A 64,380-nucleotide genomic window follows, 5' to 3' on the forward strand; every position below is an offset into this window, starting at 1 on the left:
GTCAGTCCAGGGTTCCCCTTCAACCTTAATGAACCTGGTCAGCCCAGGGTTCCCCTTCAACCTTAATGAACCTGGTCAGCCCAGGGTTCCCCTTCTACCTTAATGAACCTGGTCAGTCCAGGATCCCTCTTCAACCTTAATGAACCTGGTCAGCCCAGGGTTCCCCTTCAACCTTAATGAACCTGGTCAGTCCAGGATCCCCCTTCAACCTTAATGAACCTGGTCAGCCCAGGGTTCCCCCTTCAACCTTAATGAACCTGGTCAGTCCAGGATCCCCCTTCAACCTTAATGAACCTGGTCAGCCCAGGGTTCCCCTTCAACCTTAATGAACCTGGTCAGCCCAGGGTTCCCCTTCAACCTTAATGAACCTGGTCAGCCCAGGGTTCCCCTTCAACCTTAATGAACCTGGTCAGCCCAGGGTTCCCCTTCTACCGTTATGAACCTGGTCAGCCCAGGGTTCCCCTTTAACCTTAATGAACCTGGTCAGCCCAGGGTTCCCCTTCTACCGTTATGAACCTGGTCAGCCCAGGGTTCCCCTTCAAACCAGAGCTGTGTTCACCACAGGGTTGGTGTCCATTACATTTAAATTCCAGGCAATTCAAAAAGTAAACCAAATTCCAATTCCAAATTGTTCTTATCAAAAAGCATAGTAGAGAATTGGAATTTCACTGTACTTCCTTGAAGATGCAGTCCTGGATGAAAAAAAACCCATATCATACTAAATGGATGATGTAGTACACAAAACACTAGCTAACTACCATCAGGTCTTAATGGCCTGGTACTCAGGACTCTATTGTCCCTCCATCAGGTCCTAATGGCCTGGTACTCAGGTCTCTGTGGTCCCTCCATCAGGTCCTAATGGCCTGGTACTCAGGGCTCTATTGTCCCTCCATCAGGTCCTAATGGCCTGGTACTCAGGGCTCTATCGTCCCTCCATCAGGTCTTAATGGCCTGGTACTCAGGGATCTATCGTCCCTCCATCAGGTCCTAATGGCCTGGTACTCAGGGCTCTATCATCCCTCCATCAGGTCTTAATGGCCTGGTACTCAGGGCTCTATTGTCCCTCCATCAGGTCTTAATGGCCTGGTACTCAGGGCTCTATTGTCCCTCCAACCACTGATATTATTGCAAATGCCATGGAAAATCACATGAAACACTTAAATCAAATCAGGTCTCTGTGGTCCCTCCATCAGGTCCTAATGGCCTGGTACTCAGGGCTCTATCAAATTTTATTTGTCACATACACATGGTTAGCAGATGTTAATGCAAAGTGTAGCGAAATGCTTGTGAAATGCGAAATCCTTATCCTCAAAAGAGTAGGTCTATCTTACTTTTAAAACTCAGGTTAAAACAGTGTAAAACATGGTTGCTGTGGATGTTGTTTCAAAGCCTAATACAACAAAATGGACAGCGCTTTCTAAAGTCATGATTCAGTCAAAACACCCATATGTATATTACAGTTTATGCACAGGCTTATGAGCCCAAGCCATCCTTATGGCATTACCCATCCTACCGCATGCATGGCAGAAAAACATCAAACTGATTTAAGATGTCTTTGGTACATAATTGGTCTAGCCTATACTCCAACATTAAACACATTCTAGTAATGGCCTTTGAGTGTGGATTGTACTACTGGGCATACTGGTGGACTGGTTACCTTATGCTACACTCCAACATTTATATCCATGAGTCTGGCAGAGAACGTAAAGCCCTAGGCCATGCGTTTGATTCATTGATTGAGCAGGGTGGCTTACAGTTAGCCTACAATTAGTGAATTTGTATTTCATTTTGAATAGCCTAGTAATAGGGAATGTTTAATATTTGAATAATGAATTGGGTGCCCCATTACCTTTAGCTATCCATAATACAGTATCTCACCACCGTGCGTTTCCATCTCCTCCTCTCTCTCCTTTATTCCTTTCTGGAGCACACAGAGGGGCTGTCAACAGTTTAGTGAAGTATGTTTCGTTACGAAAACATGTTACTGTCGATGTTTCCGAAAATATTTCACTTGGTTTCCAAAATGAAGCACTGGGTAGCTGCAGGAACAAGGTTGGAGAGCCCATCCAGAGTTTTGTCGGACGATCACCTGTCGGGCAGTGAGAGGCTGGCTGCTCCTCAAACTGCTTGATGCTGGAGTGAAATAAGTGTTTTTGTGTGCCCTAAAACTGAAACAACCTGGTGTTTACAACAAGCAATGTTAGGCAAGAGTTGCTGAAAGGGTCTGAAAAAGTCAACCAACCCAGAACGCATTGCAAGTTTGAGGACAAAGAAATCCTTTTCTACCCAAGCTACGGATGAGTAGCTGTGTCTAAGCGGGTGAATTCAAGTCGAACCACCTAGCCTCCATCTCCCATCGAATCGTGGTATCTAAAGGGTTTCATTCCTATGCTGTGAGCTCTGAGCTACAGAGCTGTCTGTCCTCAGAAGACCCCTTCCAGAGAAAAGGGGGGGCCAGACTCCTAAGGGACACGGACACCGGGAGGACGAGCAACGAGGTGCGCAGGAGAAGTGCGTCATCGAACAACGGAACAGTCCACGCAGAGAATCCCCGGAGATCACCCCCCCCCTATCATTATATTCTGACCCATAAAAGCGGCAGTTTGAGGCAAGGCTAGGGTTAGAATAGCTGACAAATTCACCCAAATGTATATTTCTCTTGTGTACTTCTTTTTCTCTCTCTTTTGAAATCCCCATTGTGGGTAACACGCACATAGTGTGTTGGCCTGTTATACTCAGTTCTAATCAATAGCCTATAATGTGTTTTGTCTATGTGTATCTTTTATCATCATTTTAGTTTTTAGTAAATAACTCATTAGTGGGACCCGGGTCCGTGCAGATTCAAGGGCTATACAACGATCAGATTATGAGACTGATAGAGGAAACGGGTTCATTAGCGGCTGTTGTAAAATCGATATTCTGATATCCTTTGAGTTAATTTGGGAAATAGAAACTCAATAAAAACTTGTTTTCCCATGGTGCCCCAGGTTAATGAGTTAATAATTGCTTGATTCAGTTAATCACGTAATTAAAAACTTGTAATCATTCGATGAGCAACAGTCGTCACTTTAACCAATACAACGTTTATACCCCGTTTATAGCCTCCACATTGACTCTGTACCGGTACCCCCTGTATATAGCCTCCACATTGACTCTGTACTGGTACCCCCTCTATATAGCCTCCACATTGACTCTGTACCGGTACCCCCTGTATATAGCCTCCACATTGACTCTGTACTGGTACCCACTGTATATAGACATCACTGCCTATTTAAATCTCAGAGCCTATACCAAGGCAGGATAGGAGCGGGACATCAGACGAACCCTCAAACAAGCAAAGCGTCAATACAGGATTAAGATTGAATCTTACTACACCGGCTCTGACGCTCGTCGGATGTGGCAGGGCTTAAAAACTATTATGGGCTACAAAGGGAAACCCAGACCCGAGCTGCCCAGTGAAGCTAGCCTACCGGACAAGCTAAATGCCTTTTATGCTTGCTTCCAGGCAAGCAACACTGAAGCATGCACGAGAGCACCAGCTGTTCTGGATGACTGTGATAATGCTCTCGGTAGCCGATGTGAGCAAGACCTTTAAACAGGTCAACATTCACAAAGACGCAGGGCCAGATGGATTACCAGGACGTGCACTCAGAGCATGCGCGGACCAACTGGCAAGTGTCTTCACTGACATTTTCAACCTCTCCCTAACCGAGTCTGTAGTACCTACATGTTTCAAGCAGATTACCATAGTCCCTGTGCCCAAGGAAGCAAAGGCAACCTGCCTAAATGATTACCGCCCGTAGCACTCACGTCGGTAGCCCTGAAGTGCTTTGAAAGGCTGGTCATGGCTCACATCAACAGCATCATCCTGGATACCCTCGACCCACTCCAATTCACATACCGCCCTAACAGATCCACAGATGATGCAATCTCTATTGCACTCCACACTGCCCTTTCCCACATGGACAAAAGGAACACCTATGTGAGAATGCTATTCATTGACTACAGCTCAGCGTTCAACACCCTATTGCCCACGAAGCTCGTCACTAAGCTAAGGGCCCTGGGACTAAACAGCTCCCTCCGCAACTGGATCCTGGACTTCCTGACAGGATGCCCCCAGGTGGTAAGGGTAGGCAACAACACGTCTGCCACGCTGATCCTCAACACTGGGGCCCCTCAGCGGTGTGTACTTAAGTCCCCTTCTGTACTCCATGTTCACCCATGACTGAGTGGCCAAACACGACTCCAACACCATCATTAAGTTTTCTGATGACACAACAGTGGTAGGCCTGATCACAGACAACGATGAAACAGCCTATAGGGAGGAGGTCAGAGAACTGGCAGTGTGGTGCCAGGACAACAACCTCTCCCTCAATGTGAGCAAGACAAAGGAGCTGATTGTGAACTATAGGAAAAGGCGGGCCGAACAGGTCCCCATTAACATCAACGGAGCTGTAGTGGAGCGGGCTGAGAGTTTCAATTTCCTTGGTGTCCACATCACCAATGATCTAACATGGTCCAAACACACCAAGACAGTCGTGAAGAGGGCACGACAAAACCTTTTCCCTCTCAGGAGACTGAAAAGATTTGGCATGGGTCCCCAGATCCTCAAAAAGTTATACAGCTGCACCAATGAGAGCATCCTGACCGGTTGCATCACTGCCTGGTATGGCGCTACAGAGGGTAGTGAGTACAGCCCAGTACATCACTGGGGCCAAGCTTCCTGCAATCTAGGACCAATATAATAGGTAGTGTCAGAGGAAAGCCCATAAAATTGTCAGAGACTCCAGTCACCCAAGTCATAGACTGTTCTCTTTGCTACCGCACGGCAAGTCTAGGGCCAAAAGGCTCCTTAACAGCTTCTACTCCAAAGCCATAAGACTGCTGAACAATTAATCAAATGGCCACCAGACTATTTACATTGACCCCCCTTCCATTTGTTTTGTACACTGCTGCTACTCACTGTTTAGTATCTATGCATAGTCACTTCACCCCTACCTACATGTATAAATTATCTCTAAACTGTATCCCCGCACACTGACTCGGTACCGGTACCCCTGTATATAGCCTTGTTATAGTTATGTTATTGTGTTTTTTTAAACTATTTTTTACTTTCGTTTTTTTGGTAAATATTTTCTTAACTCTTCTTGAACTGCACTGTTTGTTAAGGGCTTGTAGGTCAGCATTTCACAGTAAGGTCTACACTGTTGGTTAAGGGCCTGTAGGTAAGCATTTCACAGTAAGGTCTACACTGTTTGTTAAGGGCTTGTAGGTAAGCATTTCACAGTAAGGTCTACACTGTTTGTTAAGGGCTTGTAGGTCAGCATTTCACAGTAAGGTCTACACTGTTTGTTAAGGGCTTGTCAGTCAGCATTTCACAGTAAGGTCTACACTGTTTGTTAAGGGCTTGTAGGTAAGCATTTCACAGTAAGGTCTACACTGTTTGTTAAGGGCTTGTCAGTCAGCATTTCACAGTAAGGTCTACACTTGTATTCGGCGCATGTGACAAATACAATTTGAATTGATTTGATCAGAGTTCACCATTTAAATGAGGCCCCAGGTCACTACACTGAGCCCTAGATTGTATCAGATCAGTGTTAACCCACAGTAACACAGAGTTCATCATCTAAATGAGCCCTAGATTGTATCAGATCAGTGTTAACCCACAGTAACACAGAGTTCATCATCTAAATGAGCCCTAGATTGTATCAGATCAGTGTTAACCCACAGTAACACAGAGTTCATCATCTAAATGAGCCCTAGATTCTATCAGATCAGTGTTAACCCACAGTAACACAGACTTCATCATCTAAATGAGCCCTAGATTCTATCAGATCAGTGTTAACCCACATCATTGTTTTTGTTTAGGCGATGTTGGAGGTGTGCATTGGAACAGTCACATCCACAAGCGGCTCCCAGCGTTATACCTATCACAGACATTGCCATTGGATGCACCAATTCTTCCAATGACTTCCAATGAATGGAAGTTTACAAGTACAGTAGAGTTCCAGTCATTTTGCTGACGCTAGTTAGCATTGGCTCACAAAATGACCTCCAACTTCCTCCATACTGCCGAGACATAGAAATGGTATCCACAAGTTAATCTGACTCTGGGGTGTAACTGACAGTTAGATTTACAGGTTATGTCGTTGTCTTTTCTTTGAATTGTTTACGTGTCCGCTGTGCGAGGGAAATGATAATACAAGCGGAACTACGTAGCTAATACTGTTGTAACGGGGATTATTATTGTAGCAACACACTTTTGGAGGGAAGGCAATCCTGCGCTGCGTTAGCTAAGTTTTCATGTCATCGGGTGTAGATCATAAAGGTTGAAGAGTGTATGTTAGGATGAAGTGTGAATTCATGCCAGGAATAATAAGTGTGAAGTTTGATTTCCTCCCTTCTGTAATAAGCAGCCAATGAGGTATTTTTTCCTTTATTCATGTGTTTAATCTGAACCCGTTATAACGCCGGTTAAACTGTTATGCATGTAAGCACTTCAGAGTTAACCAAGCTAATAAGTCACTCGTAAGATAAGGTTGTAAGAGTGTGCTTAACTGTATTTTTCATTTACTTTATAGTTCTCACGGAAGGTGATAATTCTGACTAAAACTACAGAATAAAGCCGCCAGTTAAAATCAAGGAACGGTTGTGCTCGTGGTTACTGAAGGGAGCTACATGGGGAAGCAGAAAAAATGCCAGAAATTGGCAGTATGGCTTTAACGCTGATCTGATTGAATGTAGGCCTGAGTTGGGCCTTGGTACTACTATAACCTGGTCCTACTATAACCTGGTCCTACATCCCTTGGTACTCTGTCCTACTATAACCTGGTCCTACTATAACCTGGTCCTACTATGACCTGGTCCTACTATAACTGGTCCTACTATAACATGGTCCTACTATAACCTGGTCCTACTATAACCTGGTCCTACTATAACCTGGTCCTACTATAACATGGTCCTACTATAACCTGGTCCTACTATAACATGGTCCTACTATAACCTGGTCCTACTATAACCTGGTCCTACTATAACATGGTCCTACTATAACCTGGTCCTACTATAACCTGGTCCTATTATAACCTGGTCCTACTATAACCTGGTCCTACTATAACATGGTCCTAATATAACCTGGTCCTACTATAACCTGGTCCTACATCCCTTGGTACTCTGTCCTACTATAACCTGGTCCTACTATAACATGGTCCTACTATAACATGGTACTACTATAACCTGGTCCTACTATAACCTGGTCCTACTATAACATGGTCCTACTATAACCTGGTCCTACTATAACATGGTCCTACTATAACCTGGTCCTACTATAACCTGGTCCTACTATAACATGGTCCTACTATAACCTGGTCCTACTATAACCTGGTCCTACTATAACCTGGTCCTACTATAACATGGTCCTATTATAACCTGGTCCTAATATAACCTGGTCCTACTATAACCTGGTCCTACATCCCTTGGTACTCTGTCCTACTATAACCTGGTCCTACTATAACATGGTCCTACTATAACCTGGTCCTACTATAACATGGTCCTACTATAACCTGGTCCTACTATAACCTTGTCCTACATCCCTTGGTACTCTGACCTACTATAACCTGGTCCTACTATAACCTGGTCCTACTATAACCTGGTCCTATTTTAACCTGGTTCTACTATAACCTTGATAAAGGATACATATATAAAATGTTTTAGTGGTAGATCGCTCGACAGATAAGTACATGTTATGTTTTTGAAGCATAACATATTAAAATTGAATGTAAGTTTTACTAAAAACTAAAAGTCAGACTTCTTTTTGTGAGACCTAACTGTGTGACCGGGTCAGTATTTGACCGTTATCCATGAGAGAACTGTTTAGTCTTGGTCACAATGCATTTTGCGTGATAAAGTCCTCTGGAACATTCTGGATCTGAAGGCTAATAACTGCTCAATATAGATTTAACCCTTGGTAAGCCATCAGCCACTCCGATGTCCGTGCAAGTGGATATATGTTTACATGCATAAATCAGCAAGCTTTTCATCCAAATAATATTATCACCTGCTGCCACTGTTATTGTTTTTTAAATATGCTTTTGGAAGTTATAGCTTTTTCTTGATGGCAAGTTATGAAAGTCTATCAAGGAAAAACATTCTAAATTAACAAATAAAATACATTCATATAATAAGCAGAACAATATCGCTGCCAAACAGCCAGAGATATGGTTGAACTGACTACCATTTTCCTTGATCATGACTAGAGCCCAGAGTTATTCCTGGTTAGAAAAGCTCCTGGAAAACTCATGAAAACGGCGTTTTAAAAGAAAAATCAGAAGGTAAGGTGTTGAGTGTCCAAACAGTTGAACTACTGATCTCTGTCTGAATCGTGTGCAGTGATGTCCACAGATTGACTAACACCACAGTGAATGAAGTAAAGGGATCAGCGATATGTCGTGCCAGAACATTCTAGACTTCTTCTATAAATATCACTATCTTCAATATATCTTTAACTCGAACTAGGTTTGCAAAACTCTAGTAAAATTACTACGTTTTCCAGAAATCCTACTTGGAAGGTTCCCAGAATCAGGGTGGAATAAGCAGGAAATCTGGAATCCTTCAACTAGGATCTCTGGAAAACCATGGAAGTTGGGGAAAATTACTGGAATTCTGCAACCCTATCTCCAACTCATCTGTGGTGGAACTCTAACCTGCTAACCGACTAGCCTGCTGGTAAACCTGTCTATCATCTGTGGTGGAAATCTAACTTGCTAACCCACTAGCAAACCTGTCTGTCAAATGAAACATTGGTTTAATGGCAGGTTCAACTAGCCCCTCCTTTAAGAGGATGGACTAGGACCAAACAACCAGTCAGAATAAAAAGACAATCATAAGCCGAAATCATTCAGATGATCTAGTGGGGATGCTTTCATATGTTCATTGGGACTGGTTGGAACTGAAAGAGATTTCCTATGATATGTAGAGCTGAGGAGAACAGACACTCTGAGGTGGATCAGGTCAGGACTGACCCTGTCTATCTGCACCCAGAGAGGACAACACATGACAGACGACAACAACTCCACCTCCTGTGGCCCTGACAAAAACCACTGAATTCTACCCAGCCAGTACTACCACTGTGTTGTCTGGCTCAGAACAATCATCCCAGGAGGAGACCTGTTAATGTGGATAAAACTGATCAGAAATGTCTATTAAAGACCAGAATAAAGAGTGAATAGTAGTGTGTTGTGATGGCAACAGCAGTCAGCCAGCAAGCCAGCCAGTTAGCTTGCCAGCCAGCCAGCCAGCCAGTTAGCTTGCCAGTCAGTCAGCCAGCCGGTTAGCTTGCCAGTCAGGCAGCCAGCCAGGCAGCCAGCCAGTCAGGCAGCTTGCGAGTGAGGCAGCCAGCCAGTCCGCCAGCTTGCCAGTCAGGCAGCCAGCCAGTAGATTAGCTTGCCAGTCAGGCAGCCAACCAGTCAGCCAGCTTGCCAGTCAGGCAGCCAGCCAGTCAGCCAGCTTGCCAGTCAGGCAGCCAGCCAGTAGATTAGCTTGCCAGTCAGGCAGCCAACCAGTCAGCCAGCTTGCCAGTCAGGCAGCCAGCCAGTAGGTTAGCTTGCCAGTCAGGCAGCCAGCCAGTAGATTAGCTTGCCAGTCAGGCAGCCAGCCAGTCAGCCAGCTTGCCAGTCAGGCAGCCAGCCAGTAGGTTAGCTTGCCAGTCAGGCAGCCAGCCAGTAGGTTAGCTTGCCAGTCAGGCAGTCATCCAGCTTGCCAGTCAGGCAGCCAGCCAGTTAGTTAGCTTGCCAGTCAGGCAGTCAGCCAGCTTGCCAGTCAGGCAGCCAGCCAGTTAGTCGTCCCCCGGGTCTTGGAGAAACTATAAAACAGACTCCATGTTATAACTCATCTCTGGTTCCTCCAGGTTATATATAAACGTTGTCCGGTTGCCTGGGTTCTGGGTGATCTCCTTGCCCAGGTTGTCCAGAGTCACGTTGGAGGCAAACAGCTGGGTGGGAGTCAGGTAGCCTTCACTGTTCTTAATGTATTTCTTATAGTTGGTCCGGAGACACTGCCAAGTGGTGGTGTAAAGGATGAAGGCGGTGGACTTGAGAGCGATGGCGATACTCACGTAGAGGTGTCGATAGGCCACGTTGTCGTACAGCATGCAGGCTCCCTTGTCTCCACAGACTGTGGACCAGAACAGGCAGGTGGAGTCGATGCCCATGCCGAAGATCAGAGGGGGAGGGATGAAACCTGGGAGGTGAGGGAACATAGATCAGACATTAGACCCAAACCTTAGATGTTGTGATTGTCTGGTTTGCTTGGTTCATTGTGGCTTGAAAATGCAAACAATAGATCAGCCATCATACTTAAACACATACAGTATAGCTAACACTACATTGAATGGATTCAGCTTGGTTTGTATTGTACATAAACAATGGAATAAAAGCCATGTTATTGATGACAGTGATCTCCTACCTAGTACCCTCAGGCCCAGAAACATGTTATTGATGACAGTCATCTCCTACCTAGTAGTCTCATGCCCAGAAACATGTTATTGATGACAGTGATCTCCTACCTAGTAGTCTCAGGCCCAGAAACAGAACTCCAAGAGCGTAGGATTTTAGCTCAGGGCTCACTGTTCTGAAACACAAAGAAACACACTATAGAAAGCAGTCAAAATGTACAGCAGCATAGTAACAGCAGCATAGTAACAGCAGCAGGCCATTACAGCAGCATAGTAACAGCAGCATAGTAACAGCAGCATAGTTATAACAGCAGCATAGTAACAGCAGCATAGTAACAGCAGCATAGTAACAGCAGCATAGTAACAGCAGCATAGTAACAGCAGCATAGTAACAGCAGCAGAAACATAGTAACAGCACATAGATAACAGCAGCCTAGTAGTAACAGCAGCATAGTAACAGCAGCATAGTAACAGCAGCATAGCCAGTGATCTACAGCCATAGTAACAGCAGCCCAGTAACAGAAGCATAGTAACAGCAGCTCACAGGCCATTACAGCAGCATAGTAACAGCAGCATAGTAACAGCAGTACAGCAGTTACAGCAGCATAGTAACAGCAGCATAGTAACAGCAGCATAGTAACAGCAGCAGTAAGCCATTACAGCAGCATAGTAACAGCAGCAAGCCATACACAGCAGCAAGCATAGTTACAGCAGCATAGTAACAGCAGCATAGTAAACAGCATAGTAACAGCAGTAACAGCAGCATAGTAACAGCAGCATAGTAACAGCAGCAAGCCATACAGCAGCATAGTAACAGCAGCATAGTAACAGCAGCATAGTAACAGCAGCATAGTAACAGCAGCAAGCCATAACAGCAGCATAGTAACAGCAGCAAGCCATTACAGCAGCATAGTAACAGCAGCAAGCAGCATATAACAGCAGCATAGTAACAGCAGCATAGTAGCAGCAGCAAGCCATTATAGCAGCATAGTAACAGCAGCAAGCCATTACAGTAACAGCAGCAAGCCATTATAGCAGCATAGTAACAGCAGCAAGCCATTACAGCAGCATAGTAACAGCAGCATAGTAACAGCAGCAATCCATTACAGCAGCATAGTAACAGCAGCATAGTAACAGCAGCAAGCCATTACAGCAGCATAGTAACAGCAGCATAGTAACAGCAGCATAGTAACAGCAGCACAGCAGCATAGTAACAGCAGCAAGCCATAACAGCAGCATAGTAGCAGCAGTAACAGCATAGTAACAGCAGCAATCCATTACAGCAGCATAGTAACAGCAGCATAGTAACAGCAGCAAGCCATTACAGCAGCATAGTAACAGCAGCATAGTAACAGCAGCATAGTAACAGCAGCATAGCAGCAACAGCAGCATAGTAACAGCAGCATAGTAACAGCAGCAAGCCATAACAGCAGCATAGTAACAGCAGCATAGTAACAGCAGCAAGCCATAACAGCAGCATAGTAACAGCAGCAAGCCATTACAGCAGCATAGTAACAGCAGCAAGCCATAACAGCAGCATAGTAACAGCAGCATAGTAGCAGCAGCAAGCCATTATAGCAGCATAGTAACAGCAGCAAGCCATTACAGCAGCAAGCCATTATAGCAGCATAGTAACAGCAGCAAGCCATTACAGCAGCATAGTAACAGCAGCAATCCATTACAGCAGCATAGTAACAGCAGCATAGTAACAGCAGCAAGCCATTACAGCAGCATAGTACAGCAGCATAGTAACAGCAGCATAGTAACAGCAGCATAGTAACAGCAGCATAGTAACAGCAGCAAGCCATAACAGCAGCATAGTAACAGCAGCATAGTAACAGCAGCAAGCCATTACAGCAGCATAGTAACAGCAGCATAGTAACAGCAGCAGCAGTAAGCCATTACAGCAGCATAGTAACAGCAGCATAGTAACAGCAGCATAGTAACAGCAGCATAGTAACAGCAGCATAGTAACAGCAGCAAGCCATTACAGCAGCATAGTAACAGCAGCAGGCCATTACAGCAGCATAGTAACAGCAGCATAGTAACAGCAGCATAGTAACAACAGCCTAGTAACAGCAGCAAGCCATTACAGCAGCATAGTAACAGCAGCAAGCCATTACAGCAGCATATTAACAGCAGCATAGTAACAGCAGCATAGTAACAGCAGCATAGTAACAGCAGCATAGTAACAGCAGTATAGTAACAGCAGCATAGTAACAGCAGCATAGTAACAGCAGTAAGCATCATGTGGGAATACAGGGATATTCATGGTATAATAAAGTGTAAGAGACCTGATGTGAACTGTTAAAGGCTTTGGTTTGACCATTTCTGCTTTGGAGTTAGACTTTAGCACAGATTGGTTTCACATCCTTAGTCAGTATGTGTTACACCTGTGCTCGTTGTCACCTCGTTAGTCAGTATGTGTTACACCTGTGCTGGTTGTCATCTCGTTAGTCAGTATGTGTTACACCTGTTCTGGTTGTCACCTCGTTAGTCAGTATGTGTTACACCTGTGCTGGTTGTCATCTCGTTAGTCAGTATGTGTTACACCTGTTCTGGTTGTCACCTCGTTAGTCAGTATCTGTTACACCTGTTCTGGCTGTCACCTCGTTAGTCAGTATGTGTTACACCTGTTCTGGTTGTCACCTCCTTAGTCAGTATGTGTTACACCTGTGCTGGTTGCCACCTCGTTAGTCTGTAGGTGTTACACCTGTGCTGGTTGTCACCTCGTTAGTCAGTATGTGTTACACCTGTGCTGGTTGTCATCTCGTTAGTCATTATGTGTTACACCTGTGCTGGTTGTCACCTCGTTAGTCAGTGTGTTACACCTGTGCTGGTTGTCACCTCGTTAGTCAGTATGTGTTACACCTGTGCTGGTTGCCACCTCGTTAGTCTGTAGGTGGTACACCTTTGCTGGTGTCATCTCGTTAGTGGGAAGGTGTTTCTACTGTGCTGGCCCAGGTGTTATTTAAGAGTGTCTGGCCCAGGTGTTATTTAAGAGTGTCTGGCCCAGGTGTTATTTAAGAGTGTCTGGCCCAGGTGTTATTTAAGAGTGTCTGGCCCAGGTGTTATTTAAGAGTGTCTGGCCCAGGTGTTATTTAAGAGTGTCTGGCCCAGGTGTTATTTAAGAGTGTCTGGCCCACGTGTCATTTAAGAGTGTCTGGCCCAGGTGTCATTTAAGAGTGTCTGGCCCAGGTGTCATTTAAGAGTGTCTGGCCCAGGTGTCATTTAAGAGTGTCTGGCCCAGGTGTCATTTAAGAGTGTCTGGCCCAGGTGTCATTTAAGAGTGTCTGGCCCAGGTGTTATTTAAGAGTGTCTGGCCCAGGTGTTATTTAAGAGTGTCTGGCCCAGGTGTTATTTAAGAGTATCTGGCCCAGGTGTTATTTAAGAGTGTCTGGCCCAGGTGTTATTTAAGAGTGTCTGGCCCAGGTGTTATTTAAGAGTGTCTGGCCCAGGTGTTATTTAAGAGTGTCTGGCCCAGGTGTTATTTAAGAGTGTCTGGCCCAAGTGTTATTTAAGAGTGTCTGGCCCAGGTGTTATTTAAGAGCGCCTGGCCCAGTGCTCCAGTTGCCTTGAGAGATGTGAGGGGTTAACACCTGTAGTTGGCTCCCAATCTGATTTCTAGAAAAACATCCTTTATCTGATTTCCTTGGTTTAGTATTGCACTACCTTTTTGGTTTGCTTCCTGTCTTTAAGTTTGGTTTGGGTTTTCCGTTGCCTCTTCTTGGGGAAATTTAGTGGGCTCTCATGGTGGGTGTCTTTTAGGTTCCAGTTGTTGTTGCTAGTCAACTGTCAGTGGACACCCCCATGAGTGTCTTTCAGAACCCCTCCTAAAACCTGTTTGGTTTTGGTTGGTGTCAGTGACTCTTTGTTCGTTCCCCTTCTGTTTGAGGAACATTATTTGGATTTCTTGCTGGGGACCAGAATGATGACATCGGGGGTTAGAGGATTTCATTGATTAGGACCCTTTGACTATTGCAAATCCAGCAGCTACTCTTCCTGTGGTCCACATAACACAGGTACGTCTGAGTGGTCTAACCTGATGAGTATGATAACAGAGGGGGTCTGGGATAGAGATGAACTGATGAGTATGATAACAGAGGGGGTCTGGGTTAGAGGTTACCTGATGAGTATGATAACAGAGGGGTCTGGGTTAGAGGTTACCTGATGAGTATGATAACACAGGGGGTCTGGGTTAGAGGTTACCTGATGAGTATGATAACAGAGGGGGTCAGGGTTAGAGGTCAGGGATAGAGATTACCTGATGAGTATGATAACAGAGGGGGTATGGGTTAGAGGTCAGGGTTAGAGATGACCTGATGAGTATGATAACAGAGGGGGTCTGGGTTAGAGGTCAGGGATAGAGATTACCTGATGAGTATGATAACAGGGGGGTCTGGGTTAGAGATGACCTGATGAGTATGATAACAGAGGGGTCTGGGTTAGAGGTTACCTGATGAGTATGATAACAGAGGGGGTCAGGGTTAGAGGTCAGGGATAGAGATTACCTGATGAGTATGATAACAGAGGGGGTATGGGTTAGAGGTCAGGGTTAGAGATGACCTGATGAGTATGATAACAGAGGGGGTCTGGGTTAGAGGTCAGGGATAGAGATTACCTGATGAGTATGATAACAGGGGGTCTGGGTTAGAGGTCAGGGATAGAGATTACCTGATGAGTATGATAACAGGGGGTCTGGGTTAGAGGTCAGGGATAGAGATGACCTGATGAGTATGATAACAGAGGGGGTCTGGGTTAGAGGTCAGGGATAGAGATGACCTGATGAGTATGATAACAGAGGGAGTCTGGGTTAGAGGTCAGGGATAGAGATTACCTGATGAGTATGATAACAGGGGGTCTGGGGGGTCTGGGTTAGAGGTCAGTGATAGAGATGACCTGATGAGTATGATAACAGGGGGGGTCTGGGTTAGAGGTCAGAGATAGAGATGACCTGATAACAGAGGGGTCTGGGTTAGAGATCAGGGATAGAGATGACCTGATGAGTATGATAACAGAGGGGGTCTGGGTTAGAGGTCAGGGATAGAGATGACCTGATAACAGAGGGGGTCAGGGTTAGAGGTCAGAGTTAGAGATGACCTGATGAGTGATAACAGAGGGGGTCTGGGTTAGAGGTCAGAGATAGAGATGACCTGATAACAGAGGGGGTCTGGATGTTAGAGATCAGGGATAGAGATGACCTGATAACAGATGACCTGATAACAGGGGTCTGGGTTAGAGGTCAGGGTTAGAGGTTACCTGATGAGTATGATAACAGAGGGGGTCTGGGTTAGAAGTCAGGGATAGAGATTATCTGATAACAGAGAGATGGGGTCAGGGTTAGAGGTCAGGGTTAGAGATGGCCTGATGAGTATGATAACAGAGGGGGTCTGGGTTAGAGGGGGGTCTGGGTTAGAGGTCAGGGATAGAGATGACCTGATGAGTATGATAACAGAGGGGGTCTGGGTTAGAGGTCAGGGTTAGAGATGACCTGATGAGTATGATAACAGAGGGGGTCTGGGTTAGAGGTCAGGGATAGAGATGACCTGATGAGTATGATAACAGAGGGGGTCTGGGTTAGAGGTCAGGGTTAGAGATGACCTGATGAGTATGATAACAGAGGGGGTCTGGGTTAGAGGTCAGGGTTAGAGATGACCTGATGAGTATGATAACAGAGGGGTCTGGGTTAGAGGTCAGGGATAGAGATGACCTGATGATATGATAATAGAGGGGGTCTGGGTTAACAGGGGTCAGTGTTAGAGGATGACCTACCTGATGAGTATGATAACAGATAGGGGGGTCTCTGGGTTAGAGGTCAGGGATAGAGATTACCTGATGAGTATGATAACAGAGGGGGTCTGGGTTAGAGGTCAGGGTTGGAGATGACCTGATGAGTATGATAACAGAGGGAGTCTGGGTTAGAGGTCAGGGATAGAGATGACCTGATGAGTATGATAACAGAGGGGGTCTGGGCCAGAGGTCAGAGTTAGAGGTTACCTGATAAGTATGACGACGGAGGGTGTCTGGGCCATGGCTCCGATCATGCTGCACACACAGATGACACAAAGGAAGGTGATAAAGGCCTGTTGGCAGCCTGGACTGGGACATTTCCCCGGCAACGCCACCGACTCCTCCTCCTTACTGCTGATACACATACAGCTGGTCAGGTTCTGGAGGAGGAGAGGAGAGGATATCACCTATAGATAGACAGCTGGTTCTGGAGGACAGGAGAGGATATCACCTATAGATAGACAGCTGGTTCTGGAGGACAGGAGAGGATATCACCTATAGATAGACAGCTGGTTCTGGAGGAGGACAGGAGAGGATATCACCTATAGATAGACAGCTGGTTCTGGAGGACAGGAGAGGATATCACCTATAGATAGACAGCTGGTTCTGGAGGACAGGAGAGGATATCACCTATAGATAGACAGCTGGTTCTGGAGGACAGGAGAGGATATCACCTATAGATAGACAGCTGGTTCTGGAGGACAGGAGAGGATATCACCTATAGATAGACAGCTGGTTCTGGAGGACAGGAGAGGATATCACCTATAGGACAGCTGGTTCTGGAGGACAGGAGAGGATATCACCTATAGATAGACAGCTGGTTCTAGATAGACAGCTGGTTCTGGAGGACAGGAGATCACCTATAGATAGACAGCTGGTTCTGGAGACAGGAGAGGATATCACCACCTGGTTCTAGATAGACAGGAGGACAGGAGAGGATATCACCAATAGATAGACAGCTGGTTCTGGAGGACAGGAGAGGATATCACCAATAGATAGACATACAGCTGGTCAGGTTCTGGAGAGGAGTGGATACAATATATAAACTATAGGAATCATTGGGCCCTGGTCTAAAGTAGTGCACTATATAGGGAATAGGGTGCCATTTGGGACTCCGCCACAGACTTCTATATATCACCTACATGACTAATATAGCTTTGCTCCTACAGTTTTGGTGACCCTGATATGATGTTTATTTTATTTTATTTATTTCACCTTTATTTAACCAGGTAGGCAAGTTGAGAACATTTACAATTGTGACCTGGCCAAGATAAAGCAAAGCAGTTCGACAGATCCAACGACACAGAGTTACACATGGAGTAAAACAAACATACAGTCAATAATACAGTACAAACAAGTCTATATACGATGTGAGCAAATGAGGTGAGATAAGGGAGGTAAAGGCAAAAAAAGTAAATACAATATAGCAAGTAAAACACTGGAATGGTAGATTTGCAATGGAAGAATGTGCAAAGTAGAAATAAAAATAATGGGGTGCAAAGGAGCAAAATAAATAAATAAATTAAATACAGTTGGGAAAGAGGTAGTTGTTTGGGCTAAATTATAGGTGGGCTATGTACAGGTGCAGTAATCTGTGAGCTGCTCTGACAGTTGGTGCTTAAAGCTAGTGAGGGAGATAAGTGTTTCCAGTTTCAGAGATTTTTGTAGTTCGTTCCAGTCATTGGCAGCAGAGAACTGGAAGGAGAGGCGGCCAAAGAAATAATTGGTTTTGGGGGTGACTAGAGAGATATACCTGCTGGAGCGTGTGCTACAGGTGGGAGATGCTATGGTGACCAGCGAGCTGAGATAAGGGGGGAATTTACCTAGCAGGGTCTTGTAGATGACATGGAGCCAGTGGGTTTGGCAACGAGTATGAAGCGAGGGCCAGCCAACGAGAACGTACAGGTCGCAGTGGTGGGTAGTATATGGGGCTTTGGTGACACAACGGATTGTACCCGATGGGTTTATGTGATCTACTATCATGTGAATGGTGATGCAGCAATCCATGGGACAGCTGTATAGGACTCTATAATGTATAGAGACTTTTAGAACATGGTCTACTATGGATGTCAATGACAATGCAGCTGGCTGTAAAGGTCCTGCCAGAAGACCAGGGACTTACAGGTGTGAGGCAGCCGGCGAAGCAGGCAGAGAGGTAGGTGATCCCGTTGGAGCCACACACAGGGCTCACTGAGGCTGTGTAGCAGTTACAGTTGTTGATGCAGCCATGCTCCGGTCTCTGCCATGACCGCAGGGTCCTGGGAACAGGCAAACAGGTTACATACTGTTATATAGAAAACCATGGCATTATCAAAACACTGGAAACATGCTATGTACAATGATAGCTACAGTGGGGCAAAAAAAGTATTTAGTCAGCCACCAATTGTGCAATTTCTCCCACTTAAAAAGATGAGAGAGGCCTGTAATTTTCATCCTAGGTACACGTCAACTATGACAGACAAAATGAGAAAAAAAATCCAGAAAATCACATTGTAGGATTTTTAATGAATTTATTTGCAAATTATGGTGGAAAATAAGTATTTGGTCACCTACAAACAAGCAAGATTTCTGTCTCTCACAGACCTGTAACTTCTTCCTTAAGAGGCTCCTCTGTCCTCCACTCGTTACCTGCATTATTGGCACCTGTTTGAACTTGTTATCAGTATAAAAGACACCTGTCCACAACCTCAAACAGTCACACTTCAAACTCCACTATGGCCAAGACCAACGAGCTGTCAAAGGAAACCAGAAACAAAATTGTAGACCTGCACCAGAGTGGGAAGACTGAATCTGCAATAGGTAAGCAGTTTGGTTTGAAGAAATCAACTGTGGGAGCAATTATTAGGAAATGGAAGACATACAAGACCACTGATAATCTCCCTCGATCTGGGGCTCCACGCAAGAACTCACCATGTGGGGTCAAAATGATCACAAGAACGGTGAGCAAAAATCCCAGAACCACACGGGGGGACCTAGTGAATGACCTGCAGAGAGCTGGGACCAAAGTAACAAAGCCTAACATCAGTAACACACTACGCCGCCAGGGACTCAAATCCTGCAGTGCCAGACGTGTCCCCCTGCTTAAGCCAATACATGTCCCCCAGTACATGTCCCCCAGTACATGCCAGTACGTGTCCCCCAGTACAGCCAGTCCAGGCCCGTCTGAAGTTTGCTAAAGAGCATTTGGATGATCCAGAAGAAGATTGGGAGAATGTCATATGGTCAGATGAAACCAAAATATAACTTTTTGGTAAAAACTCAACTCGTTGTGTTTGGAGGACAAAGAATGCTGAGTTGCAACAATACCAGACAGTCTTGTCTGTCAGTAGCCTGTTTGTCTGCATGGCAGTTGTTTTAGTGGTGTCGGATCATGGCAGTTGTTTTAGTGGTGTCGGATCATGGCAGTTGTTTTAGTGGTGTCGGATCATGGCAGTTGTTTTAGTGGTGTCGGATCATGGCAGTTGTTTTAGTGGTGTCGGATCATGGCAGTTGTTTTAGTGGTGTCGGATCATGGCAGTTGTTTTAGTGGTGTCGGAGCATGGCAGTTGTTTTAGTGGTGTCGGATCATGGCAGTTCTAAACTAGCATCTATAGAGGCTACACTATCATCTATAGAAGCTACACTATCATCTATAGAGGCTACACTATCGTCTATAGAGGCTACACTATCATCTATAGAGGCTACACTATCATCTATAGAGGCTACACTATCATCTATAGAGAATACACTTTCATCTATAGAGGCTACACTATCATCTATAGAGGCTACACTATCATCTATAGAGGCAACACTATCATCTATAGAGGCTACACTATCATCTATAGAGGCTACACTATCATCTATAGAGGCTACACTTTCATCTATAGAGGCTACACTATCATCTATAGAGAATACACTATCATCTATAGAGGCTACACTATCATCTATAGAGGCTACACTATCATCTATAGAGACTACACTATCGTCTATAGAGGCTACACTATCATCTATAGAGAATACACTATCATCTATAGAGGCTACACTATCATCTATAGAGGCTACACTATCATCTATAGAGACTACACTATCGTCTATAGAGGCTACACTATCATCTATAGAGGCTACACTATCATCTATAGAGGCTACACTATCATCTATAGAGGCTACACTATCGTCTATAGAGGCTACACTATCATCTATAGAGAATACACTATCATCTATAGAGGCAACACTATCATCTATAGAGAATACACTTTCATCTATAGAGTCTACACTAGCATCTATAGAGGCTACACTATCATCTATAGAGGCTACACTATCATCTATAGAGGCTACACTATCATCTATAGAGGCTACACTTTCATCTATAGAGGCTACACTTTCTGTCATCTATAGAGTCTACACTAGCATCTATAGAGGCAACACTATCATCTATAGAGAATACACTTTCATCTATAGAGTCTACACTAGCATCTATAGAGGCTACACTTTCTGTCATCTATAGAGGCTACACTTTCTGTCATCTATAGAGGCTACACTTTCTGTCATCTATAGAGGCTACACTTTCTGTCATCTATAGAGGCTACACTTTCTGTCATCTATAGAGGCTACACTTTCTGTCATCTATAGAGGCTACACTTTCTGTCATCTATAGAGTCTACACTAGCATCTATAGAGGCTACACTTTCTGTCATCTATAGAGGCTACACTTTCTGTCATCTATAGAGGCTACACTTTCTGTCATCTACTACAGGAAAAGGAGGGCCGAACATGTCCCCATTCACATCGACGGGGCTGTAGTGGAGCGGGCCTAGAGCATCAAGTTCCTTGGGTTCCACATCACTAAGGACCTATCAATGTCCAAACACACCAACGCAGTCGTGAAAGAGGGCACGTCAATGCCTCTTCCCCCACAGGAGGCTGAAAAGATGTGGCATGGGCCCTCAGACCCTCAAAAAGTTATACAGCTGCACCATTGAGAGCATTTTGACTGGCTGCATTACCGCCTGGTATAGCAACTGCTCGGCATCTTACCACTAGGTGCAACTCAGGGTAGTGTCCAATACTTCACTGGGGCCTAACTCCCTGCCATTCAGGACCTCTAGACAAGATGGTGTCAGAGAAAGGCCCGAAAAATGGTCAAGGACTCCAGCAACCCAAGCCATATAGACTGTTTTCTCTGCTACCGCACGGCAAGCGGTACCGGAGCCAGCCACCCAAGCCATATAGACTGTTCTCTTTGCTAAGCGGTACTGGAGCCAGCTACCCAAGCCATTTAGACTGTTCTCTCTGCTAAGCGGTACCGGAGCCAGCTACCCAAGCCATATAGACTGTTCTCTCTGCTAAGCGGTACCGGAGCCAGCTACCCAAGACATATAGACTGTTCTCTATGCTAAGCGGTACCGGAGCCAGCCACCCAAGTCATATAGACTGTTATCAATGCTACCGCACGGCAAGCGGTACCGGAGCCAGCCACCCAAACCATATAGACTGTTATCAATGCTACCGCACGGCAAGCGGTACCGGAGCCAGCCACCCAAGCTATATAGACTGTTATCAATGCTATCGCACGGCAAGCGGTACCGGAGCCAGCCACCCAAACCATATAGACTGTTCTCTCTGCTAAGCGGTACCGGAGCCAGCCACCCAAGTCATATAGACTGTTATCAATGCTATCGCACGGCAAGCGGTACCGGAGCCAGCCACCCAAGCCATATAGACTGTTCTCTCTGCTAAGCGGTACGGGAGCCAGCCACCCAAGCCATATAGACTGTTCTCTCTGCTAAGCGGTACCGGAGCCAGCCACCCAAACCATATAGACTGTTCTCTCTGCTAAGCGGTACCGGAGCCAGCCACCCAAGTCATATAGACTGTTATCAATGCTATCGCACGGCAAGCGGTACCGGAGCCAGCCACCCAAACCATATAGACTGTTCTCTCTGCTAAGCGGTACGGGAGCCAGCCACCCAAGCCATATTATTACCTGGTACTTCCTTTACATCGCCTCGTTATTACCTGGTACTCCCTGTATATAGCCATGTTATTACCTGGTACTTCCTGTATATAGCCATGTTATTACCTGGTACTTCCTGTATATAGCCATGTTATTACCTGGTACTTCCTGTATATAACCATGTTATTACCTGGTACTCCCTGTATATAACCATGTTATTACCTGGTACTCCCTGTATATAACCATGTTATTACCTGGTACTTCCTTTACATCGCCTCGTTATTTTTAAAATTGTTTTCCTTTTATATTTAGAAAATATTTGTCTTCATTTTTAACTGCACTGTTGGGAATGGGCTCGTAAGTAAGCATTTCACTGTAAATCTACACCTTTTGTATTCTGCACATGTGGCCAATAAAATGTTATTAGATGTCCTGTAGTTGAAGGTGAGGAACAACTTGGTAACACTGTTGAACGCGCTAACAGTGATACGGTAGGCTACTCACGCATTGCCGTAGGCAACAGTCACCCCGGCGACAGGGCCGGTGTCACAGCCGAGGAAGAGGAAGGAGACATAACAGGCGGTGGAGACGAGGTTGACCCCCATGGCCATACGGATGGCCCCTAACGCTGACAGGTCTAACTTCTTCACCAAGAGACCACCCAGGAAGATACCCAGACACGCACACGGAATGGCTGTCATACCTATGGAGGAAGGGAGGGAGAGGACAGGGGTTATGGTTGGAAGGATAGAGGACAGTGTTAGGACCAGGGTTAGGGAGAGACAGAGGACAGTGTTAGGACCAGGGTTAGGGAGAGACAGAGGACAGGGGTTATGGTTGGAAGGATAGAGGACAGTGTTAGGACCAGGGTTAGGGAGAGACAGAGGACAGTGTTAGGACCAGGGTTAGGGAGAGACAGAGGACAGTGTTAGGACCAGGGGTTAGGGAGAGACAGAGGACAGTGTTAGGACCAGGGTTAGGGAGAGACAGAGGACAGTGTTAGGACCAGGGTTAGGGAGAGACAGAGGACAGTGTTAGGACCAGGGTTAGGGAGAGATAGAGGACAGTGTTAGGACCAGGGTTAGGGAGAGACAGAGGACAGAGAGGAGTGTGTGTGAGAAGGGGCCAATAACAAACACTGTGAATGAAGAAAGGAAAGGCCACAGGGTCATTGAAAACCACTATAGAAGTCCAGTGTTTTATTATGCTCTGGTTTGGATGTAGTGATTAGCATTTTCACCTAGCAGCTGATTGGCTGAGGAAGTGGTGAGGTTGAACTGCTGTTCCATGTACTTCCCTAGGAAGGTGGCGAAGCCTGCAACCACAGCGATCTCCATACACGCAGCCAGCGAGATGCAGGTAAACACAGGGTTGGACAGGAGGTGCTTGGTCACCTTGGGGATGACTGCAAAGGGGTGGGGGGGTGATTGAAACTGTGTACATCACAACATAATATCTTGTATGTATTTGACATGTGTACCATATCCATTAACACCAGTCTGTTAATAAACAGAGAAGCAGACCTCTCCCCTGACCAACATCGCTGACATTACCATATTATTCTATGACAGTAGATCTCACCTCTCATGTGCTCGCAGCAGGTCAGTCCACTATTGGCCTGGAAGCCATGGATCACCCCATTAGTGGGCTTGTTCCCCTCGTAATCCCTGGACAGGGAGGGGGGCAACATGGCCTGTTCACTCTCCCCCCCACTGTCCACATCCTGCTCATTCAGGGACTGGGGGAAGCCGAACATGAAGAGGGAGGAGATGAAGAGTAAGGCACCGCAGAGCAAGAAGCCACCCCACCACGCACCAATCCACCTGGGGTCGTCAGGGCCGATGTCCAGCTTACCTAGCAACACAGGTAGAAAACACCAAGTTAAACACATATAACACAGTCAGGATACCAGGTTAAACACATATAACACAGTCAGGATACCAGGTTAATATAACACAGTCAGGATACCAGGTTAAACACATATAACACAGTCAGGATACCAGGTTAATATAACACAGTCAGGATACCAGGTTAATATAACACAGTCAGGATACCAGGTTAAACACATATAACACAGTCAGGATACCAGGTTAATATAACACAGTAGGGATACCAGGGGGGTTATAACACAGTCAAGATACCAGGGGGGCATATAACACAGTCAGGATACCAGGTTAATATAACACAGTAGGGATACCAGGGGGGTATAACACAGTCAGGATACCAGGGGGGCATATAACACAGTCAGGATACCAGGGGAACACATATAACACAGTAGGGATAGCAGGGGGAACACATATAACACAGTAGGGATACCAGGTTAATATAACACAGTAGGGATACCAGGGGGCATATAACACAGTAGGGATACCAGGTTAATATAACACAGTAGGGATACCAGGGGGGGCATATAACACAGTCAGGATACCAGGTTAATATAACACAGTAGGGATACCAGGAGGGGGGCATATAACACAGTCAGGATACCAGGGGGGACATAACACAGTAGGGATACCAGGGGAACACATATAACATAGTAGGGATACCAGGGGGAACATATAACACAGTCAGGATACCAGGTTAATATAACACAGTCAGGATACCAGGTTAATATAACACAGTCAGGATACCAGGTTAATATAACACAGTCAGGATACCAGGTTAAACACATATAACACGGTCAGGATACCAGGGGGACATAAAACACAGTAGGGATACCAGGGGGAACATATAACACAGTCAGGATACCAGGTTAATATAACACAGTCAGGATACCAGGTTAAACACATATAACACAGTAGGGATACCAGGGGGAACATATAACACAGTAGGGATACCAGGGGGAACATATAACACAGTAGGGATACCAGGGGGAGACATAAACACAGTAGGGATACCAGGGGGAACATATAACACAGTAGAGATACCAGGGGAACACATATAACATAGTAGGGATACCAGGGGGGAACATATAACACAGTCAGGATACCAGGTTAATATAACACAGTCAGGATACCAGGTTAATATAACACAGTCAGGATACCAGGTTAAACACATATAACACAGTAGGGATACCAGGTTAATATAACACAGTCAGGATACCAGGGGGGGAGACATAAAACACAGTAGGGATACCAGGGGGAGACATAAAACACAGTAGGGATACCAGGGGGAACATATAACACAGTAGAGATACCAGGGGGAACATATAACACAGTAGGGATACCAGGGGGGGGAGACATAAAACACAGTAGGGATACCAGGGGGAACACATATAACACAGTAGGGATACCAGGGGGAACACTGGCTGAATCCCCTCTGACTTCAAAATGTCCTGAGTCACCCCCCTCCTCAAGAAACCAACACTCAACAACTAAACAGACTACAAACTACAAAAACAAACAAACAAACTACAGACCTGCATTCCTTCTTCCTATAAAACTACAGACCTGCATTCCTTCTTCCTATAAAACTACAGACCTGCATTCCTTCTTCCTATAAAACTACAGACCTGCATTCCTTCTTCCTATAAAACTACAGACCTGCATTCCTTCTTCCTATAAAACTACAGACCTGCATTCCTTCTTCCTATAAAACTACAGACCTGCATTCCTTCTTCCTATAAAACTACAGACCTGCATTCCTTCTTCCTATAAAACTACAGACCTGCATTCGTTATTTTCCGGTAAGTGGGGCAGACGTGGATCCTCTCTACGTTCCTACCAGGTGACGTGGATCCTCTCTACGTTCCTACCAGGTGACGTGGATCCTCTCTACGCTTCTACCAGGTGATGTGGATCCTCTCTACGCTCCTACCAGGTGACGTGGTTCCTCTCTACGCTCCTACCAGGTGACGTGGATCCTCTCTACGCTCCTACCAGGTGACGTGGATCCTCTCTACGCTCCTACCAGGTGACGTGGATCCTCTCTACGCTTCTACCAGGTGACGTGGATCCTCTCTACGCTCCTACCAGGTGACGTGGATCCTCTCTACGCTTCTACCAGGTGACGTGGATCCTCTCTACGCTCCTACCAGGTGACGTGGATCCTCTCTACGCTCCTACCAGGTGACGTGGATCCTCTCTACGCTCCTACCAGGTGACGTGGATCCTCTCTAAGTTCCTACCAGGTGACGTGGATCCTCTCTACATTCCTACCAGTTGACGTGGATCTTCTCTACGCTCCTACCAGGTGACGTGGATCCGCTCTATGCTCCTACCAGGTGACGTGGAACCTCTCTACGCTCCTACCAGGTGACGTGGATCCTCTCTACGCTCCTACCAGGTGACGTGGATCCTCTCTACGCTCCTACCAGGTGACGTGGAACTTCTCTACGCTCCTACCAGGTGATGTGGATCCACTCTACGCTCCTACCAGGTGACGTGGATCATCTCTACGATCCTACCAGGTGTCGTGGATCCTCTCTAAGTTCCTAGCAGGTGACGTGGATCCTCTCTACGTTCCTACCAGGTGATGTGGATCCACTCTACGCTCCTACCAGGTGATGTGGATCCACTCTACGCTCCTACCAGGTGACGTGGATCCTCTCTAAGTTCCTAGCAGGTGACGTGGATCCTCTCTACGTTCCTACCAGGTGACGTGGTTCCTCTCTACGCTCCTACCAGGTGACGTGGATCCTCTCTACGCTCCTACCAGGTGACGTGGATCCTCTCTACGCTCCTACCAGGTGACGTGGATCCTCTCTACATTCCTACCAGGTGACGTGGAGAGGATCTATGTCTGTACCACGTACTCTCACTACTAGTGTCCCCCAGGGCTCGGTTCTAGGCCCTCTCTATAGACCAAGTCACTGGTCATATCCTCACATGGTCTCTCCTATCACTGCTATGAGGATGGACCTCTCCGCTTCTCTCTATAGACCAAGTCACTCAGCTCTGTCATATCCTCACATGGTCTCTCCTATCACTGCTATGAGGATGGACCTCTCCGCTTCTCTCTATAGACCAAGTCACTCAGCTCTGTCATATCCTCACATGGTCTCTCCTATCACTGCTATGAGGATGGACCTCTCCTCTCTATAGACCAAGTCACTCAGCTCATATCACTGCTATGAAGGGTTAGGACACTCAACTACTTTTCTCCTTCCCCCTTCTGACACCCAGGTGGCAACACGCATCTCTGCGTGCCTGGCAGATATCTCAGCTTGGATGTCGGCCCACCACCTCAAGCTCAACCTTGACAAGACAGAGCTGCTCTTCATCACAGAGAAGGCCTGTCCACTCAAAGACCTCTCCATCATGGTTGACAACTCCACACTGTCACCCTCCCAGAGTGCAAAGAGCCTTGGCGTGACCCTGGACAACACCTTCTCATTCTCTGCAAACATCAAAGCAGTGACTCCTGCAGATTCATGCTGTACAACATCCGTAGAGTACGACCCCCCCTCACACAGGAAGTGGCGCAGGTCCTAATCCAGGAACTTGTCATCTCCCTTCTGGACTACTGCAACTCGCTGTTGGCTGGGCTGCTCGCTTTTGCTATCAAACCCCTGCAACTTATCCAGAATTCCAGTTGACGCTCGCATCCACTACCAGACCATGGTGCTTACCTACAGAACAGCCAGAGGAACTGTCCCTCCCTACCTTCAGGCTATGATCAAACCCTACACCAACCCATCCACTACCAGACCATGGTGTTTACCTACAGAACAGCCAGAGGAACTGTCCCTCCCTACCTTCAGGCTATGATCAAACCCTACACCAACCCATCCACTACCAGACCATGGTGTTTACCTACAGAACAGCCAGAGGAACTGTCCCTCCCTACCTTCAGGCTATGATCAAACCCTACACCAACCCATCCACTACCAGACCATGGTGTTTACCTACAGAACAGCCAGAGGAACTGTCCCTCCCTACCTTCAGGCTATGATCAAACCCTACACCAACCCATCCACTACCAGACCATGGTGTTTACCTACAGAACAGCCAGAGGAACTGTCCCTCCCTACCTTTAGGCTATGATCATACACCACCCATCCACTACCAGACCATGGTGTTTACCTACAGAACAGCCAGGAACTGTCCCTCCCTACCTTCAGGCTATGATCAAACCCTACACCAACCCATCCACTACCAGACCTGTACAGAACAGCCAGAGGAACTGTCCCTCCCTACCTTCAGGCTATGATCAAACCCTACACCAACCCATCCACTACCAGACCATGGTGTTTACCTACAGAACAGCCAGAGGAACTGTCCCTCCCTACCTTCAGGCTATGATCAAACCCTACACCAACCCATCCACTACCAGACCATGGTGTTTACCTACAGAACAGCCAGAGGAACTGTCCCGGCTCTGGTCAAACCCTACACCAACCCATCCACTACCAGACCATGGTGCTTACCTACAGAACAGCCAGAGGAACTGTCCCTCCCTACCTTCAGGCTATGATCAAACCCTACACCAACCCATCCACTACCAGACCATGGTGTTTACCTACAGAACAGCCAGAGGAACTGTCCCTCCCTACCTTCAGGCTATGATCAAACCCTACACCAACCCATCCACTACCAGACCATGGTGCTTACCTACAGAACAGCCAGAGGAACTGTACACCAACCCATCCACTACCTTCAGGCTATGCTATGATCAAACCCTACACCAACCCATCCACTACCAGACCATGGTGTTTACCTACAGAACAGCCAGAGGAACTGTCCCTCCCTACCTTCAGGCTATGATCAAACCCTACACCAACCCATCCACTACCAGACCATGGTGTTTACCTACAGAACAGCCAGAGGAACTGTCCCTCCCTACCTTCAGGCTATGATCAAACCCTACACCAACCCATCCACTACCAGACCATGGTGTTTACCTACAGAACAGCCAGAGGAACTGTCCCTCCCTACCTTCAGGCTATGATCAAACCCTACACCAACCCATCCACTACCAGACCATGGTGTTTACCTACAGAACAGCCAGAGGAACTGTCCCTCCCTACCTTCAGGCTCTGGTCAAACCCTACACCAACCCATCCACTACCAGACCATGGTGTTTACCTACAGAACAGCAAGAGGAACTGTCCCTCCCTACCTTCAGGCTATGATCAAACCCTACACCAACCCATCCACTACCAGACCATGGTGTTTACCTACAGAACAGCCAGAGGAACTGTCCCTCCCTACCTTCAGGCTATGATCAAACCCTACACCAGGAGACTCCAGGGGAAACAAAGATTATATATATATACAGCAGAGACTCCAGAGGGAACAAAGATTATATATATACACAGTAGAGACTCCAGGGGGAACAAAGATCATATATAGAGATTATATATATACACAGTAGAGACTCCAGGGGGAACAAAGATTATATATATACACAGTAGAGACTCCAGAGGGAACACAGATTATATATATACACAGGAGACTCCAGGGGGAACAAAGATTATATATATACACAGGAGACTCCAGGGGGAACAAAGATTATATATACACACGGTAGAGACTCCAGGGGGAACAAAGATTATATATACACACAGTAGAGACTCCAGGGGGAACAAAGATTATATATATACACAGTAGAGACTCCAGAGGGAACAAAGATTATATATATACACAGTAGAGACTCCAGGGGGAACAAAGATTATATATATACACAGCAGAGACTCCAGGGGGAAGAAATATAACACTGTTTTTGTCACACAGCAGTAGAAACCAAGGAAAAGAGAGACACAGTGCTACATATGGTGGAGAATGCAGCCAGAAGTTGTAGTGTATATTGTACCATATTGTTGTCTGAATGGGAGAGATACCCAGTAGGCTATGCTTGCATGTGTGTTAAACATGTTTTGACACAGGGATCACTTCCATATACTTCAAATGATCAAGACATCGCAGTACACTGCCACATTACTGTATTAAAGACATGGACAGGGTTGGGATCAATTCCATTTCAATTCCAGTCAATATTAGGGAGTACACTGAAATTCCTATTCCAATTCTATTCAACACTTTTTCAATTGGGAACATTTGGAATTTGGTCTCCTTTTGGAATTGAGTGGAATTGATGTAGAATTGACACCAACTCTGGACATATTACTAGGTAACAGGTACTGACTTGTGTCGATGAAGACAGCGTCCACATAGACTTTGGTGCAGAGGGATCCTAATATGAAGCCACAGGCTGGGCCAAACACCAGCGTGGAAAATACTATACCTAAAGAGAAACACAGACAGGACACTTTAATACTAACATCCACAACGTCAAAAAGACACTTCTCATTGGTAAGGACATGTTTAGACAGATTTATACGAAGGCAAATGTAACCTTAAATAACTTTCCAGTGAAGTCAGAAAAATATACCTTCCCTCTTTTTATACAATTGGACGACTGTATGCTGCAATATGTCACTTTTAGGAGCAACCCGGCCAAATGCACAGAACTGGGAGTTATAGATCCGTCATTCGCATTGAAAGCAAGTCTAAGAAGCGGTAGATCTGTTCTATGTGCGCTATTTCTATGCTGCCTGTTCTGAAGTGTAGTTATTGTATCTTTTACTTGTGGTTTTGGACACCAGCTTCAAACAGATGAAAATACAACATTCTTGGTTCTGGAGAATATCACAGCGATTTAGATGGTACAGTGATTCTCTACACTAGGCCTGCTTGTTTTGTCACATGAACTGAAAATAGATGAACTATTAGAATTTTAGCAACCAGGAAATGGCAGAGTGATTTCTACATAGCATCTTTAAAAGTTAGTTATTTTAAGAAATATAAATATTTTCAGTTCTAAGCCACAAGAGGGCGGCAGTACACTGCACATATCTCTCTGACCAGGACCCTTAACACGTTGCCACTACCCTGCATATCTCTCTGACCAGGACCCTTAACACGTTGCCACTACCCTGCATATCTCTCTGACCAGGACCCTTAACACGTTGCCACTACCCTGCATATCTTTCTGACCAGGACCCTGTTGTCATCAGATCCCTGACAGCACATCATCACAACTTACAGTTAGTTATCCTTCAGGTCCTGTTGTCATCAGATCCCTGACAGCTCAGCATCAAGATGAGAGGGCCAGGGAGAACCTTAGAGAACATCTCCTGATAAAATCATTGGCCACTCTAACCGATGGATCACTAGTCACTTTATTAACCCCACTTTAATAATGATGTTTACACATCTTGCACTACTCATCCCAGATGTATATACTGTATTTTATACCTTCCAGTTCCAGCTGACAGAACCTTCCAGTTCCAGCTGACAGAACCTTCCAGTTCCAGCTGACAGAACCTTCCAGGTACAGCTGACAGAACCTTCCAGGTACAGCTGACAGAACCTTCCAGTTCCAGCAGAAAGAACCTTCCAGTTCCAGCAGACAGAACCTTCCAGTTCCAGCTGACAGAACCTTCCAGTTCCAGCAGACAGAACCTTCCAGTTCCAGCTGACAGAACCTTCCAGGTACAGCTGACAGAACCTTCCAGGTACAGCTGACAGAACCTTCCAGTTCCAGCTGACAGAACCTTCCAGTTCCAGCTGACAGAACCTTCTAGTTCCAGCTGACAGAACCTTCCAGTTCCAGCTGACAGAACCTTCCAGGTACAGCTGACAGAACCTTCCAGTTCCAGCTGACAGAACCTTCCAGTTCCAGCTGACAGAACCTTCCAGTTCCAGCTGACAGAACCTTCCAGTTCCAGCTGACAGAACCTTCCAGTTCCAGCTGACAGAACCTTCCAGTTCCAGCTGACAGAACCTTCCAGTTCCAGCTGTCCCCTGACCCTCACTTCTTCTTTTTTTTTTTTATTTACCTTTATTTAACCAGGTAGGCAAGTTGAGAACAAGTTCTCATTTACAATTGCGACCTGGCCAAGATAAAGCAAAGCAGTTCGACAGATACAACGACACAGAGTTACACATGGAGTAAAACAAACATACAGTCAATAATACAGTATAAACAAGTCTATATACAATGTGAGCAAATGAGGTGAGAAGGGAGGTAAAGGCAAAAAAGGCCATGGTGGCAAAGTAAATACAATATAGCAAGTAAAACACTGGAATGGTAGTTTTGCAATGGAAGAATGTGCAACGTAGAAATAAAAATAATGGGGTGCAAAGGAGCAAAATAAATAAATAAATTAAAATTAAATACAGTTGGGAAAGAGGTAGTTGTTTGGGCTAAATTATAGGTGGGCTATGTACAGGTGCAGTAATCTGTGAGCTGCTCTGACAGTTGGTGCTTAAAGCTAGTGAGGGAGATAAGTGTTTCCAGTTTCAGAGATTTTTGTAGTTCGTTCCAGTCATTGGCAGCAGAGAACTGGAAGGAGAGGCGGCCAAAGAAAGAATTGGTTTTGGGGGTGACTAGAGAGATATACCTGCTGGAGCGTGTGCTACAGGTGGGAGATGCTATGGTGACCAGCGAGCTGAGATAAGGGGGGACTTTGCCTAGCAGGGTCTTGTAGATGACATGGAGCCAGTGGGTTTGGCTACGAGTATGAAGCGAGGGCCAGCCAACGAGAGCGTACAGGTCGCAATGGTGGGTAGTATATGGGGCTTTGGTGACAAAACGGATTGCACTGTGATAGACTGCATCCAATTTGTTGAGTAGGGTATTGGAGGCTATTTTGTAAATGACATCGCCAAAGTCGAGGATTGGTAGGATGGTCAGTTTTACAAGGGTATGTTTGGCAGCATGAGTGAAGGATGCTTTGTTGCGAAATAGGAAGCCAATTCTAGATTTAACTTTGGATTGGAGATGTTTGATATGGGTCTGGAAAGAGAGTTTACAGTCTAACCAGACACCTAAGTATTTGTAGTTGTCCACGTATTCTAAGTCAGAGCCGTCCAGAGTAGTGATGTTGGACAGGCGGGTAGGTGCAGGTAGCGATCGGTTGAAGAGCATGCATTTAGTTTAACTTGTATTTAAGAGCAATTGGAGGCCACGGAAGGAGAGTTGTATGGCATTGAAGCTTGCCCGGAGGGTTGTTAACACAGTGTCCAAAGAAGGGCCGGAAGTATACAGAATGGTGTCGGGTTCTTCTCTCCTCACAAACACATGAGCTTTGAACAGGGCCTTTGAGGCAGGCTCGGTTTATGTCATGGATACAGTCAGGGATACGGCTGGGTACAGGACAGAGATAGGCAGGGTAGCAGTGGGTACAGGCTGGGTACAGGACAGAGATAGGCAGGGTAGCAGTGGGTACAGGCTGGGTACAGGACAGAGAGAGGCTGGGTAGCAGTGGGTACAGGCTGGGTACAGGACAGAGAGAGGCTGGGTAGCAGTGGGTACAGGCTGGGTACAGGACAGAGAGAGGCTGGGTAGCAGTGGGTACAGGCTGGGTACAGGACAGAGAGAGGCTGGGTAGCAGTGGGTACAGGCTGGGTACAGGACAGAGAGAGGCTGGGTAGCAGTGGGTACAGGCTGGGTACAGGACAAAGAGAGGCTGGGTAGCAGTGGGTACAGGCTGGGTACAGGACAGAGAGAGGCTGGGTAGCAGTGGGTACAGGCTGGGTACAGGACAGAGAGAGGCTGGGTAGCAGTGGGTACAGGCTGGGTACAGGACAAAGAGAGGCTGGGTAGCAGTGGGTACAGGCTGGGTACAGGACAGAGAGAGGCTGGGTAGCAGTGGGTACAGGCTGAGTACAGGACAGAGAGAGACTGGGTAGCAGTGGGTACAGGCTGGGTACAGGACAGAGAGAGGCTGGGTAGCAGTGGGTACAGGCTGGGTACAGGACAGAGAGAGGCTGGGTAGCAGTGGGTACAGGCTGGGTACAGGACAGAGAGAGGCTGGGTAGCAGTGGTTAGTGGCTAGCTGTAGGACACAGTATTGTAATACATGGGGGATGGGCTAGCTGTAGGACACCGTATTGTCATACAAGGGGAAAGAAATGGTCTGACCTTAAACTGAAAGGGAAAGAAATGGTCTGACCTTAAACTGTAGGGGAAAGAAATGGTCTGACCTTAAACTGTAGGGGAAAGAAATGGTCTGACCTTAAACTGTAGGGGAAAAGAATAGCCATTACATAACCAGCAGGCAAATCACTTACGTCAAGTCTAGACTCTGAGTAGAGAAGATCATTTCAACGTCAAAGTAAGGTTTTAAGATCAGAATTGAGGGACATACAGCTGATCTCCATCATACTACTGACTGGGGGACATATGGCTGATCTCATCATACTACTGACTGGGGGACATATGGCTGATCTCATCATACTACTGACTGGGGGACATACAGCTGATCTCCATATCATACTACTGACTGGGGACATATGGCTGATCTCATCATACTACTGACTGGGGGACATATGGCTGATCTCATCATACTACTGACTGGGGGACATACAGCTGATCTCCATATCATACTACTGACTGAGGGACATATGGCTGATCTCATCATACTGGGGGACATACAGCTGATCTTCATATCATACTACTAACTGAGGGACATATGGCTGATCTCATCATACTGGGGGACATATGGCTGATCTCATCATACTGGGGGACATATGGCTGATCTCATCATACTACTGACTGAGGGACATACAGCTGATCTCCATATCATACTACTAACTGAGGGACATATGGCTGATCTCATCATACCTGTAACTGAGGGATATATGGCTGATCTCATCATACTACTGACTGGGGGACATATGGCTGATCTCATCATACTACTGACTGGGGGACATATGGCTGATCTCATCATACTACTGACTGGGGGACATATGGCTGATCTCATCATACTACTGACTGGGGGACATATGGCTGATCTCATCATTCTACTGACTGGGGGACATATGGCTGATCTCCATATCATACTACTAACTGAGTGACATATGGCTGATCTCATCATACTACTGACTGAGGGACATATGGCTGATCTCATCATTCTACTGACTGGGGGACATATGGCTGATCTCCATATCATACTACTGACTGGGGGACATACAGCTGATCTCCATATCATACTACTGACTGAGGGACATATGGCTGATCTCATCATACTGGGGGACAAACAGCTGATCTCATCATACTACTGACTGAGGGACATACAGCTGATCTCCATATCATACTACTAACTGAGGGACATATGGCTGATCTCATCATACTACTGACTGAGGGACATATGGCTGATCTCATCATACTACTGACTGAGGGACATACAGCTGATCTCATCATACTACCGACTGGGGGACATATGGCTGATCTCATCATACTACTGACTGGGGGACATATGGCTGATCTCATCATACTACTGACTGAGGGACATACAGCTGATCTCATCATGCTGGGGGACATATGGCTGATCTCTTCATACTACTGACTGAGGGACATACGGCCGATCTCCATATCATACTACTGACTGAGGGACATATGGCTGATCTCCATATCATACTACTGACTGAGGGACATATGGCTGATCTCATCATACTGGGGGTCATACAGCTGATCTCCATATCATACTACTAACTGAGGGACATATGGCTGATCTCATCATACTACTAACTGAGGGACATATGGCTGATCTCATCACACTACTGACTGAGGGACATATGGCTGATCTCCATATCATACTACTGACTGGGGGACATATGGCTGATCTCATCATACTGGGGGTCATACAGCTGATCTCCATATCATACTACTAACTGAGGGACATATGGCTGATCTCATCATACTACTGACTGAGGAGTGTGGTGTCAGGAAAATAACCTCACACTCAACGTCAACAAAACTAAGGAGATGATTGTGGACTTCAGGAAACAGCAGAGGGAACACCCCCCTATCCACATCGATGGAACAGTAGTGGAGAGGGTAGCAAGTTTTAAGTTCCTCGGCATACACATCACAGACCATCTGAATTGGTCCACTCACACAGACAGCATCGTGAAGAAGGCGCAGCAGCGCCTCTTCAACCTCAGGAGGCTGAAGAAATTCGGCTTGTCACCAAAAGCACTCACAAACTTCTACAGATGCACAATTGAGAGCATCCTGGCGGGCTGTATCACCGCCTGGTACGGCAACTGCTCCACCCTCAACCGTAAGGCTCTCCAGAGGGTAGTGAGGTCTGCACAACGCATCACCGGGGGCAAACTACCTGCCCTCCAGGACACCTACACCACCCGATGTTACAGGAAGGCCATAAAGATCATCAAGGACATCAACCACCCGAGCCACTGCCTGTTCACCCCGCTATCATCCAGAAGGCGAGGTCAGTACAGGTGCATCAAACCTTGGACCGAGAGACTGAAAAACAGCTTCTATCTCAAGGCCATCAGACTGTTAAACAGCCACCACTAACATTGAGTGGCTGCTGCCAACACTGACACTGACACTGACTCAACTCCAGCCACTTTAATAATGGGAATTGATGGGAAATTATGTAAATATATCACTCGCCACTTTAAACAATGCTACCTTATATAATGTTACTTACCCTACATTATTCATCTCATATGCATACTGTATATACTGTACTCTATATCATCGACTGCATCCTTATAATACATGTATCACTAGCCACTTTAACTATGCCACTTTGTTTACATACTCATCTCATATGTATATACTGTACTCGATACCATCTACTGTATCTTGCCTATGCTGCTCTGTACCATCACTCATTCATATATCCTTATGTACATATTCTTTATCCCCTTACACTGTGTATAAGACAGTAGTTTTGGAATTGTTAGTTAGATTACTTGTTGGTTATTACTGCATTGTCGGAACTAGAAGCACAAGCATTTCGCTACACTCGCATTAACATCTGCTAACCATGTGTATGTGACAAATACAAATTTGATTTGATTTGAGGGACATACGGCTGATCTCATCATACTACTAACTGAGGGACATACAGCTGATCTCATCATACTACTGACTGGGGGACATATGGCTGATCTCATCATACTACTGACTGGGGGACATATGGCTGATCTCATCATACTACTGACTGAGGGACATATGACTGATCTCCATATCATACTACTGACTGAGGGACATATGGCTGATCTCCATATCATACTACTGACTGGGGGACATATGGCTGATCTCATCATACTACTGACTGAGGGACATACAGCTGATCTCATCATACTACTGACTGGGGGACATATGGCTGATCTCATCATACTACTGACTGAGGGACATATGGCTGATCTCATCATACTACTGACTGGGGGACATATGGCTGATCTCATCATACTACTGACTGGGGGACATATGGCTGATCTCATCATACTACTGACTGGGGGACATATGGCTGATCTCATCATACTACTGACTGGGGGACATATGGCTGATCTCATCATACTGGGGGACACACGGCTGATCTCCATCTTACTACTGACTGGGGGACATATGGCTGATCTCATCATACTACTGACTGGGGGACATATGGCTGATCTCATCATACTGGGGGACATACAGCTGATCTCATCATGCTGGGGACATACGGCTGATCTCCATATCATACTACTGACTGAGGGACATATGGCTGATCTCATCATACTACTGACTGGGGGACATATGGCTGATCTCATCATACTACTGACTGGGGGACATATGGCTGATCTCATCATACTACTGACTGAGGGACATACAGCTGATCTCTCATACTACTGACTGGGGACATATGGCTGATCTCTTCATACTACTGACTGGGGGACATACGGCTGATCTCATCATACTACTGACTGAGGGACATATGGCTGATCTCCATATCATACTACTGACTGAGGGACATATGGCTGATCTCATCATACTACTGACTGAGGGACATATGGCTGATCTCATCATACTACTGACTGGGGGACATATGGCTGATCTCATCATACTACTGACTGGGGGACATATGGCTGATCTCATCATACTACTACTGGGGACATACAGCTGATCTCATCATACTACTAACTGGGGACATATGGCTGATCTCATCATACTACTGACTGAGGGACATACAGCTGATCTCATCATACTACTGACTGGGGGACATATGGCTGATCTCATCATACTACTGACTGGGGACATATGGCTGATCTCATCATACTACTAACTGAGGGACATATGGCTGATCTCATCATACTACTAACTGAGGGACATATGGCTGATCTCATCACACTACTGACTGAGGGACATATGGCTGATCTCCATATCATACTACTGACTGGGGGACATACAGCTGATCTCCATATCATACTACTGACTGAGGGACCTATGGCTGATCTCATCATACTGGGGGTCATACAGCTGATCTCCATATCATACTACTAACTGAGGGACATATGGCTGATCTCATCATACTACTGACTGAGGAGTGTGGTGTCAGGAAAATAACCTCACACTCAACGTCAACAAAACTAAGGAGATGATTGTGGACTTCAGGAAACAGCAGAGGGAACACCCCCCTATCCACATCGATGGAACAGTAGTGGAGAGGGACAGTTTTAAGTTCCTGGCTCACAGACCATCTCCACTCACACAGACAGCATACTACCTCAGGAGGCTGAAGGGACACTTCTACAGATGCACTGAGAGCATCCTGGCGGGCTGTATCATACTCCACCCTCAACCGTAACAGAGGGTAGTGAGGGACAACGCATCACCGGGGGCAAACTACCTGCCCTCCAGGACACCTACACCACCCGATGTTACAGGAAGGCCATAAAGATCATCAAGGACATCAACCACCCGAGCCACTGCCTGTTCACCCCGCTATCATCCAGAAGGCGAGGTCAGTACAGGTGCATCAAACCTGGACCGAGAGACTGAAAAACAGCTTCTATCTCAAGGCCATCAGACTGTTAAACAGCCACCACTAACATTGAGTGGCTCTGACACTGACACTGACTCAACTCCAGCCACTGGGAAATTATGTAAATATATCACTAGCCACTTTAAACAATGGACCCTACATTATTCATCTCATATGCATGTATATCTCTATATCATCGACTGCATCCTTATGTAATACATGTATCACTAGCCACTTTAACTATGCCACTTTGTTTACATACTCATCTCATATGGTACTCGATACCATCTACTGTATCTTGCCTATGCTGCTCTGTACCATCACTCATTCATATATCCTTATGTACATATTCTTTATCCCCTTACACTGTGTATAAGACAGTAGTTTTGGAATTGTTAGTTAGATTACTTGTTGGTTATTACTGCATTGTCGGAACTAGAAGCACAAGCATCTACACTCGCATTAACATCTGCTAACCATGTGTATGTGACAAATACAAATTTGATTTGATTTGAGGGACATACGGCTGATCTCATCATACTACTAACTGAGGGACATACAGCTGATCTCATCATACTACTGACTGGGGGACATATGGCTGATCTCATCATACTACTGACTGGGGGGGGACATATGGCTGATCTCCATATCATACTACTGACTGGGGGACATATGGCTGATCTCATCACACTACTGACTGAGGGACATACAGCTGATCTGCACATCATACTACTAACTGAGGGACATACGGCTGATCTCATCATACTACTGACTGAGGGACATACAGCTGATCTCATCATACTACTGACTGGGGGACATATGGCTGATCTCATCATACTACTGACTGGGGGACATATGGCTGATCTCATCATACTACTGACTGGGGGACATATGGCTGATCTCATCATACTACTGACTGGGGGACATATGGCTGATCTCATCATACTGGGGGACACACGGCTGATCTCCATCTTACTACTGACTGGGGGACATATGGCTGATCTCATCATACTACTGACTGGGGACATATGGCTGATCTCATCATACTGGGGGACATACAGCTGATCTCATCATGCTGGGGGACATACGGCTGATCTCCATATCATACTACTGACTGAGGGACATATGGCTGATCTCATCATACTACTGACTGAGGGACGGACATATGGCTGATCTCATCATACTACTGACTGAGGGACATACAGCTGATCTCATCATACTACTGACTGAGGGACATATGTCTGATCTCCATATCATACTACTGACTGGGGGACATATGGCTGATCTCTTCATACTACTGACTGGGGGACATACAGCTGATCTCATCATACTACTGACTGAGGGACATACAGCTGATCTCCATATCATACTACTAACTGAGGGACATATGGCTGATCTCATCATACTACTGACTGAGGGACATATGGCTGATCTCATCATACTACTGACTGGGGGACATACAGCTGATCTCCATATCATACTACTGACTGAGGGACATATGGCTGATCTCATCATACTGGGGGACATACAGCTGATCTCCATATCATACTACTAACTGACTGGGGGACATATGGCTGATCTCATCATACTATCTCATACTGACTGAGGGACATACAGCTGATCTCCTCATACTACTAACTGAGGGACATATGGCTGATCTCATCATACTACTGACTGACTGGGACATACAGCTGATCTCATCATACTACTGACTGGGGACATATGGCTGATCTCATCATACTACTGACTGGGGGACATATGGCTGATCTCATCATACTACTGACTGGGGGACATATGGCTGATCTCATCATACTACTGACTGGGGGACATATGGCTGATCTCATCATACTACTGACTGAGGGACATATGGCTGATCTCATCATACTACTGACTGAGGGACATATGGCTGATCTCATCATACTACTGACTGAGGGACATATGGCTGATCTCATCATACTGGGGGACATATGGCTGATCTCCATATCATACTCCTGACTGGGGGACATATGGCTGATCTCATCATACTGGGGGACATATGGCTGATCTCATCAACTTTATTATCATCATCTGGATGGACAAATGGATGTGCTTTTCATTCATCACATGTAACTTTAATGAAGATACAACAGTATATTTGGGTAATAGGATAGCTATTTTATAAACTATGAGAACAGGGTGGGGTGTTTCCTGCAAACAAAGCAGCTTTAACCCTTAGTGAGGACTGTTTAAGACAACATGGCTAAGAGAGGTGCATCAGTGAGCTAGTCCCACCCAGAATAGCCCTAATGGATGAGCTGGAGACTGGACCAGCTGGAAACCGACCTGTGTGTGTGTGTGTGTGTGTGTGTGTGTGTGTGTTGCAGGCCCGGTTCTAACATTTTTGGGGCCCCCCACCAAGGGATCAAAAAAATATTGTGGCCCCTCTCTTGAACGTTAAAGTACATGCCCTGCAGTTGTACACATTTTGCCATGGGGAGTTGAGAAAATGTTGCATTTTTAAAGCCAGTTTTCTGCAGTTGTACACATTTTGCCATGTTAATGATATCTGAGTGATACGGACTAATAAAATCTAAACATTGTTATCTGGCTGATTGAGGGTCAGTGACTGACATAACAAGTGAAAAACAGCTGATGCACAACCACATTTCAAACTTGCACCTTGTGTATTCTACTAATTTAACTGTCAACAGTAGGTTGAGACCCTGACTGAGTTTCCCCCCAAAATTATATGTTTACATTTTTGGGGTCGGCGACCGCTCATGTCGCTTATGCCTGGAGCCGGCCCAGTAGTCCTAATGGTGGTTTTAAACAAGAACTCCAGCCTAGTAAATGAATCCTTGTGTAAACTGTAGATGGAGTCCTCCCTTCAGAAGTTTATTTAGAACTAACAACATGGACCCCAACCCTTAATCCTCCTGCAGAAACACCTGTAGAGGTCTGTATAAAAGCCCAGGACTGACCAGACAGAATCACACATCAAGACTCAGTGCCAAGGAGCTTCTCCAAAGCATCTCAAAGACCAAGACATCTAGAGTATCTCCACTGCCAGATCCAAGGAGCCATCCAGAGTCTGTCCACTGCCAGATCCAAGGAGCCATCCAGAATCTGTCCACACACTGAAGATGGAGCAAAGCCCCTCTCTCACCATCCTGCTGCTGGTACTGGGCCTCTCTCAGGCCCAAATGGACCACAGTGGACCAGCCATGTGGATAGACCACCTTGAGGCTGTAGACATCACTGAGAGAATTCTGACCGCTAATAACGGCTCTGATGAGATGCTGATGGAGGGAGACCTGGTGGTACCAAGAACCAGAAACGCCATGCAGTGCATGCAAGGAGGAAACAGCTGCCTGTGGAACAAAGCCTCTAGCGGATACATTGAAGTGCCCTACACAATAGAAGACAGCAGATTCACTCCCTCCGACATGAAGGAGATTGAGCACGCCGTCGAGTGGTTCCACAGCAAGACCTGCATTCGCTTTGTGCCACGTGGCAACCAGAAAGACTACATCAGCTTTGAGAGTTTGAGCGGCTGCTACTCTTCTCTCGGGAGAATTGGAGGGAAACAGAGGGTCTCTGTTAACAGCGTTGGCTGCATCTTTCTCGGCATCATTCAGCACGAGACCCTCCACGCTCTGGGATTCCAGCACGAGCAAACCAGGAGCGACCGTGACCAGTACATCAGGATCAACTGGAGTAACATCGACTCTAACATGGCCTATAACTTCGATAAACAAAACACCAACAACCTGAACACTCCCTATGACTACAGCTCTGTCATGCACTATGGAAAAACAGCCTTCTCTATCAACGGGATGGACACCATCACCCCCATCCCCAACCCTGACGTGTCCATCGGCCAGAGACAGGGGATGTCCACCACTGACATCCTGAGGATCAACCGACTCTACGGCTGCTGAGAGGAAGACATCAAGTCACAGGAGGAGGAGAGTAAAGGTGAAGATGTCTACAATACATCTGACACATTATCCAGTGTCCTGTCCATTCAAATCATCAGCCGTGTGTTATTCACAATAATTCACGGCTTCTCATGTCTTATTGCCTTATCAGATTTAGATCAAATAAATATTTTGTAGTACAGAACAATGTGGTTTTCTGTATCACTTTGGATTGAAACATAGAAATAAAAGCATTTGAAACAACATTATTGAATCTTCATGTGTTTCTCTGATGACACTATGGTGCTGTATATATGTTGACAATGTATCCTCCAATGTTTCCGGAAGTTGCTGTAGCCTGGTTCTAGCCTGCTGGTAGCCTGGTTCTAGCCTGCTGGTAGCCTGGTTCTAGCCTGCTGGTAGCCTGGTTCTAGCCTGCTGGTAACCTGGTTCTAGTCTGCCGGTAGCCTGGTTCTAGCTGGGTGGTAGGCTAGTTCTAGCCTGCTGGTAACCTGGTTCTAGTCTGCCGGTAGCCTGGGTCTAGCCTGGCGGTAGGCTAGTTCTAGCCTGCTGGTAACCTGGTTCTAGTCTGCCGGTAGCCTGGTTCTAGCCGGGCGGTAGGCTAGTTCTAGCCTGCTGGTAACCTGGTTCTAGTCTGCCGGTAGCCTGGTTCTAGCCTGCTGGTAACCTGGTTCTAGTCTGCCGGCAGCCTGGTTCTAGCCGGGCGGTAGCCTGGTTCTAGCCAGCAGGTAGCTTGGTTCTAGCCTGCCCGTAGCATGGTTCTAGCCTGCTGGTAGCTTGGTTCTAGCCTGGTGGTAGCCTGGTTCTAGCCTGCTGGTAGCTTGGTTCTAGTCTGCTGGTAGCCTGGTTTTAGCCTGCAGGTAGCCTGGTTCTAGTCTGGTGGTAACCTGGTTCTAGCCTGCTGGTATCCCGGTTCCAGCCTGGCGGTAGACTGGTTCTAGCCTGCTGGTAGCATGGTTCTAGCCTGCTGGTAGCTTGGTTCTAGCCTGGTAGTAGCCTGGTTCTAGCCTGGCAGTAGCTTGGTTCTAGTCTGCTGGTAGCCTGGTTCCAGTCTGCAGGTAGCCTAGTTCTAATCTGGCGGTAGCCTGGTTCTAGCCTGCAGGTAGCTTGGTTCTAGCCTGCTGGTAGCATGGTTCTAGCCTGCTGGTAGCTTGGTTCTAGCCTGGTGGTAGCCTGGTTCTAGCCTGCTGGTAGCTTGGTTCTAGTCTGCTGGTAGCCTGGTTCTAGTCTGCAGATAGTCTGGTTCTAGTCTGGTGGTAACCTGGTTCTAGCCTGCTGGTAGCCTGGTTCCAGCCTGGCGGTAGACTGGTTCTAGCCTGCTAGTAGCATGGTTCTACCCTGCTGGTAGCTTGGTTCTAGCCTGGTAGTAGCCTGGTTCTAGCATGCTGTTAGCCTGGTTCTAGTCTGGTGGTAACTTGATTCTAGCCTGGCAGTAGCCTGGTTCTAGCCTGCTGGTAGTCTGGTTCTAGCCTGCCGGTAGCCTGGTTCTAGCCTGCTGGTAGCCTGGTTCTAGTCTGTCGGTAGCCTGGTTCTAGTCTGGCAATAGCCTGGTTCTAGCCTGCTGGTAGTCTGGTTCTAGCCTGCTGGTAGCCTGGTTCTAGTCTGATGGTAGCCTGGTTCTAGTCTGGAGATAGCCTGGTTCTAGCCTGCTGGTAGCCTGGTTCTAGTCTGCTGGTAGCCTGGTTCTGTCTAATGACACATTAACTACAGAGGTCTAATGACACAGTGACTACAGAGGTCTAATGACAGTGTTATTAGACCTTTGTAGTCACTGTGTCATTAGACCTCTGTAGTCACTGTGTCATTAAACCTCTGTAGTCACTGTGTCATTAGACCTCTGTAGTCACTGTGTCAGTAGACCTCTGTAGTCACTGTGTCATTAGGCCTCTGTAGTCACTGTGTCATTAGACCTCTGTAGTCACTGTGTCATTAGACCTCTGTAGTCAGTGTCATTAAACCTCTGTAGTCACTATGTCATTAGGCCTCTGTCGTCACTGTGTCATCAGGCCTCTGTAGTCAGTGTCATTAAACCTCTGTAGTCACTGTGTCATTAGACCTCTGTAGTCACTGTGTCATTAGGTCTCTGTAGTCACTGTGTTATCAGGCCTCTGTAGTCAGTGTCATTAAACCTCTGTAGTCACTGTGTTATTAGACCTCTGTAGTCACTGTGTCATTAGGCCTCTGTAGTCACTGTGTCATCAGGCCTCTGTAGTCAGTGTCATTAAACCTCTGTAGTCACTGTGTCATTAAACCTCTGTAGTCACTGTCATTAGGTTTACGTAACCTAGTGACTGGTCAGAATCAGTCCCTCAGTCAGCCCCTTAGTCACGCCATTAGTCTTGATGGTGATTTAAATGTAGGGGAGAGATTCATTTGAGAGTTAATCCAGGGCTAGTATTTATTAGTTAGAGCCACAGAGTTAATCCAGTGCTAGTATTTATTAGTTAAAGCCACAGAGTTAATCCAGGGCTAGTATTTATTAGTTAGAGCCACAGAGTTAATCCAGGGCTAGTATTTATTAGTTAGAGCCAGAGAGTTAATCCAGGGCTAGTACTTGTTAGTTAAGAGACAGAGAGTTAATCCAGGGCTAGTACTTGTTAGTTAGATAGTACTTGTTAGTTAGAGCCACAGAGTTCATCCAGGGATAGTACTTGTTAGTTAGAAATAGAGAGTTAATCCAGGGCTAGTACTTTTTAGTTAGAGACAGAGAGTTAATCCAGGGATAGTACTTGTTAGTTAGAGACAGAGAGTTAATCCAGGGATAGTACTTGTTAGTTAGAGCCACAGAGTTAATCCAGGGCTAGTACTTATTAGTTATAGCCAGAGAGTTAATCCAGGGCTAGTATTTATTAGTTAGAGCCAGAGAGTTAATCCAGGGCTAGTACTTGTTAGTTAGAGCCAGAGAGTTAATCGAGGGCTAGTACTTGTTAGTTAGAGACAGAGAGTTAATCCAGGGCTAGTACATGTTAGTTAGAGCCAGAGTTAATCCAGGGCTAGTACTTGTTAGTTAGAACCACAGAGTTAATCCAGGGCTAGTATCTATTAGTTAGAGACAGAGAGTTAATCCAGGGCTAGTACTTTTTAGTTAAGAGGCAGAGAGTTAATCCAGGGCTAGTACTTGTTAGTTAGAGCCACAGAGTTAATCCAGGGATAGTACTTGTTAGTTAGAACCACAGAGTTAATCCAGGATTAGTACTTGTTAGTTAGATCCACAGAGTTAATCCTGGGCTAGTACTTGTTAGTTAGAGACAGAGGTAATCCAGGGTTAGTAATTGTTAGTTAGAACCACAGAGTTAATCCAGGGCTAGTACTTGTTAGTTAGAGACAGAGTTAATCCAGGGCTAGTACTTGTTAGTTAGAGCTAGAGAGTTAATCCAGGGATAGTACTTGTTAGTTAGAGCCACAGAGTTAATCCAGGGATAGTACTTGTTAGTTAGAGCCACAGAGTTAATCCAGGGATAGTACTTGTTAGTTAGAGACAGAGTTAATCCAGGGATAGTACTTCTTAGGTAGAGGTAGAGAGTTAATCCAGGGCTAGTACTTGTTAGTTAGAGACAAAGAGTCAATCCAGGGATAGTACTTGTTAGTTAGAGCCAGAGAGTTAATCCAGGGCTAGTTTTTATTAATTAGAGCCAGAGAGTTAATCCAGGGCTAGTATTTATTAGTTATAGCCAGAGGGTTAATCCAGGGCTAGTATTTATTAGTTAGAGCCAGAGAGTCAATCCAGGGCTAGTACTTGTTAGTTAGAACCACAGAGTTAATCCAGGGCTAGTACTTGTTAGCTAGAACCACAGAGTTAATCCAGGGCTAGTACTTGTTAGTTAGAACCACAGAGTTAATCCAGGGCTAGTACTTGTTAGTTAGAGACAGAGTTATTCCAGGGCTAGTACTTGTTAGTTAGAACCACAGAGTTAATCCAGGGCTAGTACTTGTTAGTTAGAGACAGAGTTATTCCAGGGCTAGTACTTGTTAGTTAGAGACAGAGTTATTCCAGGGCTAGTACTTGTTAGTTAGAGCCAGAATTAATCCAGGGCTAGTACTTGTTAGTTAGAACCACAGAGTTAATCCAGGGCTAGTACTTGTTAGTTAGAGCCATAGTTAATCCAGGGTTAGTACTTGTTAGTTAGAACCACAGAGTTAATCCAGGGCTAGTACTTGTTAGTTAGAGACAGAGTTATTCCAGGGCTAGTACTTGTTAGTTAGAGCCAGAATTAATCCAGGGCTAGTACTTGTTAGTTAGAACCACAGAGTTAATCCAGGGCTAGTACTTGTTAGTTAGAGCCATAGTTAATCCAGGGTTAGTACTTGTTAGTTAGAACCACAGAGTTAATCCAGGGCTAGTACTTGTTAGTTAGATCCAGAGAGTTAATCCAGGGATAGTACTTGTTAGTTAGATCCAGAGAGTTAATCCAGGGATAGTACTTGTTAGTTGGAGCCACAGAGTTAATCCAGGGATAGTACTTGTTAGTTAGAGACAGAGTTAATCCAGGGCTAGTACTTCTTAGTTAGAGATAGAAAGTTAATCGAGGGCTAGTACTTGTTAGTTAGAGACAGAGAGTTAATCCAGGGATAGTACTTGTTAGTTAGAGCCAGAGAGTTAATCCAGGGCTAGTACTTGTTAGTTAGAACCACATAGTTAATCCAGGGCTAGTACTTGTTAGTTAGAACCACAGAGTTAATCCAGGGCTAGTACTTGTTAGTTAAGAGACAGAGAGTTAATCCAGGGCTAGTACTTGTTAGTTAGAGACAGAGAGTTAATCCAGGGCTAGTACTTGTTAGTTAGAGCCAGATAATATTGTAAAGAATGGACTCATTATGATATAGTGTTGCCTGTTGTGCTGATGGTAAATTACCTCATTACCATCTGTTACTGTCCTCATCATTCTCTCTCAGCACTTAACCTTTATGGCAGGGGTTGGCAACTGGCAGCCCTCGTGCCAAAATCGGCCTGCCAGTCATTTGTTTTGGGCCCCCCCAAAGCTTTTTGCAAAAAAACATTACAATAATAATTGGTCCAAAAAGACTAAAAACCGCCAGGAATCCAGAGAAAAAAATAAATTTGATCATGTCTCAATGTAATCAAGCTATGAAATTACTGTTATATTCAAATACAATCTATTTTTGGGTCAATTTAATTGTGGTCAATTTAGAGTGTTTATTATTATGTTCCATTGTCCCAACCATCTGCTCTGACATGAATCAGCCCTAGGCTGAATGTAGTTACCTACCTCTGCCCTATGGTGTGCGTTTCCAAACACATCACAGGAAAACTAACAAGTAGTTAGTCATGTTCCAATAGGTTATATTGTCACTGATCAGGGAACCAAATTCAACTCCAAGCTCATAAAGCAGCATCACAGACAGCATGGCACAACCCCTTACCCCCCTCAAACTGACGGGCTGGTTGAACGTTTCAGCGAGGTGCTCCGAGTTATTTTGTTCTAAAGTGTGTGGTCCTACTCACCTACAGTATATACAGAGAGAACCTGCTGGAATTGTGGTTAGGGTTATTGTGGTTAGGGAGTGGTAGTTAACTGACCTCTATATACAGTATAGAGACGAGTCACTACTTTCTTCCTAATGCGTGTGGTTCTACTCCATATACAGAGACGAGTAACAGTTGTTCTGTTATTAATATGCATATTATATAAGGTTGATATACTCACCTATATACAGAGAGGAGTCTTTCCTCTTGACGTGGTCGTCTATGTAGGACACCCCTAGAGGCTGTACTGGTGTTGCCCCGATCCCCAGCAGTACCTGGGCCCCTATCAGCAGCAGGTACATCATGTTGGTGTTGGACTTGTTCCCACACAGGAAGGCAGAGTCTCTGCCCTCAGTCCTGGTCATGTTGGAACACACATCCCTCCCGTCCTCCGCGTGCCACCCATCCCCGGCCTCATACTCATACTGGTGGGTCAGGAACTCTGGCAGGGCGGAGAGCAGCGCGCCCAGCGCCATGACGAGGCCCCCGCAGCCAATCAGACGCGGCCGGTGGGCCTTTGCGCCGAAGTAGCTGACAAATAGGATGAGGGCCAGGTTGCCGATCTCGAAGCTGCTGGCGATCACGCCCACGTCGGCGGACTGGAGGTTGAAGCGGCGCTCCAGGGTGGTCAGAACACTCACCTAGAAACACAATGTTATATCTGTCTATGTAGTGTGGAGGAGAGGGATATCTGTCTATGTAGTGTGGAGGAGAGGACTATCTGTCTATGTAGTGTGGAGGAGAGGGCTATCTGTCTACGTAGTGTGGAGGAGAGGGCTATCTGTCTATGTAGTGTGGAGGAGAGGGCTATCTGTCTATGTAGTGTGGAGGAGAGGGCTATCTGTCTACGTAGTGTGGAGGAGAGGGCTATCTGTCTATGTAGTGTGGTGGAGAGGGCTATCTGTCTACGTAGTGTGGAGGAGAGGGCTATCTGTCTATGTAGTGTAGAGGAGAGGGCTATCTGTCTACGTAGTGTGGAGGAGAGGGCTATCTGTCTATGTAGTGTGGTGGAGAGGGCTATCTGTCTACGTAGTGTGGAGGAGAGGGCTATCTGTCTACGTAGTGTGGAGGAGAGGGATATCTGTCTACATAGTGTGGAGGAGAGGGATATCTGTCTATGTAGTGTGGAGGAGAGGGCTATCTGTCTACGTAGTGTGGAGGAGAGGGCTATCTGTCTACGTAGTGTGGAGGAGAGGGCTATCTGTCTATGTAGTGTGGAGGAGAGGGCTATCTGTCTACGTAGTGTGGAGGAGAGGGCTATCTGTCTATGTAGTGTGGAGGAGAGGGCTATCTGTCTACGTAGTGTGGAGGAGAGGGCTATCTGTCTATGTAGTGTGGTGGAGAGGGCTATCTGTCTATGTAGTGTGGGGGAGAGGGCTATCTGTCTATGTAGTGTGGGGGAGAGGGCTATCTGTCTATGTAGTGTGGAGGAGAGGGCTATCTATCTATGTAGTGTGGGGGAGAGGGCTATCTGTCTATGTAGTGTGGAGGAGAGGGCTATCTGTCTATGTGTAGTGGAGGAGAGGGCTATCTGTCTATGTAGTGTGGAGGAGGGATATCTGTCTACGTAGTGTGGGGAGAGGGCTATCTGTCTCGTAGTGTGGAGGAGAGGGCTATCTGTCTATGTAGTGTGGAGGAGAGGGCTATCTGTCTATGTAGGGAGGGCTATCTGTCTATGTAGTGTGGGGAGAGGGATATCTGTAGTCTATGTAGTGTGGAGGAGAGGGGGGGAGAGGGATATCTGTATGTATGTGGGGAGAGGGATATCTGTAGGGGTAGAGGGCTATCTGTCTATGTAGTGTGGGGGAGAGGGATATCTGTAGTATGTAGTGTGGGGGAGAGGGATATCTGTCTATGTAGTGTGGGGGAGAGGGCTATCTGTCTATGTAGTGTAGAGGAGAGGGCTATCTGTCTATGTAGTGTGGAGGAGAGGACTATCTGTCTATGTAGTGTGGAGGAGAGGGCTATCTGTCTACGTAGTGTGGAGGAGAGGGATATCTGTCTATGTAGTGTGGAGGAGAGGGATATCTGTAGTATGTAGTGTGGGGGAGAGGGATATCTGTGATATGTACTGTGGGGGAGACGAGGAGCCTATAAGGTTGACATCTCAAATCAAATCACACTTTATTTGTCAAATGCGCTGAACACAACCTCTTATAAGGGCTTGTTAAGTAATTTCACTGTAAGGTCTACCTGTTGTCTACCTGTTCACCTGTTGTATTCAGCATTTCACTGTAAGGTCTACCTGTTGTCTACCTGTTCACCTGTTGTATTCAGCATTTCACTGTAAGGTCTACCTGTTGTCTACCTGTTCACCTGTTGTATTCAGCATTTCACTGTAAGGTCTACCTGTTGTCTACCTGTTCACCTGTTGTATTCAGCATTTCACTGTAAGGTCTACCTGTTCACCTGTTGTATTCAGCATTTCACTGTAAGGTCTACCTACACCTGTTGTATTCGGTGCATGTGACAATACAATTTGATTTGATCTAGGGCCTTCTGGTCAACATTTGGGTTCTAATATCATGATCTACATCTATTATTGAATAATGTGGCGATTTAGTAAGTTGAGGAGACTAAACTGCTGGGTGTAACCCTAGACAGTAAGTTGAGGAGACTAAACTGCTGGGTGTAACCCTAGACAGTAAGTTGAGGAGACTAAACTGCTGGGTGTAACCCTAGACAGTAAGCTGAGGAGACTAAACTGCTGGGTGTAACCCTAGACAGTAAGTTGAGGAGACTAAACTGCTGGTTGTAACCCTAGACAGTAAGTTGAGGAGACTAAACTGCTGGGTGTAACCCTAGACTGTAAGTTGAGGAGACTAAACTGCTGGGTGTAACCCTAGACAGTAAGTTGAGGAGACTAAACTGCTGGGTGTAACCCTAGACAGTAAATTGAGGAGACTAAACTGCTGGGTGTAACCCTAGACAGTAAGTTGAGGAGACTAAACTGCTGGGTGTAACCCTAGACTGTAAATTGAGGAGACTAAACTGCTGGGTGTAACCCTAGACTGTAAATTGAGGAGACTAAACTGCTGGGTGTAACCCTAGACAGTAAGTTGAGGAGACTAAACTGCTGGGTGTAACCCTAGACTGTAAGTTGAGGAGACTAAACTGCTGGGTGTAACCCTAGACTGTAAATTGAGGAGACTAAACTGTTGGGTGTAACCCTAGACTGTAAGTTGAGGAGACTAAACTGCTGGGTGTAACCCTAGACTGTAAGTCAAAACATATACAGTGCCAGTCAAAAGTTTGGAAAAACAGCAGAATACAGTGCTAGATTAATACCATAGTAACTAGGTCTACAAATACAGCTCTAGATTAATACCATAGTAACTAGTTCTACAAATACAGCTCTAGATTAATACCATAGTAACTAGTTCTACAAATACAGCTCTAGATTAATACCATAGTAACTAGGTCAACAAATACAGCTCTAGATTAATACCATAGTAACTAGTTCTACAAATACAGCTCTAGATTAATACCATAGTAACTAGGTCTACAAATACAGCTCTAGATTAATACCATAGTAACTAGTTCTACAAATACAGCTCTAGATTAATACCATAGTAACTAGTTCTACAAATACAGCTCTAGATTAATACCATAGTAACTAGGTCTACAAATACAGCTCTAGATTAATACCATAGTAACTAGGTCTACAAATACAGCTCTCTGGCCTAGCCAGTACTCTGACACCATAGTAACTAGGTCTATATGGGGCTGCAGGTAGCCTAGTGGTTAGAGCTTTGGGCCAGTAACCGAAAGGTAACCAAACACCTGAAGGTACCACGTTCATCTGTACAAACAATAGTACGCAAATATAAACACCATAGGACCACGCGGCCGTCATACCGCTCAGGAAGGAGATGCGTTCTGTCTCCTAGAGATGAACGTACTTTGGTGAGGAAAGTGCAAATCAATCCCAGAACAACAGCAAAGGACCTTGTGAAGATGCTGAAGGAAACAGGTACAAAAGTATCTATATCCACAGTAAAACAAGTCCTATATCGACATAACCTGAAAGGCCACTCAGCAAGGAAGAAGCCACTGCACCAAAACCACCATAAAAAAGCCAGACTACGGTTTGCAACTGCGCATGGGGACAAAGATCGTACTTTGTGGAGAAATGTCCTCTGGTCTGATGAAACAAAAATATAACTTTTTGGCCATAATGACCATCGTTATATTTGTAGGAAAAAGGGGGAGGCTTACAAGCCGAAGAACACCATCCCAACCGTGAAGCATGGGGGTGGCAGCATCATGTTGTGGGGGTGCTTTGCTGCAGGAGGGACTGGTGCACTTCACAAAATAGATGGCTTCATGAGGCAGGAAAATTACATGGATATATTGAAGCAACATCTCAAGACATCAGTCAGGAAGTTAAAGCTTGGTCGCAAATGGGTCTTCAAATGAACAATGATCACAAGCATACTTCCAAAGTTATGGCAAAATGGCTAAAGGACAACAAAGTCAAGGTATTCACAAAGCCCTGACCTCAATCCTGTAGAAAATGTGTGGGCAGAACTGAAAAAGCGTGTGCGAGCAAGGAGGCCTACAAACCTAACTCACTTACACCAGCTCTGTCAGGAGGAATGGGCCAAAATTCACCCAACTTATTGTGGGAAGCTTGTGGAAAGCTACCTGAAACGTTTGACCCAAGTTAAACAATTTATAGACAATGCTACCAAATACTAATTGAGTGAATGTAAACTTCTGACCCACTGGGAATGTGATGAAAGAAATAAAAGCTGAAAGAAATCATTCTCTCTACTATTATTCTGACATTTCACATTCTTAAAATAAAGTGGTGATCCGAACTGACCTGAAACAGGGAATTTTTACTGGGATTAAATGTCAGGAATTGTGAAAAACTGAGTTTAAATGTATTTGGTTAAGGTGTATGTAAACTTCCCACTTCAACTGTATGTCTGAGTGTTGAAGCGTGTCCCTAGTTATCCTTAAATTAAAAAGCAAGAGAATGGTGCCGTCTGGTTTGCTTAAACTAAGAAATTTTAAATGATTCATACTTTTACTTTTGATACTTAAGTATACTTTAACAATTACATTTACTTTTGATACTTAAGTATATTTAAAACAGAATACTTTTAGACTTTAACTCAAGTTGGATTTTACTCTGTGACTTTTTCTATTAAGGTATCTTTACTTTTACTCAAGTATGACAATTGGGTACTTTTTCCACCACTTGTGGTTAGGGGGCTTGGACATAAGGGGACACTATTAATTGTACACTAAGCACTGCACTACAGACCAGCCCAACATCTCAAATCAAATTGCCCACATCTGCATTATTGAAAATATGTCAACTGAAATTAGGAGGGGGGTCTGGTGGTACAACAACAGTTATTCAACAAGTCTATTATTCACCATGGGTATCATAGCCCCAGCTAGTTCCAACAGTTATAATCAAAAGCAGTGTTGGTTTATCTGCAGGTTCATACTGATGAGGCCTGTCATAAATACAGTATCAGCCATGTGATGCTGGTGCTCCACTGGTGAATACCACCTGCCTGCCTCACGAGAGGCCCATAATCTGTTAAGAAGATGTAGCCTAACTGCCATCAAAATACACATTTTATATTGAGACCAGATGTCACCTGGTGAACCGGTCAAAAACGTGTTTGTGCGTTGTTACGTGTCGTGGCAACCATTCTACTGGTGCAGTCTCTTAGCCTGATGCGTATGCGTTATAAATCAATGGAAATTGGAAGGCTCCGTGATATGAGCCTGATTTCATGTGAACACAAAACAACACCGCCGGCGACATTGTTGTGCATGAACGTTGATTCTGGCGAGCTCCGTGTGTAAGGGCCACTTGACCTAACGTCACGGTTTCTCACCAAAAGAAAATCGCCTACATCGCCTGTGAAGGGGAACAAACATGATTTCCCATCACTGGAAGGTTGGGACGTTCGACAGCGTTCTGAGAGGATAACTTACCAGATACGCGCCAACCGTCCCCTGCGCCAGCATCAGCGCACATTCCGATACTAGAAATATTTTGATATTAGAAAAACATGAAGTATGTTTCTGGTTATCATCGTGTTCGGGGTCTTCGGTACTCCTCTCTGTACAGATCTGATTTTTCACCTGCATCCTTTCAGAAAAGGTACGGCTGGAAGCTACACAGATCCAGTCTAATGATGACCATTTCCAGCGAGATAACTTAGTCTATTGCAGGAGAACTAGCTGTCACTAGCCGGTTCGAATTATTAACCCTGCTACAGTATGTCCACACACCATAAACATGGTCGGAAAACGGCAATACATTATTCTGAAGACCTTATTGGTCTGGTGGGTCCGGGCGGCTCCTAAACATCCCTGGTGCGTCGACTCAGCTCCAGCAGGAATGAATGCCCCCCATCAGACGTAACGTTGAAGGACTTTGTTTTTTCCGCCGACGGTATATTGGTATCTCTAACCGCGGCAATGATCAAATTCCATAACAGCGGACAGTCGGAATCCAGGTTTCCATATCGTGCAGGTTGTTTTTCACAGAGAAATGCAATGATCACATACCGTACCGTGCGTGTTGCGTTACTGTGTAGCCACCTCTCTCAGTGCAGCTGGATAACCTGCACCAAAATACCACCCCCAAGCTCTCTCTCTCTGCCCCTCTTTCTCTCTGCCTAATTCGCTCTCTCTGCCTATTTCTCTCCATTTCTCTGTCCATTTCTCTAGCTCTCTGCTCTCCCTTTCATCTCTATCACATCTTACATTTAAGTAGTCCATCCATTCCTGACTATATTCAACTTTACGAGATTACCCAGACTATTTACATTGCCTGCCCCCCCCGGTTTTTACACTGCTGCTACTCACTGTTTCTTATCTATGCAGTCACTTTACCCCTACCTACATGTACAAATGACCTCGACTAACCTGTACCCCCAACTGGGTATCGGTACCCCCTGTATATAGCCTTGGTATTGTTATTTTATTGTGTTACTTTTTATTTTATATTTACATTTATTTTATTTAGTAAATATATTTATTGAACTGAATTGTTGGTTAAGAGCTTGTAAAGTAAGCATTTCACGGTACAACACCTGTTGTATTTGGCCCATGTGACAAATACAATTTGATTGTGTCCAAGTATTGATTTTCTACATTTGTATTTGTATTTATTAGGGATCCCCATTGCCAAGGCAACAGCTACTCTGTACCTGTGTGTGTGTGTCTCTTCACAGTCCCCGCTGTTCCATATGGTGTATTTTTATGTTTTTTAAAATCGGATTCAACTGCTTGCATCTGTTACCTCCTAAATAGATCCACAGACAATGCAATCGACATCGCACTGCAAACTGCCCAATTCCACCTGGAAAAGAGAATACCTCTGTAAGAATGCTGTTCATTGACTAAAACTTAGCCTTCAACACCATAGTAACCTCCAAGCTCATCATTAAGCTCGGGGCCCTTGGTCTGAGCCCCACCCTGTGCTACTGGGTCCTGGACTTCCTGACGGGCCACCCCACAGGAAGGCTAAAAACATAATCAAGGACACCAACCACCCAAGCCATGGCCTGTTCACCCCGCTACTATCCAGAAGGCTAGGTCAGTACAGGTGCATCAAAGCTGGCACCAGGAGACTGAAAAACATCTTCTATGTCAAGGCCATCACACTGTTAAATAGCCATCACTAGCCGGCTACCACCCGGTTACTCAACCCTGCACCTTAGAGGCTGCTGCCCTATATACATATGTAGCAGTGTGATGTTGTTCCCCTAGATTATGCACCAAATAGCACACAAGGACCAATTCAAATAGGCCAGGTCAAGAGGTAATGTTAATAATTTGATAATAATAATAATAATTCAGTGTATTTTTTTATTTAATTACAGCTGCATAGCTAATGTTTTTCTTTGGTGTACAAACACTTTTCATATCAATATTGTACATACATGTGATTGTAAAAGTTTTGTATATTTTCCGAAATTGTTCAATATAAAACCGGCATAATGTTACACAATGTACTGTTATGCTACCATAAATTTGTTACATTTTGGACAATATAAAGATTTATGTTAACAAGTTTCACAAAGCTCCCTAACTAGAGTATCTATTGTAACGTGTGAGTACTTGGGACAGTGTTTGAGTGAGTGTCCATGTGCTTGCGCAGGTGCCTGAGAGCTATGACTGCGCCAAGCGTTAACATAATGTGTGTTGTCTCTTCGTGTGCAGGTATGTCTTTATGTTGTCTGAATTATGTTCTGTATCATTTTACTTGTATTATATGGTGTGCTGTTGTGCATTGAAAGTGTGCACGCAGCACCTGTTATTTCCTTTTGGCGTTCTCTTTTGCCTGACCTCCAGCTAGCAAGGTGCCTGAGAGCTAGGACCGCGCCAAGGGTTAACATAATGTGTGTTGTCTCTTTGTGTGCAGGGCAAATAAAAATAATTCAACTAGCAGACCTTCAGTTGTGGCAGCGTCCTAATTAAAATTACACAACACAGAGTGTTGGTCTGTAGTGACGCCTCTAGCACTGAGAAGCATGTGCTGACCAACTGGCAAGTGTCTTCACTGACATTTTCAACCTGTCCCTGTCCGAGTCTGTAATACCAACATGTTTTAAGCAGACCACCCTAGTGTTCTTGGGCACAGGGACTAAGGTAACCTGCCTAAATGACTACCGACCTGTAGCATTCACGTCTGTAGCGATGAAGTGCATTGAAAGGCTGGTCATGGCTCACATCAACACCATCATCCCAGAAACCCTAGACCCACTCCAATTTGCATACCACCATAACAGATCCACAGATGATGCAATCTCTATTGCACTCCACGCCGCCCTTTCCCACATGGACAAAAGGAACATCTGCGTGAGAATGCTATTCATTGACTACAGCTCAGCGTTCAACACCATAGTGCCGTCAAAGCTCATCACTAAGCTAAGGACCCTGGGACTAAACACCTCCCTCTGCAACTGAATCCTGGACTTCCTGACGGGCCGCCCCCAGTTGGTAAGGGTAGGTAACAACACATCCGCCACGCTGATCCTTAACACAGGGGTCTCTCTGCGGTGCGTGCTCAGTCCCCTCCTGTACTCCCTGTTCACTCATGACTGCACGGCCAGGCATGACTCCAACACCATTACGTTTGCAGATGACAACAGTGGTAGGCCTGATCACCGACAACGACGAGACTATAGGGAGGAGGTCAGAGACCTGGCCGTGTGGTGCCAGGACAACAACCTCTCCCTCAACGTGATCAAGACAAAGGAGATGATTGTGGACTACAGGAAAAAGAGGACCGAGCACACCCCCATTCTCATCGACGGAGCTGTAGTGAAGCAGGTTGAGAGCTTCAAGTTCCTTGGTGTCCATATCACCAACAAACTAACATGGTCCAAGCACACCAAGACAGTCGTGAAGAGGGCACAACAAAACCTATTTCCCCTCAGGAAACTGAAAAGATTTGGCATGGCTCCTCAGATCCTCAAATGGTTCTACAGCTGCACAATCGAGAGAATCTGGTTGCATCACCGCCTGGTATGGCAACTGCTCGGCCTCCGACCGCAAGGCACTACAGAGCGTAGTGCGTATGGCCCAGTAAATCACTGGGGCAAAGCTCCCTGCCATCCAGGACATCTATACCAGGCGGTGTCAGAGGAAGGCCCTAAAAATTGTCAAAGACTCCAGCCATCCTAGTCATAGACTATTCTCTCTGCTACCGCACGGCAAGCAGTACTGGAGCGCCAAGTCTAGGTCCAAGAGCCTTCTAAACAGCTTCTACATCCAAGCCATGAGAGTCCTGAACATCTAATCAAATGGCTACCCAGACTATTTGCAATGCCTCCCCCCTCCTCTTTTACACTGCTGCTACTCTCTGTTGTTATCATCTATACAGTCACTTTAATAACTCTACCTACATGTACATATTACCTCAATTACCTCAACTAACCGCTGCCCCTGCACATTGCCTCTGTACCGGTACTCCCCTGTATATAGTATCGCTATTGCTTTTTTACTGCAGCTCTTTAATTACTTGTTACTTTTATTTCTTATTCTTATTTGTACTGCATTGTTGGTTGGGGGCTCTTAAGTAAGCATTTCACTGTTGTATTCGGCGCATGTGACTAATAAAATTTGATTTAGGCCACTTTAAGCATCGGCTATCAAAGCAGCTTACAGATCATTTCACCTGTACCTACAGTGGGGCAAAAAAGTATTTAGTCAGCCACCAATTGTGCAAGTTCTCCCACTTAAAAAGATGAGAGAGGCCTGTAATTTTCATCATAAATACACTTCAACTATGACAGACAAAATTAGAAAAAAAAATCCAGAAAATCACATTGTAGGATTTTTATGAATTTATTTGCAAATTATGGTGGAAAATAAGTATTTGGTCAAAAGCAAAAGTTTATCTCAATACTTTGTTATATACCCTTTGTTGGCAATGACAGAGGTCAAACGTTTTCTGTAATTCTTCACAAGGTTTTAACACTCTGTTGCTGGTATTTTGGCCCATTCCTCCATGCAGATCTCCTCTAGAGCAGTGATGTTTTGGGGCTGTTGCTGGGCAACACGGACTTTCAACTCCCTCCAAAGATTTTCTATGGGGTTGAGATCTGGAGACTGGCTAGGCCACTCCAGGACCATGAAATGCTTTTTACGAAGCCACTCCTTCGTTGCCCGGGCGGTGTGTTTGGGATCATTGTCATGCTGAAAGACCCAGCCACGTTTCATCTTCAATGCCCTTGCTGATGGAAGGAGGTTTTCACTCAAAATCTCACGATACATGGCCCCATTCATTCTTTCCTTTACACGGATCAGTCGTTCTGGTCCCTTTGCAGAAAAACAGCCCCAAAGCATGATGTTTCCACCCCCATGCTTCACAGTAGGTATGGTGTTCTTTGGATGCAACTCAGCATTCTTTGTCCTCCAAACACGACGAATTGAGTTTTTACCAAAAAGTTATATTTTGGTTTCATCTGACCATATGACATTCTCCCAATCTTCTTCTGGATCATCCAAATGCTCTCTAGCAAACTTCAGACGGGCCTGGACATGTACTGGCTTAAGCAGGGGGACACGTCTGGCACTGCAGGATTTGAGTCCCTGGCGGCGTAGTGTGTTACTGATGGTAGGCTTTGTTACTTTGGTCCCAGCTCTCTGCAGGTCATTCACTAGGTCCCCCCGTGTGGTTCTGGGATTTTTACTCACCGTTTTTGTGATCATTTTGACCCCACGGGGTGAGATCTTGCATGGAGCCCCAGATCAAGGGAGATTATCAGTGGTCTTGTATGTCTTCCATTTCCTAATAATTGCTCCCACAGTTGATTTCTTCAAACCAAGCTGCTTACCTATTGCAGATTCAGTCTTCCCAGCCTGGTGCAGGTCTACAATTTTGTTTCTGGTTTCCTTTGACAGCTCTTTGGTCTTGGCCATAGTGGAGTTTGGAGTGTGACTGTTTGAGGTTGTGGACAGGTGTCTTTTATACTGATAACAAGTTCAAACAGGTGCCATTAATACAGGTAACGAGTGGAGGACAGAGGGGCCTCTTAAAGAAGAAGTTACAGGTCTGTGAGAGCCAGAAATCTTGCTTGTTTGTAGGTGACCAAATACTTATTTTCCACCATAATTTGCAAATAAATTCATTAAAAATCCTACAATGTGATTTTCAGGATTTTTTTCCTCATTTTGTCTGTCATAGTTGAAGTGTACCTATGATGAAAATTGCAGGCCTCTCTCATCTTTTTAAGTGGGAGAACTTGCACAATTGGTGGCTGACTAAATACTTTTTTTGCACCACTGTAACCCATCTGTAAATAGCCCATCCAACTACCTCATCCCCATATTGTAATTATTCTAATTTTTTTTGCTCCTTTGCCCCACTAGTATCTCTACTTGCACATTCATCTTCTGCACATCTCACCCCAGTGTTTATTTGCGAAATTGTAATTATTTCACCACTACGGCCTATTTATTGCCTTACCTCCCTAATCTTACCTCATTTGCACACACTGTATATAGACTTTTGTATTGTGTTATTGACTGTACGTTTGTTTATTCTATGTGTAACTCTGTGTTGTTGTTTGTGTTACACTGCTTTGCTTTATCTTGGCCAGGTCGCAGTTGTAAATGAGAACATGGTTAAATAAAGGTGAAAAATAAATACTGTATGTGGGAATGTCTTATGTCCGTCCTACATGTAGTGTTGGTACATGGAATATTACTCAACTTGTCACGTTCTGACCCTAGTTCTTGTGTTATTTCTATGTTTTAGTTGGTCAGGACGTGAGTTGGGTGGGCACTGTCATCTGTGATCTTTGTGATATGACTTTCTTTCTTTAAGCACGTACTGATGTCACTTCATATTTTTGTTCTTAGTCTACAAACGCTCTATGTTTATTCACTCTGTGAGGGTTGGATCCTATATGCTATTTTTATTATTGTCCTGTAAATGGTTCAGTGCCTACAATTTAGGCTGTGTGTAGAATGGGGCATAAAGGAAATGACCTCTACTAATAAATGACTACTAGAATATAGTGATAAGGTAAACAGCATACACATTTGGCTTGTGTATCCATTTGCCTGTAACTAATCAGACTTCCATTATGTTTACAGAAAAAGAGAATACTTCAAAATGAGGAGATCCTGCCATGGAAAAGACTGGGCGGACATAAAGTGGAGCAGGACACATTCAGCTGTGGGGTCTTTGTAATGCAGGTTTGATAGTTAGATTTTCAATAATGAGTGGTTAGCTGTTATGTGACAATTAGGTCAAAAACTCTATTTGATTTGTTGTTGTAGATGGCCAAGGAAGTTGCACAGAACTTCCCCAACATCCCCTCCCAAATTGATATGGAACCTTCAAAAACACATGGAGCAACTGCAAAAAGAAATGGCTGAGGATATACTAAACATGTCTGGTATGTAAGGACAAAGTAAATGTACATTCTTTATTTTTATGTAGTTGGGACAGCCATATGTTCAGTTCATACCTATGATTTCAGAGTTCAACAAAGCCAACAACTGCTTCATGTGTGCCACTGATAAAGAACCTGGATGTGGCCCAAAGACTGACTGGGTTAGTAACTTTATTTAACATGTTTATAATCTTTTGACAACAGTGACGGCATGTCAGACAATTCACGATATAACACAATGGATGGCTAATTTGTCATTTGTCATACTGCATTAATATTTGATATTATTTATAATGCTTTGTTTTGATTGGATGTTTTGCATGCCAACGGTGGTTCCATGTGCTGTAACTAGGAATGAAGACAGAGTTCAACAGAGTAAAGAACACAAACTGGAAGTGCAGTCTTTGTTGTTGAGAACGTATGCTATACCCCATCCACACTGAAGAGGCTCTGACATGTACATCAACCAGGGATAATGTATGCTATACCCCATCCACACTGAAGAGGCTCTGACATGTACATCAACCAGGGTTAATGTATGCTATACCCCATCCACACTGAAGAGGCTCTGACATGTACATCAACCAGGGTTAATACCCCATCCACACTGTACATCTATATCCATCCCCATCCACACTGAAGAGGCTCTGACATGTACATCAACCAGGGATAATGTATGCTATACCCCATCCACACTGAAGAGGCTCTGACATGTACATCAACCAGGGTTAATGTATGCAGGGTTAATACCCCATCCACACTGAAGAGGCTCTGACATGTACATCAACCAGGGATAACTGTGACATGTACATCAACCTATATGCTATACCCCATCCACACTGAAGAGGCTCTGACATGTACATCAACCATCAACCAGGGATAATCAACCAGGGTATGCTATACCCCATCCACACTGAAGAGGCTATACCCCATCCACACTGACATGTACATCAACCAGGGTTAATGTATGCAGGGTTAATACCCCATCCACACTGAAGAGGCTCTGACATGTACATCAACCAGGGTTAATGTATGCTATACCCCATCCACACTGAAGAGGCTCTGACATGTACATCAACCAGGGTTAATGCTATACCCCATCCACACTGAAGAGGCTCTGCATGTACATCAACCAGGGTTAATGTACCCCATCCACACTGAAGAGGCTCTGACATGTACATCAACCAGGGTTAATGTATGCTACTGAAGAGGCTCTGACATGTACATCAACCAGGGTTAATGTATGCACTATACATCCACACTGTTAATGTATCCCCATCCACACTGAAGAGGCTCTGACATGTACATCAACCAGGGTTAATGTATGCTATTCCCCATCCACACTGAAGAGGCTCTGACATGTACATCAACCAGGGTTAATGTATGCTATACCCCATCCACACTGAAGAGGCTCTGACATGTACATCAACCAGGGATAAAGAGAAAGTTAACATTGTGAAATGTTTCATGCTTAATTGAAGTTAAGTGTCTGTTCACATGTTGGAAAAGATTAAAGGTCTACAATTTCTGTTTAATTTGTCAATATTCAATTTTTATTCATTGATTTCCTGGCCCCCATTACTGTGGTTACATGTTCAGTATATGTATTAACCAGCCTACCTCACCAGCTCACTCTCCATCCCTGCTTTGGACAATTATTAGCATGACTCTCGTACTTTGCCCTTTTCCTTTATGGTTGATATTAACGACGAAAGGAGATATTATCTGTCTCTGTCCTATTGTGTACCACTGTTAAATACTGTGGAAAAATAAAAAACTGGGAAAATAAGTACTTAGAACTACCAATTATTGTAGATAAATATTAAAGAAAAGGGTAAACACAACACTGGACTGAACCCCCTAATTTTCAAACTAATATTAATGTAACGTAAACTCACCCCAATCCATACAAATGTGCATAACCACGACGTTCAAACGAGGCTACAAAGAAAACTAATGGGACTGTAGCGACTGTGTTGACTTCAAAATCGGGGGTGTGAACTAGGTTTCTATTCAAGTGTTGATCGACATTGTAATGGCTCTATAGTATTGGAGAAAAGTTGAAAAAACTGACCTTCCGTTATATCTTGTCATGTCGTAACGTACAGCACGCATAAAGCTACTATTTCTGTCTTACAATCTCTCTCCACCAGGTGTAGCACTTCTATCATCCTTTAAAAACAAGAAATGGACAGTAAGGGGGGGATACCTAGTCATTTTTTGCTTCATAATTGCATGCGATCATCATTCTCAAAGCCGCTGTTTACTTCTAAGATCACATTGGCACTGCCCTAAAAACCCGATTCAAATTCGACACAAACGTTCAAATAGGTATGTAACGACACATTATATAAACTATTTATAGTGTTTTATTGACATTTTGGAGGCGATAAGGTGATAAGTTGGACAGATCTAGTGAAAAAAGCTATTTTCCCACACGACATCTGTCCTTCTCACTATCACGCATTAGTTTCGCTTCCCCACCCGCCATTTTTAAAAAGACCCGACAGGGCTCATTGCCTGCTTGAATTATGCAGAAACGGGCAGCGTTTAGGTCATGTAATTGATTTTGTTGGAAAGGGGAGAAATTGTGCTTTACAATGGTATTGACATTACAGTTGATCTGGAAGTATTACGTTTTGGGGCGCTAAAATAAGGGCAATTGTACGGACCAAGGCGATGTACGAGTTTACGTTACAACAATATAGAAGATACATGACAAGAGGTTATGCAATATGGGTACATATCCACTGCATGCTTCTTAGGTGTGCAATTGACATGACCAAGGGGCTTTTGCAAATTTGAAACTATGAAAAATGTATGTTACACCTCGTGATTTTACAGTACACAAACAAGAGTGTGCAAAATCAAATCAAATCAAATCAAATGTTATTTGTCACATACACATGGTTAGCAGATGTTAATGCGAGTGTAGCGAAATGCTAGAAGAAGGGTAGTCAGCGGACATTAGGTCACATGACCAAGGAGCTATGCAATGCATGTAAACCCCTGTGAGATGAAAATGGACAAACTTAAGGGTGTGCAATGTGTGTCTATGCCTTCGGGTTAGCTACAACCAGTTTTGAAAGTGTTTGGAGTAATGGTTAAAGAGCTATTGAAATTTGAAAAATGTGATTTGTCACTATGTTGACGGTCCCTAACTGATGTTGGTGGACGTAAGGAAAACTAC

General features: G+C 45.2%; 2 protein-coding genes across 2 annotated transcripts; one reads left to right on the forward strand and one right to left on the reverse strand.

The window, feature by feature from the left end:
* Positions 1 to 9,797: 9,797 nt before the first annotated feature.
* On the reverse strand, positions 9,798 to 54,716 carry slco3a1b (solute carrier organic anion transporter family member 3A1b). Its single transcript, XM_042317526.1, has 10 exons — positions 54,265 to 54,716; positions 48,482 to 48,941; positions 30,255 to 30,353; positions 23,751 to 24,023; positions 23,410 to 23,574; positions 22,674 to 22,872; positions 18,360 to 18,495; positions 16,445 to 16,617; positions 10,559 to 10,623; positions 9,798 to 10,233 (listed from the first exon to the last, which is right to left on the reverse strand). The coding sequence occupies exons 1-10, from the start codon at positions 54,418 to 54,420 to the stop codon at positions 9,857 to 9,859; spliced, it is 2,103 nt and encodes a 700-aa protein (XP_042173460.1). The 5' UTR covers positions 54,421 to 54,716; the 3' UTR covers positions 9,798 to 9,856.
* On the forward strand, positions 42,018 to 42,815 carry LOC112238694 (hatching enzyme 1.2-like). The gene has a single exon (XM_024407229.1). The coding sequence runs from the start codon at positions 42,018 to 42,020 to the stop codon at positions 42,813 to 42,815; it is 798 nt and encodes a 265-aa protein (XP_024262997.1).
* Positions 54,717 to 64,380: the final 9,664 nt, after the last annotated feature.

This window comes from Oncorhynchus tshawytscha, unplaced genomic scaffold (genome assembly GCF_018296145.1).
Source record: "Oncorhynchus tshawytscha isolate Ot180627B unplaced genomic scaffold, Otsh_v2.0 Un_scaffold_6196_pilon_pilon, whole genome shotgun sequence".
In the NCBI taxonomy this organism is placed as follows: domain Eukaryota; kingdom Metazoa; phylum Chordata; class Actinopteri; order Salmoniformes; family Salmonidae; genus Oncorhynchus; species Oncorhynchus tshawytscha.

Excerpts from the sequence above, each read along its gene's own strand:
- slco3a1b (XM_042317526.1), bottom strand. The coding sequence starts at position 54,420 with ATGCAGGTGAAAAATCAGATCTGTACAGAGAGGAGTACCGAAGACCCC. Across the intron at positions 24,024-30,254 it reads CGCTGTCTTCATCGACACAA|GTAAGCTGGACATCGGCCCT; the intron begins GTCAGTACCTGT and ends CTGTGTTGCTAG. Across the intron at positions 10,234-10,558 it reads TCTGGGCCTGAGACTACTAG|GTTTCATCCCTCCCCCTCTG; the intron begins GTAGGAGATCAC and ends CTCACCTCCCAG.
- LOC112238694 (XM_024407229.1), top strand. The coding sequence starts at position 42,018 with ATGGAGCAAAGCCCCTCTCTCACCATCCTGCTGCTGGTACTGGGCCTC.